The following is a 67,453-nucleotide window of genomic DNA, read 5'->3' as shown; positions in this document are numbered from 1 at the left end:
AATGCTAGTGGAGCAGAGCGGGGTCCTCTAGAGGGTTGGCCAGCATTTATTAGCAGTCAACATCATAGGCAAACCGAGGAAAGGGGGGGCTGGGTTCTAGTGCCTGGAAACCCTCCTCCAAACCTGGGGCACTGTATAATTGAGGTGGCTGGACCCTGCCCCCGCTTCACACGGCTCTGCTTGAAAAGGGAGAGCTGCGTGCACCTAACAGTAGTGCACGCAGCATTGCCCGTGTATATTCTGGGGATGGGAGGAGTTGGAGAGCAGCCAAGCACTGTCTAATATTACAGCCACACTCCCATGCATGCTGGTCACGCCCACTGGTGGCGTGGTGTGAAAACCCCCCCTCTACAAATCCTGCCTTTGCCCCTGAACATAGAACTGTCCCCACATTAGTGACGGTGAGTAGGTATGATTTCAAGTATTCAATTGCAAATGACTTTTGATGTACGGCATAAACCCAGTGAAGCTCTTGGACTGTAGAGTCTTGTACAGAGGAAACGTATGCGATTTATTTGTGCTGAGCTACCCATAGCATCAAACTTGCTTATCTGTATGGTGTCCTAGGAGCTTCCTGTTCTTGTTTTGTTCAAGGACTAAGAATTAAACAATCACTTGGACAAGACACAGATCTGTGTCACACTCATCCCTGTCTAAGTGGAGGAAGTGAGCCACTCTTGTAAATCTATCTGATGGAATGTCTGTGCTAATTGGCCTGCTATGTTAATTATACACTGTAACAGCTTGATGCCGTAATTGCATACAGCATATCCGCATTGTCTTGGGTATGCCACTGTCCTGTTCACGCGTGGTCCCGAGTGGTGGACGCTTGTGACAGAGCTCTCTGTTTCGGCCTAAGTGGCTCAGTGAAAGTTCCCAGTGAGCCAATTGTCCTGTGGCATAATACATATTGGAAGAAACCAGGGTGAATCGTCCAGTGAATGACTAGTAGCATCATCATTAATATGTCTATTTTTGGTTTAAAGATTGAATAGTTAGATTTGTACAACCAAAAGCAGAAGTGTTGTAGAAATGACCAGCAAACGACCACACAAGTACGATGTATAAACAGTGATCAACTTCCATAGATGGAGTATTCAATATAAAACGGAGAATGTTTATTCACTGGTAATGATCTATCATCCGGAATACTTGTGACTTTGTGTTTTCCAGATAACTGATTTTTACTTAATTGGAAGCGCCATGCCTGAATAATACTAAATTAGATTTAAAAATAACTCCTGACTTCACACAGACTCTGCTTTTTGCCCTCCACAATAAATTGCTGAGCAGCGCTCATCTTAGTGACGGTAGATGGAAATTGATATTTATTTCTGTGTGCGAAAACTGAGCAGCGTCAGCATTTATCCTGCCTGTTTCTCTGAACTTTGTAGATTCTTATTGTTAATTATTTTATAAGGCGCCACAAGTTGTGCAACGAAGTACAATGGCGTAGAGCAAGAAAAGAGACATGGAGAACAACAGGCAAAGAAACGCATTGCAAGCTTAACAGCTGCTACAACATGAGAGCGAGAGGGATAAAGACATAGGACGGTGTATAGTGGGTTACTCAGCATATGCAGGAGGTGAGGACAAGGAAACCATCATCATCAGGTATTTATATAGCGCCACTAATTCCGCAGCGCTGTACAGAGAACTCATTCACATCAGTCCCTGCCCCGTTGGAGCTTAGTCTAAATTCCCTAACATACACAGAGAGACAGACTGACTAAGGTCAATTTGGTAGCAGCCAATTAACCTACTAGTATGTTTTTGGAGTGTGGGAGGAAATCGGAGCACCAGGAGGAAACCCACGCAAAAACGGGGAGAACATATAAACTCCACACAGATAAGGCCATGGTTGGGAATTGAACTCATGACCCCAGTGCTGTGAGGCAGGAGTGCTAACCACTAAGCCACCGTGCTGCCCTTAAAAGCAACATTGGAGGTCAAGGTGGGAGCAGACATCAGGAAGGGCGTTACTCGCGAAAGCTTATGATCTAGAAGTATGGGGCAAAGGTGATACAGTGGGAGGATGTGAGTGTAGGGTGGGTGGGTGGGCCGGCCAGAGGAGGAATTAGGAAGCAGGCTGGCAAGCTGGGATGAACAGGCGAGTTTTGAGGGAGCATTTGAAGCAGTGAACCATCTAGGACAGTGTTGGCTAACCTGTGACACTCCAGGTGTTGTGAAACTACAAGTCCCAGCATACCCTTCCAGCAATAAGCTGCTATATATTGGCAAAGCATGCTGGGACTTGTAGTTTCAAAAAACACCTGGCGTGTCACAGGTTAGCCAACACTGCTCTAGGAGAAGTCTTGGAGGTGGGAGTTCAATGTGGTCAGCAATGAGAAGTTGAGACCTTTTGTTATTGTTAGAGTGGATAGGGCGGGAGGGAGCGTGGCATGAGAGGAGGGATTGGTAGAGAGGGGAAGCAGAGCAGCGAGAGAGAAACATCAATCTTGCCCTGCGACGTTGAGGATGCATTGGCGAGGAGAGAAAGAAGTGGAAAGGAGGTAACTAGAGTAGTAGCAGTGATAAGTACATCATATTCAAGGAGATAAAAAGAACAATAAAATGACGTTATGTACAACTTGCTTTACGCTGAGATCCAAGCTCTACAGCTGGACAGTGACAAACAGACATGTTCCTCAACCGTTGGGCCATAGAGTGTATCCGTGGTCTGCTAAGTGACTAATGTCAAGAGGTTCCCAAAGTATCATGTGCAACAAATGATGGTCTGTATAGGAACTTTAAAGTCCCCATTGTATTTAAAGAGCAAAGATACAAAACAAATATAGGGTGTAAACAGCCAAAAGTCGCTTTAAGATCAGATGGGGAGCATTTGTGTATAGGTATAAATCCACCTATAGACTCCTAGTCATTGATTTATCTATTTGCTATGGAGATTAAGGTCTAATCTCTCTACCCCACAAACATGTGCACACGCTATAGGGTCTATTTCAGAAAGTGATTAACCTACGTGTGTTCTTTTTGAACGGTGGAAGGAACCTGGAGCCGCCCAGTGGATGCACACGGAAAACATGGAGAGAACATACAAACTTCACACAGAAAGTTCCCTGGTCAGAATACAACCAATAACTTTGTGAAAACTGAGCCTCCAGGAAAACCACAAATAAAATAATGAAGAACAAAATACATTTATACAGACTTATGCAGTGGGAGGATATCATATGGAAAACAGTATGGGGCACATACACTGAAAATCAGGTTTTTCTTGCTTACTAATGGGATGTAATCTTGTTCCAAATTACAACTATGATCTTAGAAACCTGACAAGTCTTTGGAGCACTCACTGGTGTCTACTAATGATCACATAGCATAAAATAATGGACAATATATTGCACATTGACAGATTTTTATTGATCCAAGTTAATGGATCAGTTTCCTATATATCCTGTAGATGTACTATGTGGAATCCAACTACCTTCTCCACAACCATCCAGTTTCCCCAACTTCACCCTCACCTCATACTCTTTGTCCAATGCTCATTCCCAGTCTACAGTAAGCGACCTTGTACCAGTCATCCTGGGCCTCGTACCATGCCCATTTTGAGGTATGGCTTATTGGCTGCGTTCATATGATTAGACAGTCATGACTATTCCAGTTTGTCCATATCCCTGCATGGTCAGGGTGTTCACTGGAGATTTTCAGAAGATAAATGTTCTGTGTGTACTTCAAATAAACACTCAATAAGAAGATTAAGTGCTACCTCTAAATGAAAATGGAAGGACTGATTTAAAGTTGGACGTGTGTTTCTCATGGGAATAAATTGACATATTTCCGTACTGTGCATGCACACAAACAAATGCATATGCTATATCCGTATATACATTTTTTGCAGACCATTGACTGGACGTTCCCTTACGCCTGGAGAGGCAGAAGAATCACTGGCTGGGATGGGCATGTAATTGTGGCGGAATTAGACGCAGACGCAGATACTGGAGAGATGGTGATGGCTGTCGGTAGTACTGTCTAGTTCAGTGTTGGCTAACCTGTGACACTCCAGGTGTTGTGAAACTACAAGTCCCAACATGCTTTGCCAATAAATAGCAGCTTATTGCTGGAAGGGTATGCTGGGACTTGTAGTTTCACAACACCTGGAGTGTCACAGGTTACCCAAAAACTGGTCTAGTTGCTCATTTTTGCGTATTGACCCCACCAACTGCTTAAATCATTAGCATTGTGGCTATATTGTATCAAGCTCATACTTGCCAATTGCGTCATTTTGGCCCCGCGAAAACGTAATTTATGCCGCGGGGGGCGGGGCCAAAATGCCGCGATGGGCCTCGTCCCGCCCCCCAAACGACGCGATTCTCTGTGAAATCCAGGATACGGGAGAAATGCCAACTCGCCCGGGAGACTGACCCGAATTTTGGGAGTCTTCCGGACATTCCGGGAGAGTTGGCAAGTATGATCAAGTTGCAATTGTCTGTTCACATTACTTGACATTTCAGTTTGGACTTCTGCAGGATTAAAAGATTCCTATTGATTTTAAATAGCTAAACAACATATATGGACGTGTTTGTATTTAGTTACATTTTATATGGAAATGTTTGCGTTTATTAACTATTAATACACATATCTTGTGTACAATAGGACTTTAGTATTTCCTACTAACACTGTCTGCGCTATCGTGGGACATAGAGATGTGGTTTGACAGCGTTCATAGGGGGAATTCAAAAAGCCACAACGTGTCTCGTGGTTCTTCCAGAGACACTTCGAGGCGGAGATTTCAGAAAAAATGAGCAAAGATTTTTATTGTAATTGCCAACAATGTGCGCAGACTCCTTTCTCTCCTTTGCCCCTCACATTCTCTCTCTTGCTAAATCCTGCCGCTTCCAGCTGCGCAACATCGCACGCATGCGGCCCTTCCTCTCCCAGGTTGCCACCAAATCTCTTATTCACTCTCTGATCATCTCCCGCTTGGACTACTGCAACCTTCTTCTTACTGGCCTCCCCCACTCTCCTCTTGCTCACCTTCGATCTGTACTTAACACAGCCGCTAGGATTATCTTCCTTTCTCGCCACTCTTCTTCTGTCTCCCCCCTCTACCAAGCCCTTCACTGGCTCCCCTTCCCCTACAGAATCCTGTTCAAGCTCCTCACACTCACATACAAGGCCCTCTCCAACTCCACTGCTCCCTATATCTCCAACCTCATCTCTATTCACACTCCATCCCACCCTCTCTGTTCCCCCTTCTCTCCCTCTCACCCCTGTGTCTCTCTGTCTGTCTACCCCTCCCCTTAGATTGTACACTGCCTTGAGCAGGGCCATCTCTCCTCCTGTTTCCACCACTTCCTCGAGGGCATTCTGCCCTTTGACCCCTCTCGCTTCTCTTCTCACCCCTCTGGGGCTCTTTCTGTCATCCGTGCCCTTCCTCTTGGGCTCCGGCGTATGCGGATCTTCCCCTCCCCCTGCCCCTCTCTCTAGCTGTGCTTTGAGCTTACTGAGTTAATGTACTTATTGTTAACTGTACCGTGCTGTCTCACCTCGTATTGTAATCGTTTGCCCCTGTACGGTGCTACGAAGACTTAGTGGCGCCCTATAAATAAAAATGAATAATAATAATAATAATAATAGGGAACAATTAAAGATCAATAGAGTCTAAAGCACACCAGGTAAAGTATAGGTACTGGATGATGACTGTATAGTACCGGATCAGCCTGTTTATCTGCAGGTGTGCTTTATAGAAAACTAATAATAACAGATAAATATTTTCTGGGTGATTGCTGTGCTGAGAATGGATCAGGTAATGGACAATTTGTGTAGAAAAACAACTTGCTGAGATCTACGTTGGAGAACATCAAGCTCAGTGGAAGGTCAAAGAAAGGAAAAAAACTAAACACAATGATGAGACTATAAAGAGAAGGAATGCAGAAAGTTTGGTTGCATCTCAGTCGCTGCTGTTGTTAGTAATACAAGCAAGGGACTCTTTTTCTGCTCATACAAGTTACCAGTTATATCTGTGTACGTTTTTCAGGAGTAGATCAGTCCTGAAGAGAGTGAGGAAGTGATTGTGGAGGGAGATATTTTCCTACACAGAGCAGGCATCCTGTCTGAAATACTATTACAGACCCCACAGCCATTCTGAAATGGGTTATAAGACAACAGCTAGCACATATGTGAAATAGCTCTATTTCTGTCAAAGTACGGTAAACTGCTTCTTAACATGAGGCTTGTATTTTTAGATGTAATGGCCTTTTAATGGCTCTTGTGAAATGTAGTTTAAACCAACTCAGAAGCACAATGAGCATGGTGGATAGTAGGTCGCACAGAACTTATCAAAGGTATCTCAGCTGGTGCTTTGCACTAAATATTAAGCTGGGTACACACTACAGAATTTTCCACCAACTTTTTATGCCGATCGATTTTACATCTGATCGATGGTCCGATCGCTCAGTCCATGGACTGCATATGCACTAGCCTTGGTTTAGACGATAAAGGGAAGAGCGGCCGTCCCGTTTGGGACTTTTTACCGCCATGTTGTTGTGAGCAATGATTTTAACTTTGTACTCACTGAAGCGTTATTTGCGGGGCATGTAACGATATACCAAAGACATTAACTATAGTGAAATCTCTGCCCCTTTATGCTAACACCCAAAGCCGCATAAAAAGAGAAGGCAACACTGTCTCTTCATTCATTCCTATAAAATAGAAATTTATTACCATACATAAAATTTAGAAAAAACATTTAACTGGTAAATGCAATGCAATAATTATTCCCTAATAATAAAATCCCTTCGTGTATAATGGAACGCTCCTCCGGGTCGAGGAAGTATTGGAGGATTGACGTGGATCGGTTGGAAGTTTATACACACTACACAACAGAAAGGAGATTGGAATGAAAATATTAAACGGTACGACCAATCAAATGAGGCGACAGTCGTCCATTTGGGCAGACTTTCGACCATCGTGTCACTACACACACTGACCCGAGTTTCGAATGAGCGGTCGTATGTCGGCTGGTTGAGACGATTATTGGACAAAAACCCTGTAGTGTGTACCCAGCTAAAGATATGCCAGTGTCCTACAGCTGTTACCTGGTAATTCTTCAGGAATTCATCTCTTAGAAGAGGTTGGATTGCCCTCGATTGGCTATGGTAATTACAAGTGCTTATCGTAATTACAGTGTGTGCTGTGCATTCCAAATATTTATCATGATCTGCTTTGTATGCACAATGCTGTCACACCTTCAGTCCATAACATTGTGGAAGTATGTGGAGTGCACCACTGGAGAAGATCCGTGCCTATGGACAGCCCTGTGGAATCTGCTGTCGCTGGATCATTCATTATGTCGCCTAGGCTCCCAGCTATGGCCCAGTGAGCACTGGGGGGCCCAGATTAACCAATTTTATGTGTTTTTTTGATAAACGGAGGGGAGACAGGGGGCTCAAGCCAGTATCTAGCCTAGGACCCCATGGGGTCTTATTCAGACTCTGGTTGTCACTGACACAGCTGTACAAAAATAAACAATAAATTGCAAATAATTCAAATGGGGGTTACAGTCATGGCCAAAAGTTTTGTGAATGACACAAATATTATTAGTTTTTATGATGGCAATTTTCATATCCACCAGAATGTCATGAAGAGTGATCAGATGAATTGCATTAATTTCAAAGTCCCTCTTTGCCATGACAAGGAACTTTATCCCAAAAACAACATTTCCACTGCATTTCAGCCCTGCCACAAAAGGACCAGCTGACATCAGGTCAGTGATTCTCTTGTTAACACAGGTGAGAGTGTTGATGAGGACAAGGCTGAAGATCACTCTGTCATGCTGATTGAGTAAGAATAACAGACTGGAAGCTTTAAAAGGAGGGTGGTGCTTGAAATCATTCTTCTTCTTCTGTTAACCATGGTTACCTGCAAGGAAACACGTGCAGTCATCATTGCTTTGCACAAAGGTCTTCTCAGGCAAGGATATTGCTGCTAGTAAGATTGCATCTTAATAAATCATTTATCGGATCATCAAGAACTTCAAGGAGAGAGGTTCAATAGTTGTATAGAAGGCTTCAGGGTACCCAAGAAAATCCAGCAAGCGCCAGGACTGTCTTCTAAAGTTGATTCAGCTGTGGGATTGGGGCACCACCAGTGCAGAGTTTGCTCAGGAATGGCAGCAGGCAGGTGTGAGTGCATCTGCACGCACAGTGAGGCGAAGACATTTGGAGGATGGCCTGGTGTCAAGAAGGCCAGCAAAGAAGCCACTTATTTCCAGGAAAAACATCAGGAACAGACTGATATTCTGCAAAAGGTACAGGGATTGGACTGCTGAGGACTGCAGTAAAGTAATTTTCTCTGAATCCCCTTTCAGATTGTTTGGGGCATCTGGAAAAATGCTTGTCCAGAAAAGGAAAGATGAGCGCTAACATCAGTCCTGTGTCATGCCAACAGTAAAGCATCCTGAGACCATTCATGTGTGGGGTTGCTTCTCAGCCAAGGGAGTGGTCAGCCAAGGAAGTGGGCTTACTCACAATTTTCTCTAAGAACACAGCCATGAATAAAGAATGGTACCAAAACATCCTCCAACAGAAACTTCTCCCAACCATCCAAGAACAGTTTGGTGATGAACAATGCCTTATTCAGCATGATGGAGCACCTTGCCATAAGGCAAACGTGATAACTAAGTGGCTTGGGGATCAAAACATGTAGATTTTTGGTTTATGGCCAGGATACTCCCCAGACTTTAATCCCATTGAGAATTTGTGGTCAATCCTTAAGAGGCGGGTGGACAAACAAAAACCCACAAATTCTGACAAACTCCGAGCATTGATTAGGCAAGAATAAGCGGCCATCAGTCAGTATGTGGCCCAGAAGTTGATTGACAGCATGCCAGGGCGAATCGCAGAGGTCTTCAAAAAGAAGGGTCAACACTACAAATATTAACTTTTTGCATAAACTTAATGTAATTGTCAATAAAAGCCTTTGACACTTATGAAATGCTTGTAATTTTACTTCAGTATACCATAGCAACATCTGACAAAAAGGTCTAAAAACACTGAAGCAGCAAACTTTGTAAAAAAACAATATTTATGTCATTCTCAAAACTTTTGGCCATGACTGTACCTGCACATTGCTCTTTATCTAAGATCTGGAAGATACACTGTGTATGACTGGCTATTGTATGGCTGTTATGCAGGTTACTGTGTCTATGCCTGGCCCTGATATATAAGGACTCAGAGAAAAGACCAGCTACTATGAACGTAAGTGAGTCACCAGGGAGGGGACACAAACTACAATCACTGGAACTACAAACACAGGTTACACCTTCCTTTATATAGCTGCAAAGAACTCCTCAAACATTCCTTTATAAAGAGATTGGACTATCACAAGTACAGTACGCAGATAACCCATAGAGAAGCCTAACCTTTCACTGTAATGTGGTAACCTCTGCTCAGATTATAATATGTCTTCATTTCCGAAACGTCTGATGTCTCAATCAGGCAGCTATTGCCCACATCAGTTATTTTGTCACATCCAGGTTTGCACCATGGTGCATTGTCCCACTAGTATAATGTCAGTGCTCTATGATTGACATACACCTCAGATGCTGCAAGAGTAAAGCCTTAATGTGCGGGACAGGTCTATGAGATGCCTATGACAGCACACCTGGAGAATCAGTCAGGTCAGGAGCTCTAGAGCAGTCACATCTCTTGTATCAGCCACAGGCACAGTGATGACAGTGACGCTCTCTTCTCTGACACTCCCTCTCTTCCTACTACTCATCCTATCACACACCTCCTACACACCTAGCCTCCTCTCTGGGGAGCAGCACCTTATACACACCTGGGACAGGAGAGAGAGCAGACAGGAAGATGAGTGACTGCTCACAGCAAGACGGGGCTAAAGAGAGGAAGAAGAGTGCAGGGAGAGAGCAGGAGTCTGCTGCAGGAGAGCACTATGTGGCTGGAAGGGGTGAACTCACAGAAGACATTATAGTGAAGGTCAGTTTTCCTGGAACCCAAAAAGAAACAGGACAGAAGAAGGAGGGAAAGAAAAATGATGTGGTCCGGAGACAGCCAGAGACAGACAGTCGTACAGCGCTGACAGAGAGTACACCGACACTGCAGAAACAAGGTATACTCACTGCAGGAGAGCAGCAGGGGGGCAATAGCAAGGAGACATTTGAGACAGAAGAAAGATGCAAAAAGACAGTTCAGGAGCAAGGAGAACACCAAGAGACAGCTCAGGAGCAAGGAGAACACCAAGAGACAGCTCAGGAGCAAGGAAAACCCAATGAGATAATTCGGGAACAGGGGAAACACAAAGAGACAACCCAGGAAAAGGAGAAAAACAAAGTGACAGTTGAAAAACAAGAGAAACACAAAGAGACAGTTCAAGAACACAAAAGAAAGAAACACAAAAGGACAGCTCAGGAACAGAAAAAATGCATAGAGACAGCTCAGGAAGAGGAGAAACACAAAGAGACATCTGTAGAACAAGAGAAGCAAACAGAGACAGCCCAGGAACAAGTGAAACACACAGAGACAGCTCAGCCACAAGAGAAATACAAAGAGACAGCCCAGGAACAAGTGAAACACACAGAGACAGCTCAGCCACAAGAGAAATACAAAGAGACAGCCCAGGAACAAGTGAAACACACAGAGACAGCTCAGGAACAAGGGAAACACACAGAGACAGCTCAGCCACAAGAGAAACACAAAGAGACAGCTCAGCAACAAGAAAAACACATAGAGACAGTCCAGAAACTGGTGAAACACACAGAGACAGCTCAACAACAAGAGCAACACAATGAGACTGCCCAGGAACTGATGGAATACACAGTGACAGCTCACAAACAAGTGAAACACAAAGAGACAGCTCAACAGCAAGAGAAACACACAGAAATAGCTCATCAACAAGAGACACACACAGAGACAGCTCAGCAACAAGAGAAACACAAAGAGACAGCTCAGCAACAAGAGAAACACAAAGAGACAGCTCAGCAACAAGAGAAACACAAAGAGACAGCTCAGCAACAAGAAAAACACAAAGAGACAGCTCACGAACAAGTGAAACACACAGTGACAGCTCAACAACAAGAGAAACACAAAGAGACAGCTCAGGAACTGATGAAACACACAGAGACAGCTCAGCCACAAGAGAAACACAAAGAGACAGCTCAGGAACTGATAAAACACACAAAGACAGCTCAACAGCAAGAGAAACATACAGAGATAGCTCATCAACAAGAGAAACACAAAGAGACAGCTCAGGAACTGGTTAAACACAAAGAGACAGCTCAGAAACAAGAGAAACAAACAGAGACAGTCCAGGAACAAGAGAAGCACAAAGAGACAGCTCAGGAACTGGTTAAACACAAAGAGACAGCTCATCAACAAGAGACACACACAGTGACAGCTCAACAACAAGAGAAACACACAGAGACAGCTCAGCAACAAGAGAAACACAAAGAGACAGCTCAGTCACAAGAGAAACACAAAGAGACAGTCCAGGAACAAGAGAAGCACAAAGAGACAGCTCAGGAACTGGTGAAACACAAAGAGACAGCTCAACAACAAGAGAAACACAAAGAGACAGCTCAGTCACAAGAGAAACACAAAGAGACAGTCCAGGAACAAGAGAAGCACACAGAGATATTCCAGAAGCAAGAAAATCACAAAGAGACAGCTCAGGAACTACAGGAACACCGAGAGACGGATCAGAATACAGGCAATTTGTCACTGGAAAAGGAACCGGAGACTGCCCAAGGCTGGCTTGAGTTGTGTGACAAAGAATGGGGCCTGAAGCAGAGGGAAGTTGTCCTCCCAGACAGCACCAACTGGAGAGACCTATATAAGAAAAAACCTTTTGGGAGGAACTTCCTAAAAAGCCCAAATCCAGAAGGTATGTTCTGTATGTCTTTTGCCACTCAGCACTGTGCATCTTACCAGACTGTATGCGTATAACGTACCTGTGTTACCTAGCTAGTACCAACATGTTGCTTTTAGAATTATTTGGTAATTTTGTTGACTTCTGAGTAATTCTTTAATTAACCTTCATGACGAAACTCGTTCACAATGAACATCAGGAAAACCATTTTTAAGGATATACAATAATTACTGTCCCTGATGCTCCTCTGTGGTCAGATATGGAAGCGTGTAGTTTGCGCTGAGGACTTTTTCGATTACACAGTTTGAACACGTCAGCATTGTCAAAAATTCTAAATTTGTTTCATTTATTTAATGGTTTGAGCCAAAATGAAAGATTCCAGCAAATAATTCCAAGAAAATAAAAAAACATTGGGATAATAGATCAAATGAACTTATGGAGCAAAACATTGTAAGGCCCATCTGGCTAGATCTGTGCTAAATATTACAAATATTAGTTCTCTGCTGTCAGTGACTGTTTCATTTTTATTATTCCCTGCTCTGTAATGTTGGGGGGCCCTTTCCCTGTGCTGTCATTGGAGGGCGCCTTGTTCTGTTTGAAAGGCAAAGTTGTTCTGAAATTGTATTGAATGCATAAAAGAGTTTAAAAAACACTCTAGACCCTTGCAATGTAACAAAGTATCAGTGTAGCTACTTGCGGGTAGATTTATTAAAGCTTCTAAGAAAATAAAAAGTGGAGGTGTTGCCCATAGCAACCAATCAGTTTCCAGCTATCATGTTCTAGAATGGACTAAATAAATTATAGTAAGAATCTGAATGGTTGCTATGGGCAACACCTACACTTTGTCTTTTTAGAAGCTTTAGTAAATATGCCTCTTGATGTCAGGAATAAAGTCAATTCCTTGCTGATGTAACAGCTATAATTCATCTGCTTTTATTTGTTCTCTCTAAATATATTTTCTGTCGCCACCGGGCAGGATCTAACCTGTATACTCATTCATCTGTTTTTCTGTTAGGTTTATCTACCTACCAATCTCCTCCTCTCGAGGAATTTGACCCACCTCCTCAGAAGAAGCCCCTGGAGACATTAGGTCTGTATCATTCTCTTCTGCAATGTTGTATCTTATTTCATGTCCCTACCTGTATAGTATGTAACTATTGTTTCTTTCTATCATTATACCGTCCACACCCAGTGTGTGCAGTAACACACAAACACTTGTTTCCCTCCAGTCTTTTCCTTCCTCACCATTCAGCACTGCATAACTAGTCCTTCACATGACTTATCTTCCTCCCCAGTTACTCACCCTCCTCTCCATTCCTTGTCACCCCTGCTCCTCTCCATCCCGTGTCACTCACCCTCATCTCCATTCCCTGTCACTCCTGCTCTTCTCCATCCCCTGTCATTCCTGCTCCTCTTCATCCCCTGTCACTCCTGCTCCTCTCCATCCCCTGTCATTCCTGCTCCTCTCCATCCCGTGTCACTCACCCTCCTCTCCATCCCGTGTCACTCACCCTCCTCTGCATCCCGTGTCACTCACCCTCCTCTCCATCCCGTGTCACTCACCCTCCTCTCCATTCCCTGTCATTCCTGCTCCTCTCCATTCCCTGTCGCTCCTGCTCCTCTCCATCCCCTGTCACTCACCCTCCTCTCCATTCCTTGTCACTCCTGCTCCTCTCCATCCCCTGTCGCTCCTGCTCCTCTCCCTCCCCTGTCGCTCCTGCTCCTCTCCCTCCCCTGTCACTCACTCTCCTCTCCATCCCCTGTCACTCACCCTCCTCTCCATCCACTGTCACTCACCCTCCTCTTCATCCCCTGTCACTCACACTCCTCTCCATCCCCTGTCACTCACACTCCTCTCCATCCCCTGTCACTCCTGCTTCTGTCGATCCCGTCTCTCATCTTCCTCTCCATCCCCTGTCACTCACCCTCTTCTCTATCCCCTATCACTCACCCTCACCTTCCTCTCCATCCCCTGTCATTCCTGCTCCTCTCCATCCCGTCACTCACCCTCCTCTCCATCCCGTCACTCACCCTCCTCTCCATCCCGTCACTCACCCTTCTCTCCATCCCGTCACTCACACTCCTCTTCATCCTGTCACTCACACTCCTCTCCATCCCCTGCAATTTTTCTTTTTTAATTGCTTACGTCTCTCTCCCGCATTAGCTGTGCTTTGCCAGGAGATACCCTGTCTTCCTTTCTCATTTTTATTCAGATGTGTAGCAAAAAAAATATTTAAAAAGAAATATTATTGCAGTACCGTATTAGGGGGAAAAATCTATGTGATGTTAAATACTTCTGTGTCAAAAAAGACAAAAGTATTATAGGAGTGATAATAATATTTTTTTGGGGTTAGACAATAAAGGTATCACTCCTATAATACTTTTGTCTTTTTTGACATGAAAGTATTTAACATCACATCATTTTTATTCAGATATACCAGCACCTAAGCTTCCCGCCTGGTATATTCTCTGCACACAAGCGATTTAACGCCAATTAATTATGTTAAATGCTACCCTAAGGGAGGGACTAGATCAGTGATGGTTAACCTGTGACACTCCAGGTGTTGTGAAACTACAAGCCCCAGCAAGCTTTGCCAGTAGATAACTAGCTGATAGCTGGCAAACAATGCTGGGGCTTGTAGTTTCACAACACCTGGAGTGTCACAGGTTAGCCATCACTGGACTAGATCTTTGGGGGACCCAGAGCAAGTTTATTAAGGGGCCCCAAATGTTTCCTCTGCTCTCTTTCCATAAGACATGATCCTTCTGCCTCCTCCTCCTCCGCCACTGCACCCGCCCTTCACGTCACTTCATTCCCTTTCCCTTGAGGTGTCAGCGGTCACACAATAGGGATCTTATTAAGCCCCCAGCTGAACGTGCACACCACAGAGGGGAGGAAGGAAAGCTTCCCATGCCCTGTGCCACCCTCTTTATAACGCCACCCTCGTTATAACGCAAGTATTGGTTTGTGTTTTCAGCTGGCTGTATAAAGCAGGAGCGCTGTATTAAGAAACCACACCCTGTACTCATGTATTTGAGTTATTGCACATCTAGATAAGAGAAACAGCTCTACCTACAACTTGTATTAACTAGGTGAATGTTAAGTGTTTTATTGGTCAATGCTATAAATGCCTCAAGGTTATCTTTCCTACATATTGTATAACTTTGTGGTGTTTACTGAATAGCAGCATTTGGTGATTTCTCAATATAATGAGATAATATATGGTTGTTTGAAAAAGTGGAGATGTTGCTATAGCAACCAATCAAATTCTAGGGCCTGATTCATTAAGGATCTTAAATGAAGAGGTATCTTATTTCAGTCTACTGGACAAAACCATGTTACAATGCAAGGGGTGCAAACTAGTTTTCTGTTTTGCACATAAGTTAAATACTGACTGTTTTTTAATGTAGCACACAAATACTTGATAGCTTATTTGTACACTGAAATTTAAAGTTGATATTTGTGTGCTACATGAAAAAACAGCCAGTATTTAACTTATGTGCAAAACAAAAATCTAGTTTGCACCCCTTGCATTGTAACATGGTTTTGTCCAGGAGACTGGAATAAGAAGTTTCTCAAGTTTAGATCCTTAATGAATCAGGCCCCTAGTTATCATTTATTTAGTACATTCTACAAAATGACAGCTAGAATCTGATTGGTTGCTATAGGCAACATCTCCACTTTTTCAAACCCTCAGCTTGATAAATTTACCTCTCAGTGTAAAGCAGTAGCAGACCCGAATACAGGGTGGAGTACAGTGCACAAGGATTATTATGACAGGCAACTTTATTAAGATGTCTTTAAAGCTAAAACCCTACCATAGATAAAGTAAATGTCTCACACTATAGAATACAGCTATCATAACATAGAAATGTCACACTCTCGCTCTCTTTCTCATAGCTCTATATTCCCCGTACATCTGATTTTACGCCAATATTCTCCTCCATTCTCTCACACATCTTTGTCTTTCCCCATGGCTGCCTCCTTTCAGTCATACACCTTTTATCCAGGGGAGAATTGGTAAGTTAAAGTGACCCTGGAATATATTGTGAAAGTGGCCTCATGTTGTAGGCGGGACTTGTCAGTGGGTGGGGCCAAACTGATAGCGGGCAGGGCACTGGATGAGCCATCGCAGGTTTGGGTTCCACCATGATGTAAAAGTGGGTGTGGCTATTGCTTTAGATAGTCTTAGGGTATCCTCCAACTCTTTACTCTTCAGACACACAGGTAATGCTGAACACACATACCTCTCAACTATCCCTGCAGTCTTGACTGCGTGGGACAATCCCCCAATATCAGGCCTGTCCCAGCAAAGTCAGGATGGTTAGCAGGCTCACTCCTACCTGTTCATTCAGCTTTCACCACCAGCTGCTGCTATTGTCTTAAGCTCGGTTGCTGCTTGTCTGGATCCTAAAATGCTGGGGGACTGTTTTGGAAAGGTGTAAGTACGTTAAATGCGGATAGCCGAGCAACAAGTGAACACTGTAGACCTGCCTCCCCCATTCCAGAACTGACATTAAATCATTATTGCCTACTCTCACGGGAACGTCTGGGAGATTCCTGAATTTGGGGGAGTTCTCCTTGTCTCCCGGGAGATTAGGCCACCCTTTTTGATCCCACCATTCCTTCTTCTAAAGAAGGCAGGGAGGACCTGATGTGATTGATGACTTGATTTTACCTCGTCGGTCATTCCCTGATGATGCTATGTGCTACACCCTGGCCCCAGCAGCCACTGCGCGATGGTGTGAAAGTGTCATTGTGCAGCGGGGAGCTGGGCCGCGGTCATCACAATCACATTGTTGTGCCTTCCCGCTCTAACCCTTTGGACCCCCCCCTGGGAGATTCTGGAGGTGAGGAACTCTAAAGCAAATATCCCTAGCACCCATATTTAGTAATTAGGCCTCCATCCCTGCAATCAGCCGCAATATTCTCAATAATAATAACCACTAAATCACCCCAGCATTAAATTAATGGTCCGACCACCCGACCTAAACTAATAGCCCCCACCATGGCGCCACCAGTAAACTATTGGTCTGAAGGAAGGGGCTAGCAACCAGTAAGCATATCAATTCCTGGGCTAAACAGAACTCTGGGTCCCCGACCACCCCATTCCTAAATTTAAAAAAAAAATGAACATGAATTCTTCCCCTGTATCCACATTTTTGTCTACCCTGCCCCCCCTTCACCTCCCTGCTATCTTTCAGTTACCATCTCCCTGGGATATCCTCCTCCTTTCTCTCTCACCTTTGTCTTGCAGCTGTAGCTTCCTGCATTCTATCAGGTACCTTTGTCTTAACCCTATAAATTCCTCCTTTTCCCCCATAGTAACCTGTTCTTCTTTTCTTTTGTAGCAGCAATCCTTACACCCCAGCTCTCCTTCTCCCCTCTCTGTCTTCTTTTGTCTCTCACACACCTTTTTCTTACCAGGTAATTTCACTGGCTGGCAGATAAGTACGGAAGAGATTCCTGTGGACAGGACTAATATCCCCCCTGGTGTGGTCGTGTGTTATCTGCCCATCTACAGGTTTGAAACGTCCTTCTTCGTTATAGCACAACACCACACAGGCCTGTCACATGAACCACAGACTGCACAAACCGCGGTCATTTCTGACTCACACATCGCAATCAGACAGCACACCCTCTGCCATTAACTGCAATGAAACTGTGCCCCTAGTGGCCAAATGGTAGAATTGTTGCTTGACTTTGCCAAAACATCTGTCAGATATGGTATTACTCACTGTTGTATATAAAATGTATAGTGCTTTAGTATAATATCAGGAGCAAGTGCAAGATTTTGCTGGTGGGGATTCCAAATGTAAATGCTATGGTATAAGAATGATCATCAGGGCAAACAAATTAATTTCATAAGCACTATTTTATTATTTTGTCTCCAGTTCCACATAACATTGTTTTTTATATACAGACTAAATATATAAAATAGACACAAATAAGGCTGGGTACACACTACAGGTTTTTCAGCCAATTATTGGGACAAACTCCCAATAAATGACCGTTTGGCTGGATATCGCATTAATGTGTATACTTGCAGGATGAATGACAGTCGTTCCAAAGTATCGATCTTCGTTTCGTTGATTGTTCAGCAGAACTTAAAATCTTGTTCAGCTATGGAACAATGTTTTTACAATCCTGCAGTGTGTATGCACTCACGATCAGGATCTCCATAGAGTTTACAGAGTCATGGGGGTACAGAGTCATGTTGCCGATAGCAACTAGTCAGATTCTAGCTGTCATTTTGTAGATACACTAAATAAATGATAACTAGAATCTGATTGGTTGCTACAGGCAACATCTCCACTTTTTCAAACCCGCAGTTTAGTAAATATACCCCATGATCTTTCCAGCCGATGGTTATGGCAGATGAAGAGCACAGAGCTGAGGGTAAATCTTTTAAAATGTGTATATGTGTAATACTGATGTGAATGAGTTCTCTGTACAGCGCTGCGGAATTAGTGGCGCTATATAAATAAATGATGATGATGATGATGATGATGTATAGTGTGTACGCATGAATCGGCATGCTGATCGGGACTTTTTTTTTTTCAGTCGTTGGTAAAATCGTTGTAGATAATACATTGGTTGAAAATATCTGCAGTGTGTACCCAGCCTTAGTATACATCACTCTTTCCTGGAGTTATCTGCAAACGATGTTTTAAAAATTAATATATGTTGTGAATAAAAGCTCTGTTCATCGCCACCTGGTGGTCATTAGCTTTACAACTTTTCAGGAATATTGGTCATAGGGGCATTCCAGGCACCTATAATCCCCTTAAACATGCCAGTAAGATATTCACGAGATGAGATATTCATAGTCACACCTGATAATATAAAAATACCTGTAAAAAGATCTTGGGCTAGATTTACTAAACTGCGGGTTTAAATAAGTGGGGATGTTGCCTATAGCAACCAGTCAGATTCTAGCTGTCATTTTGTAGAAAGTACTAAATAAATGAAAGCTAGAATCCGATTGGTTGCTATAGGCAACATCTCCACTTTTTCAAACCCGCAGTTTAGTAAATATACCCCCTTGAGTGGAAGAGGAGAGGTAGCGAAATGTGTAGAAATTAATAAAATCATTTGAGACAGCAGCCAAGGACAATTAAGACCAATGTGTATGTGCAAACGAAAGAAAATTGTTGTCCGGTGCTCAGAAACAAACAATATATAAATCACTATGTGTCAGCATATACATAAATGAGAATTTTGTGCACAATATAGCTATATTGGGATATAAACTCACCTGCTTGAGATGCTTTGATGTGGCAGGTGATTTATACAGTATATTGTTTGTGCACTTGCAGACAGGGGTGGATCTAGAATTTTATTTTCCGGGCGGGCGATTTAGGGGGGGGGGGGTTTACTCCCCACCCCCTTTTTGACAGCTAAGGCTGCCTGCTAGGGGGGGTGGGGGAGGTGTGTGGCAATTGCCCCGATCGCCCCCCCCCCCCCCCCTGGATCCGCTTGTTGCAGATCTTGGGTGGGTCTATACATTTGACACATGAGTCAAGAAAATCAATTTGCTCTGTGCTTTATCAATAGCCTGACCAATGCATAGATGGCCGTGTAAGTGTACGTCAGGCCGATAACAGTTACTTGTGCCCTGTGAAGACAAACTCTGGACCTTTGTGTCTGTTATATAATTTATAGTCTCTAATTCAATATTTAGGCAATTTAGAAAGTAAAATAAAGATAAACACATAACAAAATATAGGCACCAGATTGACCGTCTCTTGTAGACATAGAATAGGTATACTTGAAATTTATATAGGAAAAGGCAATACGCAATAACAAACTGTGTAGGACCTCAGCTAAGGACATGTTGGACTAGGAAATAAACATGACAATGTAAGATTAATAACGTGTGGCTGATATTTGCAGTTGGTGTGTGAAGGAACAGCTGGTAGATCTGTTGTCTGAAGGTCTCTGGCCCGAGTTGTTGGACTCATATCAGCCTGATATCTACGTTCTGGACTGGTGAGTGTATTGAAGCAGTGTAACGTACAATGCTGGTAAACTGTAGAGAGCCGCTAGATTCATTTTATGTATTGTCATTGGACTGCAGATGGTTTCACTGCAGAGCATTAAATACACTGGTGACTTTTTACAGTTCTGACTATTTCCTGTTAGAACATTCCCTTTCTCACATCACCTGGGTATTATTCAGGTATGAAGACAGCAAGCTCCACAAACAGGTGTATGAACTGCATGTCACCATACTAGCGGAGGACAAGAAAACAGTCCTAAGTCAGCTGGACCTCACCCCAGAAAATGACATGAGTGGGGAACCCAAAGGATGGAACATGGTGAGTTCAATCAAGTGAGAGGGGTTACCCCAGTCTTTAAGCTAAATAATTATAAATACAGGACAGAGAGAGACAAGGATCTCTCTAGTTCTCCCACACACACATATAGATATCTCCCTGATATACACACTGACACTAGACTCCCCAATCTCACTATCACATTCTCACACTCGTACAGCTCCTGGGGTTCCCCCAATCATGCTCACATACATATCAGAGGTTTCACAATCTCACTATCATACATACACACAGACTTCCCAATCTTACACATACCAGGGGTTCCACAATCTCCACAATCTCCCTATCACACATACACACATTATCCCTGTCATACAGGCATCAATGAAAGACTCACAATTACACAGACACAGGGAATCTCACAGTCACCCGAACAAGAAACTCTACAATCTGAAATTAGATTGTCATGACTGCTAGGTCTGTGTATCCTGCTGGTGCTGCCTCATCAGCATCATCACCACTTATTTATGTAGCGCCACTGATTCCGCAGCGCTGTACAGAGAACTCACTCACATCAGTCCCTGCCCCATTAGAGCTTACAGTCTAAATTCCCTGACACACAGACACACACACACACACACAGTCAATTTTGATAGCAGCCAATTAACCTACCAACCTACTCATGATGCCTCAGACACACACACACACACACACACACAGTCAATTTTGATAGTAGCCAATTAACCTACCAACCTACTCATGATGCCTCAGGGATCATGAGTGAATTGAAGCTCATTTAGGTAGCAGTTGTGCAACCGATATGTTTACGGCACGTGGTCCGACATCCCCTCTACCATCATTTGTACTGGAGAAAATAGATGATTGTTGAAGACCACAAACATTTCCGTAAACACCCTACTGCTCTGTCCTAGCTTTCCTATATGGTAAATCCAGCCCTAATTACTGTAGTGCACACAGTGCAGGCTCACTCACACTCACACTGATTGTAGCCTCTTTATGTTCTAGGTCTCCCATATATTCAAGTCTTATGGACCCGGGGCTCGCTATGTTCACTTCCTGCACAAGAGTAAAGACCTGTCAGTATTGGGATTCCACCGCACCCGGGTGGCAGACAGCACTTTATTCGCTCAGCTTCGAGGTTGAGCCCAAATACTGGAGGGGAGTGGAGAGTACCGAAACCATGTGAGGGGTCCCTGGTAGAACTTCCATCTTCCACCACACTCAGCGGTATGCCGAGCAGGCTCTCCAAACTCATCTAACCGTATGCACTGAGTATGTGCTCCACGCTGCCTCTAGTGTCAGCGAGCACAATAACCTGTACTGTATTAAATGTTATGAAGTCTACATACTAGGGCAAGTAGGGAGGAAAGAGTGGTGTGATCTCCCTCTTTCCTCCATATTGGCCTATTTTAGATCCTTTTATGTGGCTTTCCCACTGGGAAGTGCCCAGAGGAGGGAGGAGTCTGGAAAAAGCCCCGCCCTCCCCTCCTGTGTGTTCGTTTTTGGAAGTAAGCTGTATTGTATGAAAGGAACAATCCCTATGCCTGGTGCTGCTCTGCTCCAATAACTGAGCCCTACGGCCGCTCTGTACTGTCACATAGAGCCCCGTGTATTTATCTCTGTTCTGCTGCTGGCTGTGACAAATCAGAGCTATATGAGTTTATGGGACATTCTTACAGACTCTGTGAGTTGGGTTTGGCTGCAAGCTTTTCCGAACAATACCTGTATAAAAATATATATCTGTGAAAGACGCAGAATAGTAAAAGCAAGTCTGTAGATTTATGTCTAGTCTTCTACTCTCAGAGCCTCTTAGTAAGATGTGGGTCATCCCTTTGCTTATGGACATTGGCGTTGTATATTTTTACACAATTAGACACATTTAGGTAAACTGATGCAAAGGGAACATGTGATTTTGCTTATAGCAACCAATGAGGTATTTGTTTAATATTGTAACCTGCGCTAGATAAGTATATTTGTATCATTGTTCAAATAAATAAATCTAATCCAGACCTTGAACATTTGTCGGTGTGCTGAGCTTTGCTTGTTTGGTTCACATTTTTGTCTACGAGCTTGAAACTTTTTTTTCATCTGATTCCCAGTTCTTATCTCAGCATGGTGGAGACATCTCCTCACCATGTGTAACAATCAATGGCCATCTTTATTTGTATTAAGAATAGAAAGGAGAACTAGGAGTATTAAATGTAATGTTTGCTGTGTGCCTAAGGGTCTCCATGTAAGAACATTGTTCCAGTTCTGTTCATGTTGGTATTTGGAAATGTTCAGTCTGAATTATTAAATGTATTACACAAGAAATAAGCAGATTGTGAGCATAATGTATTAATACAATTAAGATCTGAAGAGGGATGCCAGTATTTAGAAATAGTCAGTGTGAATCTCTCTCTACCGGGGGTAAATGTATCAAGCTGAGAGTTTTCCGGCGGGTTTGAAAAACCAATCAGATTCTAGCTTCATTTATTTAGTACATTCTACAAACTGACAGCTAGAATCTGATTGGTTGCTATGTGCAACATCTCCATTTTTTTTTTTTTAGAAGCTTTAGTAAATCTACTCTCGTGGCCTTCTTGTTTATTTTAGGGTCCCTCTGCTTTCCTGCCTTTAACCACTTCAGCGCTAGAAGCTTCAGATGATGCGCTCGCTCAGGAGGCCAGGCTATTTACACTGTTAGTTTTCCCAGGAATAACCTTTTTTTTTATTTATTTACGCCACTCCTGTGAATTATATTTGTTTTTTTTCTGGACAGAACTGCTTTCTTTTGTTAAAATCGTTGAATCTCTTTTTCATTTATGGGCATTGTGTAAGGAAAAAACAGGCAACAATTTATATAAAATACACTTTTAAATGATTCGTCCCCTAGCAACCTATACAAAATGAATTCAACCCACGAAATAGACCCCATATTTTATTCTGCAATGTTTAACAATTACAGGCGTACTTTACATGTGTACATTATTAGGGATCGCGGATCGGATCATAATAAAGGAAGATTATTTTCTGTTATGTATTTTCTTCATTTATATTTTCTGTGCGTGTTATTATTAATTTCTCTTTCCTTATTTCTATTTATCCTCTCTATAGAAAACTCTGCTGTTCTTTTTAAAAACAAAATATTATTTATTAATCTTTAGAATAACATCTATACGTTAGAGCTTGTTAGTACATAATGGGCTGCTTTGGGTAATGTATTTTTTCTATATATGTTCTTTCACATATATGGTATAAATATATCCTACTGAATGTAACATAGCTCAAGTTGGACGCCCTTCATCACCATCATTATCACCATTTATTTATATAGCGCCACTAATTCCGCAGCGCTGTACAGAGAACTCGCTCACATCTGTCCCTGCCCCATTGGAGCTTACAGTCTAACTTTCAAAACACACACACAGACCGACATAGAGAGAGAGAGACTAGGGTCAAATTGATAGCAGCCAATTAACCTACTAGTTTGTTTTTGGAGTGTGGGAGGAAACCAGAGCACCCGGAGGAAACCCACGCAAAGAACATACAAACTTCACACAGATAAGGCCATGGTTGGGAATTGAACTCATGACCCCAGTGCTGTGAAGCAGAAGTGCTAACCACTTAGCCACCTGGTGTGCTCTAAAAAATAAAGCACTTTTAGTCATGTCTGAACATTTTTATAATTCAAGTGGATAGAGGGACATTTTAGGAGGCGTCAAAGCACTTTAGATATGCTCCAAAAATAAATTTGGCTCGTTGTATCCTCATTCATGCCATACTTTACTCATGTCGTGCACACTCCTCCTCACACACACACACACACACACTACCATATTTTATCTCTAGTGTTCTTAAAGTGAGTAGAACACAAGGTGGTTCATGGTCCACAAGCTTTAATTGCAGTATAATGATAGTTTGCTCCTACAGGTTGGTGGGTCCTCACATCTTGGTGGTTTATCTTGTTCCTGGAGACTCTACGGCATGGTCTCTCTATCAGTTACATTTGCAGTAATAGGAAGAGATGGAGTTATCCCAGTCTCCAAAGAGCCCCTTCTTGACTTCTGACAGCCGTGGCTGGGCCCCACTGGTGAACTTCTTGGTGACCCCATCCTTGGGTATCTTAGACCACACAGTGAGGTCACATCGGGTGCCCACCACCAATGAGGAAATGCGGTTGAGCCACTTTAGTGGGATGTAGGGCACGTCGTCCCCTGCCTTGATATCCAAGTAATCTCCGGCACAGCACTTATCATAGTATACGCTGCTGTCCTCATATACACGGGCGCACAGCTTGTTGTCCTCTGCATCTTTCAGATCAGCGGGTAGGGGACAAAGCCCCACGGACAGGGTGGCCAGCAGAGGCAGGATACAGAGACTTAAGGCTTTCATGGCTGAATGCTTGGAGAAAGGATTTGGAGGAAATTTTATATGCCGTTTTGGAACTGAAGAAGGCGAGTCTTGGCACAGCTGGAGCCCACCTGCTGCATGTTACCCACAGAATCCTACAGCTGTAGTGAAGGTTAGTTCAGGCATCATGCCACCTGATTGGGAACAAGCGATGACAACACGACTTTTTGGCAGAAGATGAAAGAAGGGATTACAGTACAGTGCCAACATTTCTGCAGAGCATTGCCGATCACTGATTATGGAATAATGCTCTGCATGGCTGCCCAAAAGCCAAACACTCTGGAGGTAATTTGCAGAGCACAAACCCCTGTGAACCCCGATTTGCACAAGTGACCCTAGGTCTCTCTGCTGGGGTGCATAGCTTTGTAGAGGAAGCAGGAGTGTGCACAGGTAGACAGAAGCAAAAGGGAGGAGGGAAGGCATTCCGTCTCAAACTCAGCCTATTCCGTTCTATTACAATCATGGCCTGGTTAGGTTGGGTGCACACTATAGGTTTTACACCCGATTATCCTGCCATTCACACAATAAACGACCTCTCAGACCAATATCGCATTAGAGTGTGCGCTCCCATAATCAACGATCATTGTTCCAAAGCTCATCGTGTTGTTTGATTGGATTTTCTAAACGGACTAAAAATCTCGATCAAGGATGGAACGATCACGTTCCAATTCTGCAGTGTGTACGCACTCCGTACCAGCAGTGTAGGCAGATCTCCATAGAGTTTACAAAGTCACCATCTTTTTAGCCGATGGTTATGACAGATGAAGAGCACAGATCTAAAGGTAATTCATTAACAATATTGCATCGGGAGAAATTTTCTGTAGTGTGCACCCAGCCTTAGATGTGAACAGTGAGGTCAGTGCACCATGCCATCATGCAGTTTATCTAAAATCATGCTTCATCTGGATCTACACCTTCAGGATCTGTCTCCCACTGGGCCATGGCAAGTCCTCTCCCAGTTTTCCACCCCGGTCCATTGGGTTCAGCTTCTAGTTGAAAGACCCTCAGTAAGAAGAACACTTTACTAGGAAATAAATGCAGAAAAGGAATATATATATATATATATATATATATATATATATATATATATATATATATATATAAAACAACATATGATATTAGCTCTGTTTAATTACACATATTGGCAGATATCCAATATCAATTTTGTCTGCCTTGTATGTCCTTGTTTTATGTATGTCCTGTTTTCCCTACTGTGCTGCGGAGCACTGTGACAGAGCCGTAACTAGGGTGGTGCGGGCGGTGCCGTCGCCCAGGGCGCAAGCCCAAGGGGGGCGCAGCAGCCGCCCGCTACCTAGCTCTGCATTTACAGCCCTTTACTTCCACATGCGTTCCACTAACAGGAAAAGCTGCATTTGGAACGCAAGTTTGCGTTCCAAATGCCGAACTTCCTGTCGGTGGAACGCACATGCGTTCCACTGCAGAAGTAAAAGGCAGAAGAACCTCCCTCCCTCCTCAGAGTAAAGACATGCAAAAGGCATTGGTAAGTATCAGAGGCGAAAAAACTGCTAGGACTTTTGTCTTTGATCAAAATATTTTCTCTGTATATTCTTCCACATAAAAAGTGCACACAAAAATATTGCATATATATCGCTGCGGCTCTCGGTTATGATTACTGCATAAAATACCCGCTATGCCAGTGCTTATATTGCTCTCTAGATCCATATTGCAAATCCCAGAATTATCTTGATAAGGGTTTCACCTAGTACCACCAAGTTACTCATAACTACTTTCGCTATGCAATAGGAGATTTCCATTTATTTCTAGAGGCTGACTTAGATTAACAGCGTCCCTGTAGGAGACGCGCTCACCATACTAGTGTCGGCTCAGTTAAACCACCGCTTCTCAAGTGACAGGCGCGCTCTCTCTTGTTTTCTGTTAGATATTCCCATTAAGTCAATTTGAGAAAGACTATTAGAGACGATGGCACGGTAGCGATGACAATAACTGTATAGACCCGACTTAATAAACAGCCCGCTAAATACACTCCATTGGGGATTCATATTTACTACCTATCTTTCCCCATGAGCTACAGCTCTGTGAATATATACACTTATCTCTCTTGGCAAACTAGATTTTATCAATCTGGACAAACATTAGGTTCCATTGCTCAGTTAGATCTCCGTTTTGCATATCCCTCCCTCATCAGCTCTTGCTACGATCAGTTCTATATGGTAAAATGAGCCTGATATGCATCTATTAACCTAGCAATACGCATGAGAGCCATATCTCTGGTTATTTATGACCAGCCCCTCCTCCGGGTAGAGTTTTAAATATGCACCTTTTTCATTTATTTTCCACCAATCTATTATTTTAATAATTCGCCTCTTCCTACTGGTCATTGAATTGACGTTTTAATACTTATCAATAAAAGTTTTAAAAAATAAAATATTTTATTTTATTTTTCTTATGACCACTTTAAACTAGAGTGCTCTAAGTGCAGTACTTTCTTCTTTTTGTTTTCATATATGAAAAACTGTAAACATGTACACATCCTGAGCACAATGATGTGATGGACTTCTGATGTTTGAAACAGTTCAATTAGTGTTTCTCCAGAAAAAGGGGTTCAAAGACACTCATCCTTGCTCTTCCTGGGCTGTTTAGCTCCCAAGGTTTATTTTGTTGACTAACAACCATTTTAGAATTTTAACCACCGCACTTTTAAATCAGGTGAGCTAGAGACCCAAGATTGATGTGCAGTGCAGGGTCAGTTTCATTTTATGTGGGATCAAGTCAGGGAAAGAGTGAAAACTAGATACTACGGAGTTAGCATAAACTTTCTTGCCGTTACACATACAAGAGCTAGGCAATCACGTCTAATATTCATATAATAAGATTCATTTTTGGCAAATAGCTTTCAATGTCGGTTTTAGTTGTTTGTGGTTTTTGAGACTAAAGTGGGTAAAATTTGGGTCACTGGTCTAGGTCTGGCACAGTTTTGATGTAAAAGACGTGTAAAACGTCACACTAATATGTATTCGTAAACATATGGATCTAGAACACAAATTGCAAAGAGGCTGAATCTATCCGGTGAGAGGGACTTGGGAAATTCTCTTGCCAAATAACTCTGGTTAGTTTATTTAACTGTGGTATAAGAAGTTGGAAAAGAGCTAACATAACTCAACTTTTATCCACTCACCTTCAAATTGTACTATCTGAGACAACTAAATAGCATAAAAAACCCTGTGTAAAACATCACTAACATTACACATTTCAGAACTTCAGCTGTATGTAAAAACTACTTGTAAGTAGTTTTTAAAGCACACATTAGTTTACGTACCTTTTTACCCATTAGCACAGCTCATATATGTGCACGGCACCTGATTGTTATATATCCTATTTTCAAAGCTTTTCATGCATTTATTAATGTAAAAAGCACAAGGGTGCAAGGTTAAGACAATTAAATAACATATTTAAATGGTCACTAGGGCATAGAACCGGTTGGTAATTTATTTGAATCCCACCACTGACTGTGTATGTATGTATAATATATATATGTATGTATGTGTATATATATATATATATATATATATATATATATATATATATATATATATATATAAAATCATGCATTTGCAAATATGTGTAATAGAATTCCTTCAGTAAAGTGCTAGCCACACCCCCACATTAGGTTGGCCACACCCACTTGGCAAATGTCACTCCCACTTAGATGGGGGGCGCCGGTGCCCTGTCTCGCCCAGGGCACTAAAATGTCTAGTTACGGCACTGCACTGTGACATCTTACAAATCTACGATAATAATAATATGCACAAGTTATGTCATTTATTTATAAAGTATTTTACCAAAAATGAAAGTTTGGACTTTATTAAATCTCACGTCTCTATAACTGCAAATAAAAAAGGTCAGTTCTGCTTAAGTAAATATAACTCTTAGTCCTATCTATCCCAAAACCTGAATATTCATGAATCACAATTACGACAGCCGAATTTCTATTAGAATTACAATTTTTAGGCTTGTGCCATAAACCACCAAGCTCTTACTTCACCCAGTTTATGAAGTAGACTGTGAACATGTACATGGACAACAGACCGTCCTTGTAGAAGCTTGAAGGTCTCACTGTGAACAATGCCAGCATTTAGAGAAAGGGAAGGGTCAGGATTAGATTTACTATCCCCCGCGAGAGACAACCGGAGGATGAAAAGAAATGTAAGGGATTGGTTTCGTCTTTGCAAGAGGTATTTTTGCCTCATTTTTTTGTTAAAGATTCTAACTACTAAAGAAAGAAAAAAAAAAATGTCCCATTCAGTATGCCGATTCATGTGTACACCAGGGCCATCTTAACAACATTATGGGCCCCCGGGCAAAGCAGTGCACTGGGGCCCCTACCTACACAACAACTCACAGGAATAAAAATGTAAATTATCGATAAAATTAAGTTTATATTTATTGTTACCTGCAAAATGTCATAAATGGCCAACATACCCATAACACCACTCCACATGCCATCAAACCTAACTAAATGCCCCTTTCATGCCCATCAGATCTCTCCATATGCCCCTTACATCCACATCAGCTGATTTTGTCCCCCTTTATGTCTCCCCTATTTCACACACACTGTGCCCTCCATTATGCTCCTGTTTATCCCCCCTTCATCATGCTTCTGGTCTCCCCCTGTATCAGACACTGTTCCCTCCATTATGCTCCTGTTTATCCCCCCTTCATCATGCTTCTGGTCTCCCCCTGTATCAGATACTGTACACAGTGCCCTCCATTATGCTCCTGTTTATCCCCCCTTCATCATGCTTCTGGTCTCCCCCTGTATCAGACACTGTTCCCTGCATTATGCTCCTGTTTGTCCCCCTTCCTCATGCTTCTGGTCTCCCCCTGTATCAGACACTGTACACAGTGCCCTCCATTATGCTCGTGTGTCCCCATTATCACGCTTCTGGTCCACCCCTCCTGGCCCTGTATCAGATACTGTACCTTTCTATCGCCTTCTTCACTTTTTTTTTCTTCTTTTCTGTTGTGACTCCTCCATGCTGCGCTCCTCACTGACAATGTCGGGTGTGATGATGTCACACCCGACATTCAGTGTGAGCGCAGCACGCAGGAGGGGAACAAGGAGGGAGCCGGATCGCCACCGCATGACAGCAAAAAGGTAATTTCTTTCTGGAACATATCTCACTGGATTTATTTGAACTGATTTCCTCACTTGTTGGACCTGCTATCGTTAAGGGGCCGTGCTGCATTTAATCCTGTTCTGCAGAATAAATCATCCTTCTATTTTTCCTCTAATACCTACCGTGTCCGAGTGATTTGGGAACCACGTATCTTCACACAGCTGTTTATTTATTTTAGAATACAATTTTTTTTTATGCTGTTCTGGTATTTGCATGCGCTCTGACCTTGTATTGCACAGACGCTTGTGTGTATCTACATGCGCCAAGTGTTGTTTAGTCAGAGCGTACTTACACCCAGATTTCAAAATGAAATGCATCTTGAGATACGATTGGCTTTGAAAACGGTTGTAACTACTAGTTCCGTTCTCTTGTATTAAAAACCTAAGTTGAATGCAGGCTGCATCTGAACATGAATCAGGTGTTTAATATCCAATACAGCTTCCAGACGCTTATAGGTTGCACAATTGATGTAACAATGGTCATGGACTATTATACATACTTACCAACTCCCGGAAAGAGGGGGCGTGACTGGAGGGCAGAGGGGGCGTGGCCAATCGTGCCATTTTGCCCCCCCGCGAAAACGTAATTCACGTCGTGGGGGGCGGGGCCAAAATGACATGGTTGGCCTCGTCCCGCCCCCTCCCGCCCTCCAAAATGGCGTGATTCACCGAGAATCGCTTCAAATGACGCGATTCTCGGTGAGATTGGGATGCGGGAGAAATGCCAGCTAACCTGAATTTCGGGAGTCTCCCGGACTTTCCGGGAGAGTTGGCATGTATGCTATTATACTGATCCATCCCTAACTTACGATCTTCCCAGAGAAACGGTAATATGCAGGGTGAGGTCTCCAAGTCCACCAATAGCCTGCGACAGCTGCTCAGTCTGCTATGTAGATTGCCCAAGCTCCCAAAACAAACAAAGCAATAGAGGAGACATAATGGGCCTGATTAATTAAGGAAAGTAAAGCAACAAAAATGAGTAACTTTCCACCTTGGCAAAACCATGTTGCATTGGAGAGGGAGGTAAATTTAAAATGTGGGGATAGATTTATAGTTGGGGTAGGGAATTTTCTAGATCAATTTTAAATTTCAGTGTAAAAATAAAGCTCTCAAGTATTTGTGTGTTACATGAAACAAACAGCCAATATTTAACTTATGTGCAATATAATAAATAGTAAATAGTCACCAGGTCAGGTCCTTTTCCTGGGGTAGACAGGGCACTTAGCAGCCATAACAAGTGACAGCAGTCCAATGTTCTGGTGCAACTAGCCTCAGATAGTTTTATTAAAGAGGGGGGGGGGGAATTAAATAACAGAATAAATCGGCTCTAATTAATACATTTGACAGTCCCTATGTGGAAGGACCTAATGTCCAGCTCACAAACAGCAGATGACAAGTTTAGTTCACTTACGAACAATTAGCAGTTTTCTATCTCTACGGAAGCCTCTTTCCCCAGGTAATGAGAGAGACTGACCAGTGGCGGATACAGGGCGCCCCCCCTGGGAGCACAAGTCCTTTAAATTTAGATCCAAGACCAGGTGGAGGGGGGCGGGGCCAATCGCGGGTGGTGGACGGGGATTTCCAAGGCCAGCCAATCAGAATGAAGGAGGGGCGTGATTATGCAAAATCGCCCCCACTAAAAATTAATCTAGGTCCGCCCCTGAGACTGACTGAACAGACTAACAGTCCTTTACACTACACCTTGCATGTACAACTGTTAATTAGCCTGCTGTCTGGACGGTCAGAATGGGTGTAGTGCAAGTTAACGATAATGTAAACCCCGACAGTGTTTACACCTACATAATTATTACGATAGTGAAGAAAGCGACATGTAAAAACCAGCTACTTACCTGTAAACAGACACACTGGAAATCCGATGTGAGGCGAGGGCGACACTTCCAAATGTTGTAACTTGCAAGCGGCACTTGGATTTTTTATTTTTTTTAAAGTGGCAACGCACGAACACATTTAATTATGGTAATATTAATTGCATTCCTAACCCTAACCACTAACCCTAAACTGCTGCCTAACCCTAACATCTAACGTAAAGGTAATACTTACATGGGTCTGTTGCGTTGCTGCTTTAAAATCCGAAATGTCCAAGTCGCGCTTGCAAGTGACATCATTTTGAAGTGTCGCACTCTCCTCACATTTCCAGTGTGTCTGTTTACAGGTAAGTCGTTATTTTTTATATGTCGCTTTCTTCACTATCGTATTAATTATGTAGGTGTAAACACTGTCAGTGTTTACATCACCATTAATACAATCACCACCGGGTCAGTAGACCCGAAATGGGCCTAATGAATGGAGGCCCTCCCTCTCTCTCCATTCACTCCAGGGAACCATCCAAAGCTTTTGGAATGCTGTCTTTAAAACACTAAAAATATTCCCTGGAGTTCAAACACGAACGTCAAAAACCTGGGACTTACAAATCATTTTTTTTTTTCTTTCAATATGGTCATTGTAATATATTTTAAAAGGAAATAAGATATTAATCAGTATTTCCTATAAACTCCAATTCTCACAGCAAAACTAATATTGAAACGCTGGCTAGGCAGATTTTATAGTCAGCCTGTTACTCTGGGGGTATAGAAGTTTATAGGAAGCTCTGATTTATATCTTCTTTCCTTTTGAGATGCTAAACAATGACCTAGCTGAAAAAAATGTGATATTGTTATAACAAAGTTATTATTTGCTTTACAATTTTGCAATAGTTGTCATTTAACAATTGTCCTTATGTACCAAAATTACAGAATGAGGAATAGCCATAGGAAATCCCTATTCACTGCTCTGATATCTCAATAACTACTGACATAAAGAGTTATATAACTAATATTAATTAACTAATTGCATAATACTAGAATCATATATATATTCTCATTTTGTTAGTTGTTTGTTTGTTAAGGGATTGATCACATTTTTACTTACTTAAGCTAGGTACACACTACACGGTTTTCGTCCAATAATCGGCTAAATCAGCCGACATACGACCGCTCGTTTAAAAGTCGGGTCAGTGTGTGCAGTGACACGATGGTCGAAAGTCTGCCCAAATGGACGATTGTCGCCTCATTTGGTTGGTCGTACCGTTTAATATTTTCGTTCCAATCTCGTTTCCGTTGTGTAGTGTGTATAAACTTCCGACCGATCCACAACAGTGAGTACGAAACTACAGTCATTGCCCACGACAACATGGCTGTAAAAAGTCGCTAAAGGGACGTCCGCTCTTCCCTTTATCGTCCTAAACAAGGCTAGTGTGTATGCAGTCCATGGACCGAGCGATCGGACCATCGATCGCATGTAAAATCGCTCGGCATAAAAAGTTGGTTGAAATTTCTGTAGTGTGTACCCAGCTTTAGATAGTTTTTTGCTTAAATGTTCTGCAGTAAACTTTGTAACATTTGCATGTGTTAATTTGTATAATTTATAAGGAGGATGGCCATCTAGTGGTGATTGTTAATATTGCTAGTGAGAGAAGCAACATTTTTAATATTAGCAACAGCATATGTGGAAGTATATTAATGCAATAGCACTCTTTTATTTGAGTAATACTGTTATTTATTAACCCAGTTGGGTTATAGATGTTAACTGGTCTAGTTGCTACAATGTGGTGAAAACAAAGATTTTCTATAGCCAGTTATCGCAGTGGTAGGAATTCTATTGTCCTTGCAAGTCATAAGTGAATATGTCACTAGAGCAGCTGAATGGTACTGAGCGGTACCCTATCTACATTAACCCCTCTGACGCCATTGAAAAGTTTGCTGAGAAAGGATTTGTTCACCAAGGCTTATGACTGCAGATGATCGAGTTTTATCAATTAACTATAAATGTTCAATGATTGGGCCATTTATAAAATATGTTTGCATACATTTATGCCAATAGGGAACAGTCATTCAAAGCAAAGCAGGGTCAGTGACATCACAATATGAACCTTCAATTATTACAATTCCCTTGTTAGAGTTTGGTTTAGTTGCCTGGCAACTAGGATGTCATAATACACATAATACTAATAAAATGTAAACGCTGAGCCAGACCAAGTGTCATTTCTAACCAGACATAAGAAGTGGCCGGAGGTCATATGACCAAGCATTGTAGAAGCAGTAGGTTATACAAATCAATAATATACTTCCAGAAAACTATAGAAACATCAGGAGGAGATCTTTGTGAGTAGTCTGCTTGGCAACTGTGTAGACATTTCCAGAGTTAATAGATTTTAGTTTAAGTTATTGCCCTAACAACCCATGTTTAGCAGAAAAGGGATTTAATAAAGGTGGGTCACAAGAGATAAGAAAATGAGGCCAGCATGACAAAATTGTACTGCAGCAGGATTCATAGGGAGAAGCACGGATGTCCTAATGGGCACATATAGGGTGGAAAAGTGTGAAGAAAGAAAGGTAGAGGGCCTCTTTGGGGAGGGTGTTGGAGGCAAGTTAGATAGTCCTTGTGAAAGAAAATGGAGTTGTGAGAAAGGGGATTGATCCCATATGGAGGAATATATAAGATAGGCAGGATAGGTGGTCCGTATGGTGGGAAGTGGAGGAGCACGGTGGGTAGTTTCTTTCTGATTGATGAAAGCAGACGAAATCCGGGTGGCCTTTATAGGGCAGTGAGAGTTGGCAGGATGGTGGTACCATAAGTAAGTAGAAGGGGAATGTAGAGTAAGGGGCTCCCATTGGGTGGGAACTGTTGGATGTAACCCAAAAGAGGAATTTGGGTCAACAAAGTGAATGATCCCTATGTGAGGATAGTTGTGGGAACAAAGAGAGGTGGACGGCATGAAGAGGAGGTGTGGACGGTCTCCATGAGAGGGAAAGATGATGTTCTCTGTGGAGGGGTAAGTGCTGTCCATAGGAGATGGAATATGGATGATGGAGAAGACATGAATGGTTGTCTTGTTGAAGGTAATGCGGATGATACTTAGGGGTAGTAGTGGGTACAGGGTCAGTGGCCTCAATAGGGAAGCCAATAAGGGGTTTCCTCTGAGGAGAAGGGAGGGAACAGATGGGTGGTCCTCATGGGGACAAGTAGGGGAATATAGTATAAGGGAGTAAGAAGGCTAATAATAAAGCAGGTCAAAAATAACTCTAAATAACTGATATACTCTTCTATGGGTTCACCAATCACTCAAGCAAAGCAGTTATTAAGTATCTACGGTACTTTTATTTTTATACAATACCCCAGCGGGATTAACACCCCCCCCGATCCCTTACCCTTCTCTAGCCCAGAGGACTGCAGTCACCTTGAGTCACGGTTTGACACCATATTCTCCCCTCTGCCAGTGTGGTAGGAATTTGATACAAAGACCCCTTGTTCTAGCAGGTCCACCCAGCTATCAGACTCGTAGGGTGATACACTGAGGAAGCGTGAGTGAGCGCTGGTCCAGCAGAAGCCAAAAGTACAGGAAAGAGCTTTAGGTAGGTTTGATCTTCAGGGACAGAAAAGCTAATACCTACCCATAATCCATGTTTTAATAGTCTGCTCCCATATTTTGGAACTATCTACCCTCTACAGTTCGAGAGGCACCTCTCTGAAGTTATTGAAAAGATTGTTGAAAATGTATTTGTTTACTAAAACTTATAACTACATTTAGTGACATTCCATCATATTGTCAATTGTAGAGTGTTGCTGCCCCAGTCAAAGAAATGCACCATATAGATATTATTATTTATTATTATTATTATTATTAATATTATTATTACCATTGTTATTACACACACACACACACACACACATATATATATATATATATATATATATATATATATATATATATATATACATAACGATGGATAGATGGATAGATATATAGATATAGATACACACACACACACACACACACATATATATATATATATATATATATATTATGTATACAGTATATTGACATATATTTCTGCCAATAGGGAACAGTCCTTGAGATCAAAGCAGGGTGAGTAGTGACATCACAATATGAACTTTACAAGAGTTATTAGAAGTCAGTGTTTGGTTTGGTTGCCTGGTAACCAGTGACATCATAATACATGGAATACTGGTAAATGTTGATCCATTCCAGACTTCACCAAGCGTCATTTCTAAGCAGACATGAGAAGGGGCCGGAGGTCATATAACCAAGCTCTGTAGCAGTAGTAGGTTATGCTAATCAATAATATTCCCCTGAGTGAGGGAACAGACGGGTGGTCCTCATGGAGACAAATAGGGTATGTAAGGTAAGTGAATATGGATGCTAATAGTAACGCAAATCAATAATCTACTATATAAATGCCTAGTGGCGTGTGTGAAAAAAAACAAAACAAGCTGCAGCGCCACCTGCTGGGCAGAGTTATACACTGACCTATATATTACTTGAAGGAGAAGTGACAGTTGGGAGTGGTTGGTGGTTGCCGGGGTTGACAGTGGGGAGTTTTTAACACCTTAAGTAGCTTGATGAAGGATGTGGCGATGAAGATGAAGGATGAGGTGATGGAGAAAAATGATGAGGTGGTGACATGTGGACAAAACCCTGTTAAAAAAGGGCGCTTGTGTCGGGAAGTAACGCTCTTCCCCTGAGGAGGCCTGGCCTAGGCCCAAATGCATGACAAGAACCTTTTTAACACCTTAAGTAGCTTGATTTGACTAGAATGCATGAGTATCATGCACGTGTTAACTTGTAACTAAATAACTGTTTAACTCTTATTTAATTATTGTGAATAATACAAGTAGCACATTTTCCGCCGTTTTAATTAATGCCACATGCACAGAACCGTGACTATACAATGCAAATTTTCTTTCTATGCAGTCTTCCTACCATTGTTTTGTACCACATCCACCCATAGGCAGGGAGTCATCGCTGATACGCCTAATGCCTTTCAATGATAAGCCTGTGATATTTAATTACACAACAATTCTTTGTCAATCAGCTCATCGCCTAGGCAACACATCAGTTAGCGAAACCACTAAGTTACCCACCCTTTCGTGTCAATCACTATATGAACACACATCTATCATCATCTTAACCACAATGGATTAAAAATGAGGACAAACTATTTAGGCATGCTTTCTCTCAGCTATTATGAACACATGAAGTAATACATAGTTTTACTATGCAAGAGATATTTGAGATCATATAAACAGTTCATAAATCCTTACCATATATATGGTACAGTGCAGTAAGGTAATACAATATACTACACCACTAAGCCACTTACACAGGCATTCTCCAGTTCACCAGGTTACACCAGAAATACTATTCTTGTTTGTTTGTGTTAGACACATATGTTTGCAGTAAATATGGGCATCTCTATACTATTCACAAGTACACTATAGAAAAAAATCCTAGACATGGGATTTACAATCATATACAGAGAGAGGTAAGAAGTAAACCAGGAATGGACAGACCTGGAGTGAAAGGTGTCACAGAGGAGAGGGTAGTCAACGGTGTTGAAAGCAGAGTGGTCAAGGAGAAAGAGTAGGGAGAAGTGGCCCTTTGACTTAGCCAAGAGTAGATCACCTTTGTGAGGGCAGTCTTGGTTGAGTGGAGATGGTGGAAGCCTAATTGGAAGGGGTCAAGAAGAGAGTTAACATTGATCTACGACATGGCTGTAGACTAATCGTTTGAGAAATTTGGACATGAATGAGAGTAAGGATATGGGGTGGTAGCTGGAGAGAGCAGCAGGGTCGAGAGATAGTTTCTTAACAATTGGAGTGATGATGTTTGAAGGGAGAAGTAAAGATTCTGGTAGAGAGAGACAGGTTGAAGAGGTGGAGTAGGTGACAGCAAGCATCAGAGGAGAGTGAAGGAGGCGGGAGGGCGCAGGGTCGATGGGGTATGATAAGGGGGACGAGGAAGAAAGGACTGAGAGGACCTTGGGTTCCATGACAGGAGGAAAGATGTAGAAGGGTGCCATGGGTGTTGAAAGTGGGGGTTGAGGAAGGGAGAAACATAAGGAGGAAATCTCGTCACGGATGGAGTCGATTTTCCTCTGGAAGTAAGAAACAAATTTTTGGGGCCCTTGGGGTGGTAGATGACTGTGATGTGGAGGTAGAATAGACAAAGAGACACATGGTGTGAGTCTCAAAGGAAGATAAGAAGAGGGAGGGTAAAGGGAGAACAATGGTGAAGGTGCAGTTAGGAGATAAAAGGATGCCTACACCACCACCTTGGTGACCGCCAAGACAGGGGTGTATTTAAAGGATAGAGCACGAAAGGAGAGGGCAGCGGAGGAGACAGTGTGAGAAGGTCGGATCCAGGTTTCAGTGAGGGCGAGCAGGCTGAAGGAGCGAGAGAGTAAAAGGTCATAGATGGGAGCAAGCTTGTTGCAGACGGATCTGTCATTCCAGATAGCACAGATAATGGGGAGGAGCTTAAGAGGAAGGATGTGAATAAGGTTACAGAGTTTGAACAAGCCTATATATATATATATATATATATATATATATATATATATATATATATATGAAATATTTACACACTACCCTATGAGCATATAATTACGATAGCTGTTAAATTTGTATATTAATGTTTATTGACATGTAAGAAACTTAGTCCTTGTGAACACCAATTCCAATGTGCTGATTAAGTGGACCTTGTAACTTTGTTAATGATTTTTTTCTATATTGTGAAAATTTTGCATAGTGAAATATCATTTGTTCTGCTGGAATATTTTTGTTAATGTTTTGTGTGCAATGCATCATATTGTATAATTATGCTACACCTGTACACTTAACCTATCCCAATTATAAACGTGCTCTTGTGATACTACAGTCCACCCCCCTGATGGAGTTCTATGATGACTATGGTGAGCACTCCAATAGATCAGGAGTTAAAGGTTTTTCAACACCTCTGCAGCTGGTCCAGCAATCATGGACTCTATATGATCTACCTGAGTCTGACCCTCCCTGACGAATCATTCTGTTTAGTCTGCCTGGAGTGTGCATTATCCTGGCATAGCTGTTGGATTTTATATTCTGGTACTTTGCCTAATTTGGACTTCCTCCATTCCTCCTGTCGAGTGACTTCTGCTTAGATCTGGACATCTCATGTGACTATTATTTTAGACGTATGTTTTGTTATACACAAGTTACTTTTATTCTCTATTATGTTTTACACATTTCTTAGCAGGGTATTTTGCTTTGTGCTCACTCTCTTGCATATAGACTTGTATATTCATGTTTCGTTTCGACACATACAATTAACATTCTTTATTCACATCTTCTGTTGTTTCAGACCTTACATAATGATCCGGCCCCATAAAGGGACAGCAAAGAGGTGCAAAATTAAAAGGCCTAGAGATTTTTTTTGGGGGACCGGAGGCAACTCCGAAAATGTTTACAGCAATGCAGTAACTGTCTATCCTAATGCCTGTTATTCTGAGGGGATCTGCATTCATCACAATGTGATGTTCTAGTGATGCATTCATTTGGGCTGTTCCCCTCATGGAAAACAATAACCTTTTGCTACTGGATTTGAGGTCTTTTACACAGGCTCTAATAGGTTTGACCCCAGAGATTCTGTTTTCCACCACTAGGCATTTCTCCCTGCAGAGTGTGAGCCGCAGACTCATTCCTTACCTGTGTATTCTGGAGGTGACCCTCCAGAACACATTTTGTTCAGCAGTATAGTCCGCTATTTTCTGCTAAACCCCACTATTTTCCATCGATGGGTCATTGTACTTCTCATGCAGTTAAACATCACAGAGATGACACCCTGCACTGTCTAACACCAATATTTGGCAGCTTGTACTCAAACTCTGGTTCAAAGTTAAAGATAAATAAGCTTTTTAGATCCTTCCCACAAGAATTGGTGTCTAAATCACAAAAGTCTATTTTTATACAACCATCTGCTGTCAGTGTTTCTACTCCTACTGAGCTGATAGTCTCTTCACTATTGGAGTTGCCTCTACTAGCCCCAGTCTCTGATGGTTTACGTCTTCAGTGCTTCTCAGTTTTTATTCATCCCTGCTCTAGTTTGTGTGTTCTTCAACTACAACATCAAACAGTTCTTGGTAACTCCAGCACCTTTCCAAAGTCATTGATGCATGCTGGGATGTCAGAGCATCTTCTCTCATCTGTTGCTAAAGTGGTCGCTGCCTCCTGATCTGAGGGTCCTGTGGCTGCCTCCACTTCTGATGGTCCCGGCACTGCCTCCTGTTGTGAGGGTCCAGTCTCTACCTCCTGTTGTTAGGGTCCAGTCTCTACCTCCTGTCGTGAGGGTCCAGCTGCTTCCTGTTGTGAAGGTCCAGTTGCTGCCTCCATGTATGATGGTCCAAGCGCTACCTCTTGTTGTGAGCATCCAGGCGCTGCCTTCTTTTGTGAGGGTCCAGTCTCTGCTTCCTGTAGTGAAGGTTCAATTGCATCCTCCTGTTGTGAGGGTCCAGTGGCTGCCTCCTGTTGTGTGATTCCTGTGACTGCCCTTTATTGTGAAGGTCAAACCTGCTGCCTTGGTCTCTGGGCTTGAGGACAAACCTGCTGCCTTGGTCTCTGGGCCTGAGGACAAACCTGCTGCCTTGGTCTCTGGGCCTGAGGACAAACCTGCTGCCTTGGTCTCTGGGCCTGAGGACAAACTTGCTGCCTTGTTTTTTGGGTCTGAGGACAAACCTGCTGCCTTGGTCTCTGGGTCTGAGGACAAACCTGCTGCCTTGGTCTCTGGGCCTGAGGACAAACCTGCTGCCTTGGTCTCTGGGCCTGAGGACAAACCTGCTGCCTTGGTCTCTGGGCCTGAGGACAAACCTGCTGCTTTGGTCTCTGGGCCTGAGGACAAACCTGCTGCCTGGGCCTCTGGGCCTGAGGACAAATATGCTGCCTTGGTTTATTTTGGTATAGCAATATTTATTAAAGATGGGAGAAGATGGACGAGAATAATTGAGACAAGTATTACCTCAATAATGAAGATGACCAAAACTAAAGCCTATAAATCACAGTTGGGAACGTTTCAATTACAAGCAAATTGACCAGGATGTTCTTTTACCACATGGAAAGGAGGGGAGCACAATAAAGAGCAATTCAATTTAGAAGATCTGCGGTAATGATCACTTTCCTGTACTTCTGACTATCAGGTATCTGCTGTGAGTGATCCAAGCATCAGAAGGATATATCTTTGGGTTCTCCAGATCAAGACTTGTGGAGTCTTCACAAGACACCCCACTGAGGAGGTGGAAACAGTGATGTCTGTTGTTGTTACTAAAAGCCATTCACATCGGGGACATCTCACTGATTTTCACATCCAATAAGGTGATTGTGGGCATCACACTACAGACACCCCAGAAAGGTGACTTCCATGAAAACATGGATTGTCTTACAACTGGAGATACTTGAATTATTCAAACTAGTTCAATCGAATTTGACCGGTTCAAGTTTGTTCACAGAACAATAGTTAGTTTTAGGTTGACTCAATTTGGGTTTGCATGGAAAAGTTTTATAAATACTGTACCAGGTGTTGTGTGCCGGACCTTCTGGTGTATTTACCAGTAATTGTGAGATTTAATGTAAAAATAATGATGACAAATAAAAAATGTGTTCAAGTTTTATTAACAGAAAAATAAATAAATGAACATGGAACAGAAAAACAAGTAACAAAATAGAGTGGCTCTAGCAATGAGCTTCTGACATAAATTATTATAAATATTTAAATAATAACAATACATATTATCAAAATATATAATATATAAAATAAGTAATATAAATAAATACATAAATAAATATGAAAGCTCAATCTGAGGTTGTTCCCCGTGATACTTTTCCGGGGTGGCATCACAGTAATGTGGGGGAATATGACGCTATGATTAAGAACGGGAGTTTGATTTCAGTCTATTTTTCTTATGTTTTCTCCTCTCTCTGTGTTTCTTTGGAACAGGTCTTTTCAGGTTGAATTGAGGGTCCTTTCCCCAGGGTTCCTTTTCACGTGACTTCCTATGAATCAAGAAACCCAGATCCTCAACCAAGATCCAGACCAGGTTGAGCAGGGCATCTTCCTGTAGACATTCTGCAGACACCTGAGAATATAAAGCATAGAATGTTAGAATTTAGTGAAACTATTTTGTCACTGTAACTTCTCAATCTTACAGCTCATTCATTAGATCCATTGACCGTCTTACGTCTAAGTTAAATGTTCTGACATGTTTTGGTTTCCCAGGACAGTCTCTTCTTATTACTGGAAATATGTTACTTAGAATCCTTATTTTTCTATCATTAACATTGGTGCAGCTAGAAAATTACTAGGCATGCCATCACAACATTGTTTGACTGTACTTAATGGTCAAGAAAACATGGACTAGCTTTTACGGACTGAGAACATTTCTTGCCACATGAGTGGCTTGGCCAAATATGTCAAAATTCTGGGAGCCCTAAACTGGTTTTTATTAATGTTTATTTATACAGCCCCACCATATTACACAGGGTCTATTCTGTTAGCAGCTAATTAACCTATTAGTACTGTGGGAGAAAACCAGAGCACCTGGAGGAATCCCAAACAAGGATGGGGAGAACATAGAAACTTCACACAGTTGGTGCCCTGTTCAGAATCTAATGCATGGAACCAGAGCTGTTAGGCAGCGGTGCCGTCATAGAACAGATCTGAGCCACCACAGCAGTCGTCTCTATATAAACATTCCTCCGCTGTCTACATAAGCTTCCTCTACTTCAGCCCATGTTATCGTTCCTCCTATGGAAACTTACCCTTTCTGTGTACTTGTTCAAATGTTGCAGACACATCTCCACCTCAGGGGATTTTATCATCTCCTGTAAAAAAATGAACAATAAAATGAGCCATGTCAGGGAACACTAATTCACATTGACGCAGAATATATTTGGCAGCGTAATCTGTACAGGTTCCAAATAATGAGACCAGGACATCACCTCCCCCTTACAGTTGACAACACTTTGCTCTCCTCTGTACTTCAAGTCCGCTGCCTGGGCTTCTTCCTTGACTGTCCTCCTTACTTAACTCCCCACATTCAGTCCCTGTTTCTAACCTGCTTCTTCTACCTTTGAAACATCACCAGGATCAGACCCTTTCTCACCCTTGATAGCACCATACCTCTTATCTACTCTCTCATTATCGCTCACCTTGACTACAGCAACCTCCTGTGTGGCCTCCTTTTCCCCTGTCGCACCCCCACTTCAATCCATTCTCAGCATTGCTGCTTGACTCATATTCCTCTGTCGCTGCTCTGCTTCTGCTCCCCTCACTGCCAAACTCTACACGTGCTTCCTATTCCCTACAGAATCCAACTAATCCTCACCTACAAAGCCCTCAGCCTCTCCTCCCCACCTACCTCTCCAACCTCATCGCCCTCCACACTCCTTCCCAACTTCTCCACCCTGCCAGCAACCTCCGCCTCACCTCCACACTGATAATCACTTCACTTTCCCCCCCTCCAAGACTTCTTCCGTGCTGCTCCACACCTGTGGAAAATACTCCCACACCCAGTCAGACTTTCCATCAGCCTCCAATGCTTCAAATGCTCCTTAGAAACCCATCAGTTCCTCAAAGCCTACAAGTCCTCCAACTAACTCCTACCCCACTGGCACACCCTCCCTACTTCTACAATCTCACTCCATGTTTCCCTCTCTTGCGTTAGTCCCTCCCCTCTCACGAACAGGTCCCTCCTTCCTCTTGTATTCTTGCCTGTTCTCATTCTGTGTGTACTTGTACCTCACCTGGCATATTTAAGCCCGGTTGGGGCAAGACTCGGCTCAGCAGTCTATTAGGAACATTTTTAAGGAAAAAATTGCAGGTGGCCCAGTGACCCAGCCCAATGTAGCCCACTATGGGACTGGCCCGTGGGGCAGATGACCCCCTGCCCCCCAGCCCAGCCAAGTCTGCCGCTGCATGTTGTCACCTATTACTACATCCTATGTACTGCTTGTTGCATTTATACTTTTATATTTCTAGGCTGTCTTATGTCTTTATGCTGTCAGTATGTCAATTGTATTGCCTGTTGTGTCTTATGTAATCATTGTTACGTCTGCTCTTCTCCCCATTGTATGGCTCTGCAGAATTATGTAGCTCCTTATAATTAACCAATAATTATAATAATAATAATGATACAATGTTTGAACTTACACATTTGGACAGTTCCGTCTGGAGAATGGAGAAAGTTTCCAGATTCTGTCTCACCAGACCGGTCATAGTCATATTTTCCAGGACTTTTACAGTCAATGACACCCTGTGTTGTGTGAGTATCAGTCTTTCATTCCCCTGAGAAAAGAGAGATGAACGGTGAGTACACTGGACAGAGTGGAAGAGAATCTCTCGTAAGTCAGATTGAAGGTGGAAGTGTGAAAGAGTAAAAATTAGAGAACTAAGATGCTAAACGGAGAGGAAGGAAGGAAGGTGAGTTTATACTGCAGCGAAACAATACAATACACATGCAAAGTGTAAACAGCAACTTTCCCAAAATGTATTTATATAAATCTATTATTTATTATTTTTATATAATGATTTATATACATTTTAATTATATAATAATATAATTCTCTAGGGAAACTGTGCAAATATCTCAGCAAATTCCTTTGATTGCATGGGAGAAGATGGACAGGTCAGGAAATAACTGAGACAAGGATTAGTTGGGGGATTAAGATGACCAATACTCATACCTGTAAGTCACAGTTTGGAAACTTCTTCAGACGAAGCCCATGGTGGCATTTCAGTTTATTTTCTTTCATTTCCTTTGGAAACAGAGACACAAGAATTAGTGGAGACAAAGCTACATGTCCTCCTATAGATACTGTCAGATACGGTCTCTATATATGAACGTTCCTTATGTTTCCACCTTCCAGTCCCCCCCAGCTATTCAGCCTCCATGTTATTATAACCTCCCACTGATGGTCAAGTCCACTCTCCACTAACCCCCACCTCCCACTCTCCGATCTGTACTCACATGTAGATTCTGCAGCTGTTTGACCTGTGACATAGTGCTGGGAGCTATAGATTTATATCTGTGTATATGGCAGTGTGTCCTCAGCGGGTGTCCTGTTGCTGTGTCCCACAAGAAGGTATAGTACAGCGATGTGACAGCCAGCATTCTGATAGTGACGTCCATTCCTGCACAAGAGGGAGAATCTCATTCAGTGATAAATATACAGATGTTACTAAACGTTCCATATATAAATGCAACTATATAAGTACTCATTGCTAGTAAAAGTAATGTGCATTATATTCACACATTATGTACTTTAATTCTTTAAATAAACACATAATATTTCCAGTATACTTTATATACATATTGTATAATAACCTCACCTGCTGGTTTATACTGTGTCTCTCCGGTGCTGGTCTCAGGTCTATCTCAAGTCTCTCCATGTTTCTTCCTTTATATTCCAATTTCCAAGATAGAAACATTTTCAGTTTCCTGATGTCAAGATTACTTCTCTTTCGTCCAGAATACAAGTGACAGGAGAGAGGTGACAGCAGCCGCTGGAATCTCCTACACAACTTTCACTTTCCTTCCTGTACAGGTGAGAATGTGATGTTAGGTAATTGGAAGACACTCCCTCCTGTCACACAGCAATCACCTCCCTCCTGTTACAGGTAATACCTCTGTACATAACAAGGATCCCTCCTGTCACTCAGCAATCACCTCCCTCATTTTACAGGTAATCCCTCTGTACATAACAAGGATCCCTCCTGTCACTCAGCAATCACCTCCCTCCTGTTACAGGTAATACCTCTGTACATAACAAGGATCCCTCCTGTCACACTGCAATCACCTCCCTCCTGTTACAGGTAATACCTCTGTACATAACAAGGATCCCTCCTGTCACTCAGCAATCACCTCCCTCCTGTTACAGGTAATACCTCTGTACATAACAAGGATCCCTCCTGTCACACAGCAATCACCTCCTACCTGTTACAGGTAATACCTCTGTACATAACAAGGATCCCTCCTGTCACACAGCAATCACCTCCTACCTGTTACAGGTAATACCTCTGTACATAACAAGGATCCCTCCTGTCACTCAGCAATCACCTCCCTCCTGTTACAGGTAATATCTCTGTACATAACAAGGATCCCTCCTGTCACACTGCAATCACCTCCCTCCTGTTACAGGTAATACCTCTGTACATAACAAGGATCCCTCCTGTCACACAGCAATCACCTCCTACCTGTTACAGGTAATACCTCTGTACATAACAAGGATCCCTCCTGTCACACAGCAATCACCTCCTACCTGTTACAGGTAATACCTCTGTACATAATAAGGATCCCACCTTTCACACAGCAATCACTTCCCTCCTGTTACAGGTAATACCTCCAGGATCGGACTGGCCCGCCGGGGGCCAGGGCTATCCCCCAGTAGGCCCCGACCCTGATCGCTTCCCTCTTCGTTGGTGGGTGGAGCGTGAAACTGAAAAAAAAAAAAGAATACTCACGTGACTGCGGCGCTCACCAACTCCTTGCTGCTCCGTTCGCACTGAATGTCGGGCGTGACGTCATTGTGCCCGACGTTCAGTGAGGATCGTTGCAGAGAGGAGTCGGGAAGAAGACAGAAGACAAAAAGAGAAGAAAGAAGCTGATAGAAAAGGTAAGTGAAGGAAGAGAAGCAAGTGGGAGCAGGGCAGAGTGAAGGCGGAGCATGGCAGAGAGGGAAAAGGGAGAGCACAGACAACATGGCAGAGTGTGAAAAGGGGGAGCACAGACAACATGGCACAGTGTGAAAATGGGGCCAAAGCAGCATGGCAGTGTGTGAAGGGGGGACAAAGAAGCATGGCACAGGATGATGAAGGGGGGCCAAGAGAAGGGGGGGCAAAAGCATCATGGAGGGCGCAGTGTGATCATAAGGAGGCACAGCATGGTGATGAAGGGGCACAGTAATGTGTGTGATGGCACAGCGGGCTTGTGGCAATGTAATGTGTGTGTGGTAGGTGGTGGCTAAATAATGGGTGCTATTTTGTTAGTAGGATGAAGGTGGGGCAATTTAATTTTATAGTGGGGACTATTAATTTTAGATGGGGTGGTTTGGGGGCTATTAATTGAATGTGGGGCTGAGTCTGAGGAGCATGAGGTCTATTTATTAAATGTGGATATGAATTATGTAATGGCAGTGACCGTTGCGGGAAATAGGTTATTTATTATACGTAAATGCCATTAATTTATTGCAGGGGCTGTCTGGAGGGAAATAAATAGGTTTATTAAATTGGAATACTATTACTTTAATGTTGGGGCTGGAGGAAGGCCTAAGTATTAATTGTGGGTGCTATTGATTTAACGCCGGGGCTGGTTGGATTTTTTTTAAATGTACCCATTATTTTTTCCAAATAGGGACCCCAACATTCCAGGATCCAGACAAGCCGCAACTAAAGAAAACAGCAGCCACAGGTGGTAAAAGGGACAAGAACAGGTAGGACAGTCTGTCAAATTTTCTGTTTAGTGCAGGCTTGGCTAACTTGTGGCACTCCAGGTGTTGTGAAACTACAAGTCCCACGAAGGACGTGAGCTGACCACTACCCCTCTAGTGTCTGGTCTCGCCTCTGTGATTGCTGGCCATCCCCCCTCTGGTGGACCCCTAGCGTTGCAGTCCCCCGGTGGGCCCTTCATGCCCCAGTCCGACACTGAATACCTTTGTACATAACAAGGATCCCTCCTATCACACAGCAAGCTCCTCCCTCCTGTTACAGGTACATGATACGAGGATGAGAATGGAGACTGCACCTCCTGAGTACGCTCATTTCCCTTCTCATTCTGCTGAGGTGATAATATAAGATGAAAATAACAAAACTTCTATCCTGTACAGAGTGAAACATCTGTATATAACATTGGCGGGTGGTGGATTGATAAAGTGTGGATACATGGAGCAATAAAACGGAGCACAGACTATGTAGGCAAGAATACATTTTTTATGTCTTTGTTACTATTATATTACTGTTAAATACTTTGTACTAGTTATTTACAATGTTTTTGTATGTGGTTATTTCAAAATAAAAAAAAAGTATAAAAAACATCATGTGTAAAGCACTTAGCTTCTATTGGTATGTTCTCTGTATTCTGCAGTTCTCCAACCCTTGAAGAGGCAGCAGCACGGTATTACACAATAATGGTGGTAATTATCATCTCTTCTTGGCCCTGGGTAGAGAAAATCAGGAATACACTCGCTGGGCCTGAATCATTAAGGAACTTACGCGTCGTATTTTGCATAAAATCACTCTGCGCAGAAACAAACCATACAATGGAAAATGCAACAACGTCCAATTTATCTTCGCGCGTAAAGGGCCCTTACTACAGCCTACAATTTCATGGGTGGTACAGGGAGATGAATGGGCGTATACATGTAGTCAGTGTACGGTAAAGGCGTGCCAAACTCAAGCACACGCAGCAGCTTTCAACTCAAGCTTTGGGTATCTCTAAGGTACGTGTCACTTACACCAGCCACAGGTCAGGTGTCAGTAACTTGTGATGATGGTTGTGTATGCATGATAGAACTTGTGTTTGCAATCAGTAGCAACTGAAAAAAATTATTTTATATACAGTAGACATTAATAACATCCTAATAAATGTATTTTATGGAAAAAATATATATATATTTTTTTAATGTTTTATCCTTAATGACTAGAGATATTAATTGAATATTTTTACTTCTGTACGTTCTTTTTGGACTTTATATTACACATATGAATTGGACGTATCCTGCAGTGTATTGTATGCTAGAGCAGAGCATACCTAGACCCGTATTCATCAACAGCCGCATCTTCACATCCGCTCCTTGTTAAATGCGGACGTGCATATGCCTGATTTATATCCATTTTGAAAAAAAAATACACAAGATATTCATTATGTGTTTCTTAATGAGTAAGGCCGGCTGTGTTGGGTGGGACAGTCATTGTCCGAGACCAAAATCTTTAAAGCACATTATTTAATCTTCATAACGTTGCAATTCCAGGTTTCTGCCACCACTGTATACCTAACTTAGCGACTTCACTTTAACCTGCAAGCAAAGTATTTATGATTCCCGTTTTCATGGGCACTGACAACTCACTGCTGTGTGTCACTGAAGCAGCAGAAGGAGTAAAGCGTTGGGGTCTCCAGATCAAGGATTGTGGAATCTTTACAATAGACCCCACTGGAGATATGGGAACAGTGATGTCTGGTGCTGTTATTAAAAGCAAGGATCTACCTGGCAAACAGATGCTCTTGGGTAGCATGGAAGTTGATGAATGGACCCCAGAGGCTGCTTCTCAGGAACATTTTTCCATCCCATATCTTTTCCATTTTACAAGATATTGAATCTGTACATGGTGGAGTCATGAATCTTGCAAGTCTTCCACAACTTATTCCAAATGCCCTTGCACCTTGAGGGGAGGTGAAGGCACAAAAGGATCCAGAGGGCAGAAAGCAGGTTTCAAAGAAGACATGAAATATTGGATGGATGACCCCATAGACCAGGGGACATAAGGACAAACCATGGTATCCGAGGGCAAACTGGATAACAAAAGGTTTGTAGAGAGACACATTTTTGTCCGATTGTTAAAACAAGAGAAATCCTGAGATATTTTTCGGTTTGGTTCCTGTAAGTTTGCTGAGCCTTTTGTAGTGGAACGTGTTTGTTGCAACTGAAGTAGGTTAGCCTTGAGATCTGATGTCAACAAGCAACAACATATGGTGGTTTGGATATATTTGTGGGTGATCATTATGGTTGAATTATTATACACAAATTCAGCTGCTAGCAATAACTGTACCCAATTGTCTTGTTGATAGTTGGCAAAACTTGACAGATACTGCTCTAGAGTCTGATTTACTTATTGTGTCTGCCCATTAGATTGAGGGCGAGAGTAAGAAGATAGTTGAAGAGTGATACCCAGAGAGTGATACCCAAAGATTTACAGAAGGCTTTCCAAAACGTAGTGAGGATTTGTACTCCTCAGTCAGAGACAATGTCCTTTGGTCATCCCTGCAGTAGATAGATCTCCATGGGCAGTTTCCAAAGTATTGGGTAATCCTTGAAGGTGGAACGAAATGTACCTCTTTGGAAAAGCAATACACAACTACAAAGATAGTGTCATGTCACTCAGCTATAGGCAATTCATTAATACAATCTATTGAGATGTAATTTAAGGGTGTAGAGGGAACAGGTGTGATTGAAACAGTCCAGGCAGTGGGTCTTTTATTTGGGCATACGTACGACAAGCAGTCATAAATTTCAAAAGGGTTTGACAAATAGAGGGATACCGGTAGAGTCATTGGATTTGTGTGAGTATGATCTAATTTTAAAGAACAGGATTTGGAGTCCCAAGTTTGCATTTTTAGGTTAGACAACCACCTGCTTGTTCCACCATTCTGGGTATCTTCAGACGCATGAACATTAATCTGCCCTGACATGTAGCTATTGCCACTTGAGTATGAAAAATTGGGGAAGAAAGAGGCGAGCCAAAACTTTGAGTAGGTAGAATGTCTTCTTAGAGCTAAATGATGTAGAAGGAGCTTCAAATTGTCTAAAGTGAGCACCAGCCTTTCCATTTTTAGAACCAGGTCGATGGGGAACATAAAAGTTGAAGCGGGCAAAGAACAATGCCCATCCAGCTTCTGAAGAGGTAAGACATCCTGCTATCTTCAAATGCTCAAGGTGTTTGTGATTTGTGTCTACAGTTACCAGAATGCATGGTCCATCAAGCAAATGTTGTCACACAGAAATAGACATCATTATGGTCAACAATTCTTTTTTTACAATACTATAATTGCATTCTGCTGGTAGGAGACACAAAAAGATGCACGGCCTGATCCATCTACATCATCCAAGATGAATGGTTGCTGTGGATATGTATGGGCCAAAATAAATGCTGAGGTGAAGGCTTTTGAGGCTTCCTGGGCTGCTGAAGTCCATTGAAAGCCATTATTTTTGTGCATCACATCAACTATGGGTGCCCCAATGGTGGAGAAGCTCTGTATGAACCATCTACAGTAGTTGGTGAAATCCACTACATTACTGTATGGCTTTAACATTAGTAGGCACCAGCGACTGATCTATGGCCTTGGCTTTGACTAGGTCCATATGCATTTCTTGGTGGGACACCACATGTCCCATAAAGTCCATTGTGTTCTTTTCAAAAGCACATTTTGTCTAGTTTGGCATGCAGATGATGTTGATGAGGGCCAAAAGTTTTGAGAATGACACAAATATTATATATATTATCAATTTTTATGATGGCAATTTGCATATACTCTAGAATGTCATGAAAAATGATCAGATGAATTGCAATTAATTTTAACGTCCCTCTTTGCCATGACAATTAACTTTATCCCAAAAACAACATTTCCACTGCATTTCAGCCCTGCCACAAAAGGACCAGCTGACATCAGGTCAGTGATTCTCTCGTTAACACAGGTGAGAGTGTTGATGAGGACAAGGTTGGAGATCATTCTGTCATGCTGATTGAGTTAGAATAACAGACTGGAAGCTTTAAAGGGAGGGTGGTGCTTGAAATCATCATTCTTCCTCTGTTAACCATGGTTATCTGCAAGGAAACGCGTGCAGTCATCATTGCTGTTAAAACTCACCTGTCCCTGTTCCTGCGCCACAATCGTCTCTCTCTTCCGGCTCTCGGCAGCGCTGGTCACATGATCGTGCATGGCAGGGAATTCAAACCTGCACTATGTAAAGCCTGCTCTGACGCCTAGGCAGCGTCAGAGCAACTTCATCCATTCCTGACTTGGCGTTTCTCAGTGTGGCTTCCTCGTGTACCAGACCTGCTTGCTGACTACTCAGGCTCTCCTAACCCAGTGTGCCAGACCCAGGCTTGTTGACCACGCATATCTCTGTATTCCTGTGTACCGACCCGGCTATCCTGACTACGCAAATCTTTGCATTCCTGTGTACCGACCCAGCAATCCTGACTACGCATATCTCTGGCATTCCTGTGTACCGACCCAGCTATCCTGACTATGCATATCTCCGCAGCTAAGCCCATCCCGCCCATTGTGGCGGTTCTTGGTGAACACCAGGGGTTCGTTAGACTCCGCACCACCGGCCGGCCAGCGCTGATCTAGAGTAAGGCAAGTACTCCATATTATATTACTTAACGTTACATTACTGTTACAATTGCTTTGCACAAAAAAGGCTTCACAGGCAAGGATATTGCTGCTAATAAGATTGCACCTAAATCAACCATTTATCGGATCATCAAGAACTTCAAGGAGAGAGGTTCAATAGTTGTGAAGAAGGCTTCAGGGCGTCCAAGAACGTTCAGCAAGTGCTAGGAACGTCTCCTAAAGTTGATTCAGCTGCGGGATTGTGGCACCACCAGTGCAGAGTTTGCTCAGGAATGGCAGCAGGCAGGTGTGAGTACATCTGCGCGCACAGTGAGGCGAAGACTTTTGGAGGATGGCCTGGTGTCAAGAAGGCCAACAAAGAAGCCACTTCTCTCCAGGATAAACATCAGGGACAGACTGATATTCTGCAAAAAAGTACAGGGATTAGACTGGTGAGGACTGGGGTAAAGTAATTTTCTCTGATGAATCCGCTTTCAGACATCTGAAAAAACGCTTGTCCGGAGAAGGAAAGGTGAGCACTACCATGAGTCCTGTGTCATGCCAGGATTAAAGCATCCTGAGACCATTCATGTGTGGGGTTGCTCCTCAGCCAAGGGAGTGGACTTACTCACAATTTTGCCTAAGAACACAGCCATGAATAAAGAATGGTACCAAAAGCAACTTTTCCCAATCATCCAAGAACAGTTTAGTGATGAACAATGCGTTTTCCAGCATGATGGAGCACCTTGCCATAAAGCAAAAGTGACAACTAAGTGGCTCGAGGATCAAAACATCAAAATTTTGGGTCCATGGCCAGGAAACTCCCCAGACCTTAATCCCATTGAGAACTTGTGGTCAATCCTCAAGAGGCGGGTGGAAAAATAAAAATGCACAAATTCTGACAAACTCCAAGCATTGATTAGACAAGAATGGGCGGCCATCAGTCAGTATGTGGCCCAGAAGTTGATAGCATGCCAGAGCGAATTGCAGAGGTCTTCAGTAAGAAGGGTCAACACTGCAAATATTGACTCCTTGCATAAACTTAATGTAATTGTCAATAAAAGCCTTTGACACTTATGAAATGCTTGTAATTTTACTTCAGTATACCAGTAATATCTGACAGCAAACTGTGTGACTGTCAAAAGCTCTCAGTAAGGAGATTACTGCGCTCCGCGGAAGCACTACAGTGACAGCAGGCAGCTAACAGCATAACATTTGCTATTAGCTGCCTGCCTTTTTCATGAAATGATAGTCGGAGCCGGGGACACCCCCGACCCGATGAATGCTGGCGGGCCCCCCAGATGCCCAAGGTTCCTGGGCTCTAGCCCAGTTAGACCTTGGGTTAATCCGGACCTGGCCCATGACTGTACATATATAAGTACTGCATTCCTATCAAAAACACAAGTAATATGCATCATATTCACACAACATTACACCCTTTATTTCTAAGAATAAACACTAAAAATTCCCAGTATATTGTATAAACACATTATATAATAACCTCACCTGCTGGTATATACTGTGTCTCTCCAGTGCTGGTCTCAGGTCTATCTCAAGTCTCTCCTTGCTTCTTCTGTTATTTTCCAATTTCCAAGATAGAGATATTTTCAGTTTCCTGATGTCAAGATTACTTCTCTTTTGTCCAGAATACAAGTGACAGGAGAGAGGTGACCGCAGCCGCTGGGATCTCCTACACAACTTTCACTTTCCATCCTGTACAGGTGAGAAGGTGACGTAAGGTAACTGGGAAGACACTTCCTCCTGTCACTCAGCAATCACCTCCCTCCTGTTACAGGTAATACCTCTGTACATAACAAGGATCCCTCCTGTCACTCAGCAATCACCTCCCTCTTGTTACAGGTAATACCTCTGTACATAGGAAGGATCCCTCCTGTCACTCAGCAATCACCTCCCTCCTGTTACAGGTAATACCTCTGTACATAACAAGGATCCCTCCTGTCACTTAGCAATCACCTCCCTCCTGTTACAGGTAATACCTCTGTACATAGGAAGGATCCCTCCTGTCACTCAGCAATCACCTCCCTCATGTTACAGGTAATACCTCTACATAACAAGGATCCCTCCTGTCACTCAGCAATCACCTCCCTCCTGTTACAGGTAATACCTCTGTACATAACAAGGATCCCTCCTGTCACTCAGCAAGCTCTTCCCTCCTGTTAGAGGTCAAATTTTCTCTACATAGCAATGATTCCTCAGCACAGTAAATACCTCTTATTACAGGTCAAATATTTGTACATAACAAGGATCCCTCCTGTCACTCAGCAATCACCTCCCTCCTGTTACAGGTAATACCTCTACATAACAAGGATCCCTCCTGTCACTCAGCAATCACCTCCCTCATGTTACAGGTAATACCTCTGTACATAACAAGGATCCCTCCTGTCACACAGCAGTGACCTCCCTCCTGTTACAGGTAATACCTCTGTACATAACAAGGATCCCTCCTGTCACTCAGCAATCACCTCCCTCCTGTTACAGGTAATACCTCTGTACATAATAAGGATCCCTCCTGTCACACAACAATCACCTACCTCATGTTACAGGTAATACCTCTGTACATAACAAGGATTCCTCCTTTCACACAACAATCACCTACCTCATGTTACAGGTAATACCTCTGTACATAACAAGGATTCCTCCTGTCACTCAGCAATCACCTCCCTCCTGTTACAGGTAATACCTCTGTACATAACAAGGATTCCTCCTGTCACTCAGCAAGTGGTGTAAGATGGAAATCTCATAACTTTTGCCCTGTACAGAGTGAAACATCTGTATACTACATACTGTATAACATTGTTGGATGGCGAGAAAAGTATTGTGGATACATAGAATGATATATAAGGACACAGACTATGTAGATAAATGTTTCTTAGGCTGGGTACACACTACAGAAAATTTCTCTCAATGTGACATCGTTAAAGATATTACCAACGACTGAAAGTCCCGATCAGCATTTGATTCCTGTTTACAAATTATACACATTTTACAAGATTTACCTTCAGATCTGTGCTCTTCATGTCATAATAATTGGCTGAAAAAATCGTGACTCTGTAACCTCTGTGGAGATCTGATTGTGAGTGCATACACACTGCAGGATTGGAACCACATAGTTCCATCGTTTATAGAGATTTTAGTCCATTTATAAAATCAAATAAAACGATACGATGAGCTTTGGAACGATAATCGTTGATCGTTGGTGTGCACACTAATCCGGTATCGGACCTAGCTGTAGTTTATCATGTGAATGGCCCGGGTGAAAAACTTAAAGTGTGTACCCAGCCTTCAAGTTACACTTCAAGTTTGAAGATCGAGTTCACAGCTTATAGTTAAAGCACAAGATATTAAAATAAAAAATAGTTGTTAACAGTTCAAACTGAAATGACTACACTTTGTAGTATCTTGTTTTTTAAGGGTAAGTCTACAAAAGATTATGCAAAAGTAGATTTGCATAACTCACCACCAAAATATTTTTCCACCAAATAACAAATTAGAATATAAAAATATAATTAGGTGAATTTTCAATAATGATCCTTTAGATTGTAAGCTCTAAGTAACAGGGTCCTTTCAGCTTTTTTTTTTTTTTTTTATATATATTTTTTTTAAATGACAATTTGTTCAAACATACATAGATAGATAAGTGAAACAGGATTCTCAACAGTTTAACAACAACAGTAATAAACAGACATAAAAGAAAAGAACATTCTCAAAGTGTCATTTAACAACTTTTTGACTTTGATTAAAGGGGAGGGTAGTGAAGGATAAGAGGTGTGATAGGAAAGCTGAAAGATGAATGAATTCAATGTAATTATTTTAATATTTTTGGTATATTATTATGTTTTATTTTCTTTTAATAGAGGTTTGATAATCTGCAGAGCAAGCTTCTGCAGATATAGAATTTTCTGTGTTCATAAAGCTTGTTTTTAATTTCTGTTCTGCTAGCAGATTCTCCACCCTGATCGGTGAAACTCTCTGTGTAACTGAAAGAAAAGCTACATGTAAGACTAGGTACACAGTACAGTGTTTTCAGGGTCAATCGGACGATAAACGAATGTTTGGCCTGATATCACCTTAATGTGTCCAGTGAAACGATTACCGATGGTCGTTCCAATGCCACTGACATCGTTGATTGAGATTATCAAATTGACTTGTAAAACTCGTTCAGCAATAGATCAACGTGGTTCCAATCCTGCAGTGTGTACAAACTCACCACCAATTGTCCAACATTCTGACGACAGTTCCTCCAACAGCGACTCCCCTCTGGGCGTGAATATTTAAATTTATGATGTGGTCTCGTTTCCCACGTGGTGCGGTGCCAAAACGGCATTAGTGTTCTTTTAATGGAGAGGAAATAAGAATCCTGTTTTATATGCTAAATATGTCATTTAGGTTTCCCTGTGTGCAAGTGTATACAACATACATCCGTAACACATGTGAAAGTATATAGTCTCATTAAACTTTCGCTTGTTCAGCTGATGTGTCCATATCTTCAATTGTGCATTATTAAATTAACATTAAGAAGAAAGATTTTCCTGTACCGCTGTGTATTATTATTTCTTTCTTAAATGTAATGACATAGCAGGAATATATATATATATATATATATATATATATATATATATATATATATATATATGTGTGTGTCTGTGTGTGTTTCTATGTCTACTATTATAATTTAATTTATAATAATCTGCCCAATTACATCTATGTGTATCGACTTTTATTAACATTATTGCTGGGCAGAAATCTATTTATATAAATGTGTATTGATATGTCTACTTGTATAGTTGTAGACATTCTGCTCATTATTACCTCTATGTGCATTGACCTTTCTTAACACAATGGCTGAGTAGGGATGTATTTATGTAAATGTGTATTGCTATGTCTTCTTGTATAACTTTACAGTGTCTGCAAACGCTGTATGCAAATGTGCTATAGAATTCATGGTGATTAGGTTTTTCCTTTTTCCGGAATCCTTGTTTGTGGGAGTTTTTCCGCTCTGAGATTCATCCCTTTATTTAAATTTATTGAGCATATTGCTGCCGGAGGCCATATATCAGTTCAGTGTTTATGGAGTCACAGTCTTTTGAAACATGATCATGACAGACAAAAATGGCTTCCCGGACGCTAACAAACATTGTTTAAAACTTGTATTCTGTTAACATGTATCGGTCGAATTATGAGAACTTAAGTCGTTGGTACAATAAATTGCCTTTTGTGGATGCCCATCTTCCCCTTCACAAAACACCTTTATCAAATTAAACTAGCTTCTCTAAAATAAAGACACAAAGACATTGTAAAGTGGCTAGCTCACCCTTTATTAAATAAATTTGGTGGTGGAGAAAGAGCACTGCGGACCAGCTGACCAGACTGATTACCCAACCAAGAGTGGAAATGGCGAGACTGCCGTGCACCCACTTACCACAGGGAACTAATCCCTAACTGCTTGCCTGGCGCTAAAACTGGAGTCAGAGTGACTGCGTCCCTTCTACACTCACAATGCTGTACCGTCACTGAGCCGGACCAGGGATCCTCCTCACTGAAGGGCCAAGAGTTATCGGTGCCTTGAAGGGGGCAGTGACCTGCGATAAATGATAGCGCCATATGTATCAGCCGCAGATCACAGTGCCTTCCTACCAACTGTGCCTGCTCTGTGACCATGTGAAAAACGTGAGTTAAACCAGTCACTTAATCTACAATGCCGCCACAAAGGTGCGGATGGGCGGGATCTTGTGAAGAAGAATGAGCCAACCAGGAAGTGAGAGGACCTATATAGAAATCCAGGACACTCCCATGAGACAGTCATTGGTCGGCCTGGAGCCTGATGTTAACCCATGCTGGTAAGTGTGAGATTACAGAGGCGCACACATCAGCTATTTAAGTGCTTTCATCTATAGGGAATCTCTTGTCATTGATTTAGATAACACATTCGTCGAAAATCAGATGACTTCTTTTATTCCATGGCTCACTATAGATATGATTTGTGTTAGTACTTTTGCTATTACAGTCTGCTTTATATTTTCTTTATCCTGTGTTGTGTATGCGAAGAGTGCTGACTTATTGGACGTTTGCAAAGAGCCTCTGTATGAAAAGCCAAAGGGGACAGAGATTGTGGAGACCAGGATACAACTGTTTCTCGACCCTAATGGGCTATTTCATCACCCGATTGGGATTAGGTCTGTGTTCTTACTGCGTCGCACACGGACGGTCAGATGACAGAATAGTGGAAAACTTCTTACAAAAGTTGAAAGCACTTCCTTACACTATTAGGAAGAGTAGTTACAATATAGCAGATAAATCTGCACATAGTGTCAAGGATCTGACTTCTGGAAGTCAGAAATAATTTGATTCTCATCTGATCGCTGCGGGGCCAGACCTCAGTTGTGACGATTGTGCTACTGTATATACTGTGAAATGAGTGCGCGATAAGTCACAATGGGGAATGAACTCAATCCTTGATAGATATGGATATTCCAGAGGGAACACCAGTGTCTGTTATAGATCAGAAGTATGGTTTGCAGGCTGTGAGATATTCCACATAATGGAATTGAAAATACAAGATAAACTATTCTTCCCCGTTACAGGGATTTTGACCATCACATTTTGCGTAACTTGCGGTCTGTATCACCTAAATATGTCAGTGAATGGAAAGCATATTGTTTGTAGCTTATTGAAAAGATTATGTTTTTGGCCGTTTGTTTTAAGAGAGGACGTTTTATTTTTAAAGCCATCACTGTGATCAAAATCACAATACAGTCAGTTTCAGAAAGGGCGGCTGTCGTAGATGCATCTTCTCTGTCAAGGAAAACAGATAGTCCTAGTAGCTCGGAAAATTGCATTTTTTAACTGTTTTAGAGAGTTCAAGGGATATATTTACTAAGCTGTGGGTTTGAAAAAAGTGGAGATGTTGCCTATGGCAACCAATCAGATTCTAGCTGTCATTTTGTAGAATGCACTAAATAAATGACAGCTAGAATCTGATTGGTTGCTATAGGCAACATCTCCACTTTTTCAAACCCGCAGCGGTCTAGCTATTTCCGAGTTTAACTCCATAAGGACCCTTGGGTGTATGCCATCTGGACCTGGAGCTTTATTTATCTTAATATTCTTCAGTCGCCTTTGGACTTCTTCCTCTGACAACCAAGTATTAATTAATGGCATGGTTTCATTTCCATTTTTATGTATTACTCCTGCCATTTGTTCCTCTCTGGTGAATACTGAAGAAAAGAAAGTGTTTAATACCTCTGCTTTTTCCTTAGTATCAATTATCAATTCACCCATCTCACTTCTTAGGGGTCCTATATTATCTTTTTTAATCCTTTTGCCATTTATATACTTAAAAAACTTTTTGGGGTTTGTCTTACTTTCTTTTGCAACGTGCCTTTCATTTTCTAATTTAGCCAATCTAATTTCCTTTTTGCATGTTTTATTACATTCCTTTGATACATTTGATTAATAGTGTAGTCAAAGTCCTTGTTATCGTGTATTTAGGTTAAGATGGCAGATCGTATGCTACAATGAGGATGAAAATTAAAATATGTTACAGTGCTTATCAAAAATGGGTGTCATGTTAAACTTTTTGAGTATATGCCTGGAGTGTTTGAAGCTCTCCCCTTATTGCGGTATCTTCAGCATAAATTTGTGACATTACCCAAAGAGAGATTCACTTAAAGAGGGACACTGGAAAAGTTTGAGAACCTCTGGGTTACTGAGATAAATTATTGTATTATGTGGAGGGTATATTGATATATATATAGAACAGTGTTGGCTAACCTGTGACACTCCAGGTGTCGTGAAACTACAAGTCCCAGCATACCCTTGCAGCAATAAGCTGCTATATATTGGCAAAGCATGCTGGGACTTGTAGTTTCACAAACACCTGGAGTATCACAGGTTATGTTTCGTTTTATTTGTCAGACATTTTAAATAATAGTTTTGAAAAACACAAAGTATTAAAAACACACCGTATTACTACAGCACGTCTCCCAAAACTGGGACTCTCTTTGCTTGCACCAAGTAACATCATTATCAATCTTCGTAATGTGTTATCCAGCTACACTATTGGCTATTATTGAGATTTTACAGTCTCATAGGGAGGAGGATGGGAGTTTTAGCATCAGAATTGTTTTAAATTTGTTGAACAATATTTTCTCCAAGCCCTCACCACTCACTGAAGATATTTCAAAGGGAATTGACAAAGTTGACCGTGCAGTCAGGCATACAGCAGAACAAACGTGGACTAATCTTGTGCAGCTCAATGTTGCTGTTATATCTGATGGACAAACTTTAATTGTGAAGCATTCAGTCTATATTCCACTGGAAATCTCCAACTGGAGTGGGGAGGAGTGGTGTGGGTGTGGGGGGTGTTCAGATGACATTAGTGGGTTATTGCTATAAATGGTTTAGGTAATTTTTTTATATTGAGGTTTCTGAGGACAGCTACTGATATGGTTACAAATGGTAAGCACCATTAGGATATTATTTGGTTGATTGCCAGCAGTTTATGGTGCAAGGAAAGATAGTCGCTCCAAAAAACATCTTACCAGCATTAGCAGAGTTCTCCCACTGGCTCATTTATTCATACAAGTCTGCTATGACTTGTTTGGTCAGAGCATATTCGTACACTCCCAGGTTCTCTGCTGTTGCTGCTAAACATTGCAGTAACTGTCTTCCATGTTTATAGAGTAATTCTGCGAAGCCAGTATATATAGAACCTTCTCATCGCCAACCTACAGAAGAGCCTTTCCAGGTAATACACTATGACTTCAGCTTATAATGGTGAGACAATTGCAGTATATACTTGTGTGTGTACATTTGTTTTCGCGACCACAGGGAAAGTGTGTAATGATGGGCATTTACCATCAATTGAGAACATCTTATTGCCCCCAGTCTAGTGGAAAGGTGGAAATATCCAATCAGACTGCAAAGACAAAACTGCATAAGTGTATGAAACAAACAGGTCTGCAAATGCCAGAAATTTTGCCCTTAGTTCTGCATGCTACCAGGACCACTTTCAGAGGCTCCTATAAGTTGTCATGAAGTTCTTACAAAGTACTTTTTGGTAAATGACCTACCTTGATGATGACACCAGCCTCTGATTTGACCATAATCTAGGACATGACTGTAAAATACTTGATTAGTATTGCCCAACAGGTCAAAGAGATACTTATACCTCTGCCTGGTGTACCTCTTCTCAGCCAGGTTAATAACTTAATTGTTTTTATTTCCCCATTTGCCATCTTCTGTTTCCCCCTATGCTCTCTGTATGGTGTTGCGGACCTTTTATGAAGCTATATAAATAATAATAATAATAATGAAACACTTATTGAGCACCAGCAGGCGCGGGCTGACGACCGTCAGCCCGGGGGGCACACGCCGCACAGGCGGCCGCATCACATTGATATTACTTCCGGGGAGCGGGCGGCCCTAACAGCCGTGATTCTGAGTGGCCCGGGGGGCCGATGCCCCCCGGCCCAGCCCGCCCCTGAGCACCAGTAGGGTGCGCCTTGGTATGTCACAAACTATTTCCAGGTGATGTTGTAATCATCAAAAACTTTTTATGTTATGGATCTTTAACAGATCGGTGGTGAGGACAACACCAACTTCTACTGTGACTGCCGTGAAGGTTTGGGAGGAGTCAAGAGGATACATACCTCTCATTGTAAGAAGGTAACTTCTCCAGAACCAGCAACCCAACAGACAAATTCTGAGTTCCTGAAAGACCCTAACTTTGTCATTAAATTCAAAGACCCTATAGACTATGGCCATAATAAAGCCAACTTAGGTTAGCAACAGAAGTCAACAGGGGGTAGTCCCCAGAGGCCATAAAAATTGTCCAAGCTGCTAAGATGAACAACTACGCACTTTTTTCCTTGATAATCGTATCCTCAGTAGGATGGACTGGTAATTATATACATTAGTTTCATGTGGCCTCTACAGGAGTCACAAATGAAACTGATTGTTGGGTATGTTCACATCTTTCTCCATCCAGAGACAAAAAAAACCCCTAAATGCAGTATCTGCGGCATGCAAAGAAATAGCTGAACAACTGAACAGAACTAATCAAACATGCACCCAATCTAGAAATACCTCTGCTGCTTATATTATTGTAGGAATTACAGATGCTCAGGCTCGGTTCCCTGAGAACCGTACACACCAGAACTTAGCAGATCCAAGTACCTTTGCGCGCCCTCGGAATTGAAAACGAGGCAAAACGTCATTGTTACATCGTCGGATCTCGGGATTTTTGGATTCCTTTTTAAGATCCAACATAACGGAGGGTGGGAGGGAGGTCGGACCCCCATTTTTCTTTTCTGCCACTGCTGTGTGCCAATGTGTCCTAGATGTGCTAGGAACTGCCGTGTGTTTGTGTCATTGCTCTGTTGCTTACCATCCAGCCAGGTCGCTGCAGTATTTGTCCGAAAGTGTATGAAAATAATAATGTGATCTGTGAGGTGGTCAAAATTGACTGCAAATGACTGGAAGTTAGTGCTATTGAGGTTAATAATAATAAAGGAATAAAAAAAGAGCAAAATTATATGATTTTAGCATATTTTAGGATTTTTTCTAAAAAATCCAAAACCAAAACACACGAGGGCGTTTTTTTTCCTAAACCAAAAACAAAAACACAAAGCTAATCCAGATACAAAACCAAAACCAAAACCAATTCATGGGGGTCAGTGCGCATCTCTAGTAGGAACCTTCGGTATTACAGACATGTGTATGACTGTTCAGAATCCTATTGGTCGAAAGCTTTTCTGAGATGAGAATGACAGCAATTTCCATTTTACATTAAGTAATAGACATTTTAGTAGATCTAATTGTACTAATTGAAGTGTTTCTGCTACCCTAGAGCAGAGGAATAGGGAACTCATTATATTTGATGTTAATATGAAAACGTCCAGATACCAAGTGCAATTCGTCTTACATTGTGGGACACGTACTTCATTTATTCTGCTCAGGGGGTTGTATTTTATTTGTGGTAAAGGGACTTACTCTTGACTACCTGCAGGTGCAAATGGGACATGTTTTAGTTTGTGTTAATCCTGCTATCCTAATAAAACAACAATTACCAAGAATCGCTAGAAATACTCACGAGAGCTTAATGCATAACGAGCAATAGCCAACAAAAGCAAAAATGAACAATTTTGCCTTGTTCCCACACGTAGTTGTAGGATTATTATTGTCAGACACATTACAAGAGTATTCTGAAATCCCAGACAGAGCTGTTAATGACACCCAAGACTCACTTTTTCAACTGCTATGTTTTCAGGATTCCATCAGCAGACAATACTTTTCATTATACTGAATCACTGATAGCTACAATAGCTGTTAAATGTTTGTCACTGTTCTGTAAGTCTATTGTGCAGAATAAAAGTGTAAATGTACAGGGACCCTCACACCCCCTCCGGATTACTAGTCAATTGGTAAAGAAAAAAAAGTCTCAGCTAATGTCTGTATTGATTGATAAATATGGCAGAAAAAAAAGTCTCAGCTAATGTCTGTATTGATTGATAAATAGGGCACAAATCCTAACTTTCCACTCAACTACTTACCTTATTTTATTGTTTATCATCTTTCGGCTGAGTACAGTGATTATCCTGCCAAACACACGATACCGTTTGGTCTGATATCGAAAGAGTGTGTACGCGCCAATGATCATGTTTTATCGTTCCAAAGCTCGTTGTATCGTTTGATTTGAATTTTATAAACGGGCTAAAATTCTCTATAACCGATAGAACGATGTCGGCAGATTCTGCAGTGTGTACGCACTCAGGACTGACAGTGTCCATAGATCTCTATGGAGTGTGCAGAATGACGATCTTTTCAGCCAATGGTTATGACAGATGAAGAGCACAGATATGAAGGTAAATCCTGTAGAGCATGTTTAGTGTGTACACATGAATCGGGACTTTCGGTCGTTGGTAAAAATCGTTAATGATATCGCATTGGGAGAAATTTTCTGTAGTGTGTACCCAGCCTTAGATGTAGAGAGACAGATTAATCAAGGTGAAAGGCATTGTTAAATTATCAGAGGGAGGACTGTAATAGGGAAGCTGAAAGAGGGATGAATTCAATGGGGGAGATTAATTTGCTGGCCATGTGCCACCCGGACATTACATTATGGGTAGGAATCTCCGCTCATTTCTCTGCAAGAAAAAATGAGCAGAGATTCCTGCCATAATATCGGAGTGAATCTCCCGCAATGTTATTATATTGATATACGTTGTATATTAATATGCTTATTATGCTTTTAAAGTAGGTGTTATAGTCTGCAGATCAAGTTTCCGCAGATATGGAGTTTGCTGTGCATTTAAAAAGCTTATTTGTGACAATTTCCTTTCTGCTAGCAGGTACTCAACCCTGACCGATGTAACTATTTAACAAAAAGATAAGCTACATGTAGGAAGAAATTGTCTCTATAACCTTGGTGATTTGACTGTGGATTGTGTTGATCTCTTGTGAGTATACTGAACCCACAGTTTGCTGAACAAAGAAACTTTCTGATTTAATCTGAATTTCTGTTCCTCGACTTCTTATATTAATAAGTCCCATATCAGTTGAGAAGAGGCGAGGGAGCGTCAGTTTTATAGTTATTAAGCTACCAAATGATATTTCATGCCCACTATTATAGTAGGGTCAGATTAAGGTATTGACAGTTATGTATAATTTGGAGGAATAGGACTCACCAGTTATGGGGATAGCAGGGGTGAGGGAGGCAGATGTAAACCAGGGCTCCCAAATGGGTTCAAATCTATCTAACCGAACTCATTGTCTTTCCCCCACCCAGGCTTCCTTCCCACCATGACCTCTCTATCGTTGTTAACAACTCCACTATCTCCTCTGTCACCCAACTCCACTGCCTAGGTGTCACTCTCGACTCCTCTCTCTCTTTTGCCCCCCACATTCAATCCCTTGCCCAAGCCTGTCGCTTCCAACTTCGTAACATTGCCCGCATCCGTCCCTTCCTCTCTCAAGATGCCACCAAAACTATCATCCATGCTCTCATCATCTCCCGTCTCGACTACTGCAACCTCCTCCTTACTGGCCTCCCCTGCTCCCGTCTTGCCCCCCTCCGCTCTATACTCAATGCGTCTGCGAGACTCATCTTCCTCTCACGCCGCTCCTCCTCTGCCTCCCCTCTCTGTCTTTCCTTACACTGGCTCCCCTTCCCCTACAGAATCCTTTTCAAACTCCTCACCACCACTTACATGGCTCTCTCTCAGTCTACTGCCCCATATATCTCTAACCTCCTCTCCATTCACACTCCCGCCCGCTCCCTGCGCTCGGCCAATGATCGCCGCCTCTCCTCCACTCTGATCACCTCTTCCCACTCTAGAATCCAAGACTTCTCCCGTGCTGCCCCCCTTCACTGGAATGACCTCCCTCGCTCCATTCGTCTCTCACCCAATCTGTGCTCCTTCAAGGGGGCTCTTAAAACTCACCTGTTCCTTAAGGCCTACCAACCATCCACTTAACCTCTCACCTCTTCTGGTTCTCCCCTGCCCCCTTTCTCTCTCCCCGTTGCTTCACTGGCTCCCTTATGTACCTGATTCTGTTTACCCTCCCTTAGGATGTAAGCTCGTATGAGCAGGTCCCATCTTCCCTCCTGTCTCCATACCTGTTCTTCCGCTCCGTCTCTACTGTATCTGCCTGCCTGGAGTTTCTGAAGTACTGGTACTTTGTGTTTATTGTTCTGTACTGTCTTACCCTGTATAGTCTACTGTTTGTACCATGTACGGCGCTGCGGAAACCTTGTGGCGCCTTACAAATAAACGATAATAATAATAATAATAATCTACTTATTTTATAGCATTTTAAATATTTTTTGCAATTTAAACAGCGAACATTACTGTTCAGTCTGAGTTAAGATGCTTAGTTGGAGATGTACATGTCATCCTCTCATTGTCTTCTCCTTTTGACATTTGGAAAAGAAAGAACATTATGTATAAAAAAATAAGGAAACAATGATGTAAGCCATGTAGAGTCCAATATAAAGTGTGTTTGAGTTTTATTAAGAGAAATATAAATAAAGGAACATTGTAAAAAGAAACATGTAACAAAATAATAGAATATTATATAATGACTCTAATAAATAAATTATTTAAAATAAGAACGATCGACTTATAACAAAACATTTAGCAAAATATATTAAATACATAAAAAACAATAACATAAATAGTAATAATTAATAATAATAATAATAATAATAATAATAATAATAATAATAAAGAAAATAAGAACAGTTATAATCACAGTGAATTCATTGAATGCTGGTCTGTTGATTATAAAAGCACAATTTAAGGTTGTTCACCATAATCATTTTTCAGGGGTGTCACCACAATAATGTGGGGGAGTATGGGACTGTTATTATGAACGAGATTTTGCTTTCGGTGTCTTTTTGTTATGTTTCCCCTTTCCTTTGTGTTTCTTTTTAACGGGTCTTGTAGGCTGGAGTTGAGGGTCCTGTCTCCATGATCCCTTTTCATGTGACTTCCCATGGATCAGGACTTTCAGGTCCTCAGCCAAGATCCAGACCAGGTTGAGCAGGACATCATCCTGTAGACATTCTCCAGACACCTAATAGTATAAAGCATAATATGTAATTCGTGAAACTGATTTGTCAACGGAACTTCTCAATCTTACAGTAAAATGATTAGAACCATTGTCTGTCTTATACCAAAGTTAGGTCTCTAATTTGTCTTGGCTTCCCTGGACATTCCCGCTGTTGTCATTGGAAATATGTAACTCTGAATCCATATTTATCTAGAATTAACATTATTGATGAGCTAAATTGAGAAAATTAAAAGGCGTGTGATCAGATCATTGTTTGACTGCATTTCATAGTGAAGAAAACATGGGATGGCTTTTGAAGACTGAGAAAAGTTTTTGTGAAATCTGTGTTTTAGACGTAATTCTCAAAATTATAGGAGACCTAACCAGGTTGTCATAGAACAGGTTTGAGCCAACAACGTAGTCTTCTCTATATATGCTCTTCTCTTCTGTCTACTTCAGTTCCCTCTACCACAGCCCACGTCATTGCTTGACTATGGAAACTTACCCTCTCTGTGTACTTGTTTAAATGATTCAGACACATCTCCATCTCAGGGGATTTTGTCACCTCCTAAATAAATAAATAAATAAATGAACCAAATCATGGAGCAACAACACACAATGATGGTGCACACTACGCGGGTTGATTTAGTCTTCAGTACAATCCCAAGTAATGAGCCCATATTCTCAGAAGGTTCCGATGTTGGAACTTACACATTTGGACAGATCCGTCTGGAGAATGGAGAACGCTTCCAGATTCTGTCTCACCAGACTGGTCATAGTCATATTTTCCAGGACTTTTACAGACAGTGACACCCTGTGTTGTGTGAGTATCAGTCTTTCATTCCCCTGAGAAGAGAGAGAGAGGAACGCTGAGTACACTGAGTCGTAGACAACAAGAGAATATGTCATTATTCTGAGAGGAAGCAGATTGATGGTGGAAGTGTGATAGAGTAACATTAGAGAACTAAGAAGGAAAACAGAGAGGAAGGAAGTCAGGTGAGTATATAAACTGTAGTGAAACAAGACATCACTTTCATTTGTGATTTTTCCAAAATGTATTTCTTATGATTTTTCTAAAGATCAACATGGAATCCTCTATGGAAAATGTACAAATTTCCCAGCAAATTCTTCCGTTTGTATTTATGTATAAATCACCATTTCTTAGAGATGGGAGATAATTAGCATCTCAGGGAATAACTGAGACAAGGATTATTTGGGGATTAAGATGACCAATACTCATACCTGT

The 67,453-nt window shown here is 42.0% G+C and overlaps 3 protein-coding genes and 1 long non-coding RNA gene across 4 annotated transcripts; 2 read left to right on the top strand and 2 right to left on the bottom strand.

Annotated features, from left to right (window-relative positions):
- The first annotated feature begins 9,646 nt into the window (after positions 1-9,646).
- On the top strand, positions 9,647-22,167 carry LOC142102149 (uncharacterized). The gene is made up of 6 exons (XM_075186804.1): positions 9,647-11,865; positions 12,866-12,940; positions 17,279-17,375; positions 19,748-19,843; positions 20,034-20,172; positions 21,157-22,167. Exons 1-6 carry the CDS (start codon positions 9,834-9,836, stop codon positions 21,292-21,294), a joined length of 2,577 nt encoding a protein of 858 aa, XP_075042905.1. The 5' UTR covers positions 9,647-9,833; the 3' UTR covers positions 21,295-22,167.
- Positions 22,168-24,068: 1,901 nt separating this feature from the next.
- On the bottom strand, positions 24,069-24,525 carry SYCN (syncollin). The gene has a single exon (XM_075185936.1). The coding sequence runs from the start codon at positions 24,523-24,525 to the stop codon at positions 24,130-24,132; it is 396 nt and encodes a 131-aa protein (XP_075042037.1). The 3' UTR covers positions 24,069-24,129.
- An 11,255-nt stretch (positions 24,526-35,780) lies between these two features.
- LOC142101482 (uncharacterized) lies at positions 35,781-41,693 on the top strand. Its single transcript, XR_012679025.1, has 2 exons — positions 35,781-35,904; positions 41,526-41,693. It is a non-coding gene; the product is annotated as an uncharacterized LOC142101482 (long non-coding RNA).
- IFNL1 (interferon lambda 1) lies at positions 41,348-45,114 on the bottom strand. Its single transcript, XM_075185935.1, has 6 exons — positions 44,916-45,114; positions 44,554-44,717; positions 44,270-44,341; positions 43,737-43,871; positions 42,347-42,409; positions 41,348-41,664 (listed from the first exon to the last, which is right to left on the bottom strand). Exons 2-6 carry the CDS (start codon positions 44,713-44,715, stop codon positions 41,455-41,457), a joined length of 642 nt encoding a protein of 213 aa, XP_075042036.1. The 5' UTR covers positions 44,716-44,717; positions 44,916-45,114; the 3' UTR covers positions 41,348-41,454.
- Positions 45,115-67,453: the final 22,339 nt, after the last annotated feature.

This window comes from Mixophyes fleayi, chromosome 9 (genome assembly GCF_038048845.1).
Source record: "Mixophyes fleayi isolate aMixFle1 chromosome 9, aMixFle1.hap1, whole genome shotgun sequence".
NCBI classification, from domain to species: Eukaryota; Metazoa; Chordata; class Amphibia; order Anura; family Limnodynastidae; genus Mixophyes; species Mixophyes fleayi.
This window is presented reverse-complemented; position numbering and strand designations above follow the sequence as displayed.

Coding starts and splice junctions, on each gene's coding strand:
- SYCN (XM_075185936.1), bottom strand. CDS start 24,525: ATGAAAGCCTTAAGTCTCTGTATCCTGCCTCTGCTGGCCACCCTGTCC.
- LOC142102149 (XM_075186804.1), top strand. CDS start 9,834: ATGAGTGACTGCTCACAGCAAGACGGGGCTAAAGAGAGGAAGAAGAGT. Junction 12,941..17,278: donor GAAGCCCCTGGAGACATTAG/GTCTGTATCATT, acceptor TTTTCTTACCAG/GTAATTTCACTGGCTGGCAG. Junction 19,844..20,033: donor GATATCTACGTTCTGGACTG/GTGAGTGTATTG, acceptor GGTATTATTCAG/GTATGAAGACAGCAAGCTCC.
- IFNL1 (XM_075185935.1), bottom strand. CDS start 44,715: ATGGACGTCACTATCAGAATGCTGGCTGTCACATCGCTGTACTATACC. Junction 44,342..44,553: donor AACAGCTGCAGAATCTACAT/GTGAGTACAGAT, acceptor CTGTTTCCAAAG/GAAATGAAAGAAAATAAACT. Junction 42,410..43,736: donor AGACGGAACTGTCCAAATGT/GTAAGTTCAAAC, acceptor ATTTTTTTACAG/GAGATGATAAAATCCCCTGA.